Source organism: Sus scrofa, chromosome 2 (assembly GCF_054392235.1).
Source record: "Sus scrofa isolate SSC_HxYL_T2T_F1_AM1 chromosome 2, Sscrofa_HxYL_maternal_Yorkshire_Landrace_v2.0, whole genome shotgun sequence".
Lineage (NCBI taxonomy): Eukaryota > Metazoa > Chordata > Mammalia > Artiodactyla > Suidae > Sus > Sus scrofa.
In genome coordinates this window covers 161,743,424-161,804,371 of record NC_139384.1, presented here as the reverse complement: position 1 = coordinate 161,804,371, position 60,948 = coordinate 161,743,424, and the positions used below count along the sequence as shown (strand labels likewise).

The following is a 60,948-nucleotide window of genomic DNA, read 5'->3' as shown; positions in this document are numbered from 1 at the left end:
TCTACCCGGAAACAAGTGATGAAGGCCCTGGGCAGCCAATGGGAGCTGGCCGGCCTTTCTACCTGCCTGGGGAGTTCCCCCTACTCCCCCTGCTCCCCTAAAGGCAGCTTTGACTGCGTGGGGGTATTTCCAGCTTTGTGGCTTTCACTTCCACTTCTCCCAGGTGGGCGGAGTGGCCTCCTGTGGACGAATCAGATTGCTCCTCCGCCCCAACTTCAGGAGGCAAGCCCGGGGCTTGGGGTCCCAGACGTGCCGCCGCCGCCGCCACAGCAGCATCCGCAGCAGCAGCAGCAGCAGGACGACTAGGAAAGACCCCAGGCCAGAACCATGGAGGACCAGCGCGACCTCATCTCCAACCATGAGCAGCTGCCCATGCTGGGCCAGCGCCCCGGGGCCCCCGAGAGGTATGTGTGGGCAGCAGGAGGGCCACCTGGCCCTGGGCCCGTGGTTGTGTGCAGGGGCTTCGGATGGAGCGCTAGGCTGGGAGTTAGAGGTGGTGGGGGTTCGGGCTCTCGCTCCAGCAGCAGCTGGCTGATTCTGAGCAGGTCCCTGGCCCACCCTGGGCTTCGGTTCTCCCTCTTATAAAATAAGGGCCCCTCTAGGGCAGGGCTTTTAACTTTCTTTGCATCATGTGTTTCCCTCCTGAAAGGAGAGCACTGGAGATTCACACAGTCCCCCTGAAGCTGGGCCATGAACCCTAGACTAGAAATTTTGGACCAGATTTTGAAAATACTGTGACTCCAGGATGGAGAAGCAAGTTCTGGAAAGAGAATGGTAGCAACAGCCATTGTCCAGGAGGCCCCTCCGAGTTACCGCGAAGGGCAGGCGTGTTTATGTCAAGGGAGTTGTAGCTGCAGGTGTCCAGAGAGTAACGGAGACTTCTGCCTTCACAGGCGGATCACGGGCGGGCAGGGGAGATGTTGCGGGGGTCGGGAAAGGCCGAGGGGGGTCTGGCTAGATTTCTCCAAGGGGCTGTGGGTCAGGCCCAGCCCGCACCCCTCCCTTGCAGCAGGGGCAGCACGGCCACCGAGGGCCCTTTCCATGTCTCCCTGAAAAGAAAGGGGGTGGTGAGGATGCCGCTTCCCCAGTGCCCCTGCTCCCCAAATAATGTGCGAATCACAGGCACCTGGAAGCGTGATGCCAGCTGTTGCCAGGCAGTCAGGGGTTTGGGAGAGACGCTCGGGATGTCGTGAGGAACCGCATGTGGGCAGGTAGCTGGTGTGTCCTGTGAAAATCCTGGGGCATCGCGTGGCTACGAGGGCTGGATTCCAGCCCAGGTTCGGCTGCCGCCGGGGGCGACTCGCACAGATCTGTGCTGGAGTAGAGATCCCCATTCTCTCTGGGTCTCAGGAGCTAGAGCAGCAGGTCCCTCTCTGTGCACCTGTCTCTAGTCCTCCGTCACTGTGAGTGCTTCCTGTCACTAGTTGTGTGCTGCACATATCACGAAATGCTCAACTCAGTCTTAATTCTTACCGTAACCCTGTGAGTTGGGCACTTTTATTGTTCTCATTTTTATATAAGGGAAAATTGAGACCCTTATTAATAAGTGACTTACCTAAGTTATCACGGCTAGTGAATATGGGAGCCAGAATTTGAACCCAAGACGAATCTGATTCAGGAGTTTGAATTCATTCTACCATCTTCGAGAGGCATGTTCTAGGGAGGGAAGGGGGCTCCCCTCTGAGCTTGGGTCACCCCATGAGTTGCAGACACAGTGTGGGCTCAGTGAACAGAAAGGGTGCCCACTTATCAAATCCTAGTCTAGTTTCCTTTCAGTTCAGTCACTGCTTCAAAAAACTGACCTGGCCTGTTTCAGACCCCTGTGTGAACACTTCTGCCTGGCAACACTTGTGTCATGACTCCCGCCGGCTCTGGTTGGCTCCTGACTTTGGCCACTGTTATTCTTACTCAAGGAGGAAGTGAAGAGTGGGGTGACAAGAGTGGGTGCTCATCCAGAAACAGGGGACAGGCGATCAAGACGCATAAAGAGGAAGGAAACCAGATGCTCAAGTTAGCTATTTAACCCCTTGAGATGAGCGCTCGGTGTGGACGGGTGCTTAGGGCATGGGGGCTGTGGACCCAAGAGCACCACACTCCCTGACTGCATCTCATGGACCAACCTTCTCGATTAAGGGTTGTTCGGTGACTTGCCCCTGGTCCCCGTGCTATTGGAGTGGCAGAGCCAGGATTTTAATCCAGGCTACAGGATGTCCTCCAGGCCTTGGGGGAGACTGAGGTGCAGAGACGGGATGGTGGGGACAGAGCTGGGGCTCGACTGAACATGAGCTGCTGGAGGGGGACCATGAGCTGGAGCCCAGGCAAGACTCAAGCTTGGGTGGACTCATCACCACTTTAGAAGCCGGGCCACCCCTGTTCTTTCAGAAGGTTGAGAAGTAGGACGTGCCTTCCTCACCTGTGTGGTTTCTTCCTTTTCTCCACGCAGCGTTTTGATGCTCTCCTTTCAGACTAACCATCCCTTGGGCTTCGCCGAGGTCCAGAAATCAGAGGACCAGCAGAGGGCCAATGAGAATGAGTCATGTCTGTGATGTCATTAGTAACTAGGCAGAAGGGTCTTCTGGCGTTTCCCACACAGGGTGCGGTCTCACTGCAGTTTCCAGTCGGGTCCAAGTATTCTTTCCTTGGGGTGGGTGGGAGGAAAGCAGACAGGACCTGGGGCAGGACCCTACCATCCCTGTGTACATGTGCCTTCAAAACCGCAATCCCAGGCCAAGAGCTCCATGGGCTTTTGAGATCCACCCACCCCTTGCAGCCAGCCAGAGAGCCCCCAAAACTCTCCCAGGCTCAGGCATATACGCCTGCGGAAGCCCCCCTCCCGGTGCTCACAGTCCAGTCTTAGCTCAGAGACCGACCTCCGAGAGACCGGGGGGAGCTGATGGGGGCCGGCGCAAAGGCCAGAGGGGCGCAGACGTGCTCGGAGCACAGGCAGCGTCTGGGGGAGCGTGTGTTCCCGGGGGTGGGGCTGGTGGGGCGGCGCTGCTCCAGTCGGACCTTGTCCAGTACCCCCAACCCATTCCTAACATGGCAAAGCCTCGCTTCTCTTTTTCAGGTGGGCTGCCCGCTCTGCTGTCTGGGTCCCCCTTCCTTCAGTCTCTGATTTCACTGCAGGGTTGGGGGGGTTGGGGCTGAAAATCTGCTTCCCCAGAGGCGGCCTGATCCTCAGGGCACCCTCTCCTCAACCCCTCATTGCACGGGTGGGACTGAGGCCCTGTACCGTCCCTGGCTCTTCTCCACTAAGCCGAGGCCCCGGGAACCCACCAGGGCGGCTGGAGGGAGGCTCCGGGAGTGTCTTCCAGCTGCAGGTTCACAGGCACTCACTGTGTTGTTAGGGTAGCCAAGGGCGGGGGGCTGGGTGTGGGGGGCTCACCCCCTCTCAGCTCACCCCCAGGGCAGCCACTTCTGCAGTTTCTCCTCTCATCTCTCCCCTCTCGCCCCCAACAGCAAGTGCAGCCGTGGAGCTCTGTACACAGGCTTTTCTGTCCTGGTGGCTCTGCTCCTGGCTGGCCAGGCCACCACCGCCTACTTCCTGTACCAGCAGCAGGGCCGGCTGGACAAGCTGACGGTCACCTCTCAGAACTTGCAGCTGGAGAGCCTGCGGATGAAGCTTCCCAAGCGTGCGTGCCCCACCCCCACTCCTCCCCCTCTGCTCTGGAACCCTGGCCCCTGCCCTGTTGGGGGGGGCGGCTTGGTCCCTCTTCCCTGGGCACAGGCCACACTCACGCTGCCCCTCCCGCTCCCACAGCCTCCAAGCCTTTGAGCAAGATGCGGGTTTCCGCCCCCATGCTGATGCAGGCCCTGCCCATGGAAGGCCCGGAGGTACGGCCGGACAGGCCGGGGCGGGGGGCGGGGGCACCGCGGGCCCTGGCAGAGCACAGCTGGGGAGGGGCTCCTGACCGCGGGGGAGGAAGGGGCGCTCCGGGAGTCGGGAAGGCGAGAGCCCCCTGGGCCCCTGGGACGGGGGCTCAGAGTAGCACAGCTTCCCAGAGCGCCTCCGTCCCTTCTCGGCCCTGGTGTCTATCAAACGTGGGCAACGTCTGTTCTCAAGACTGCCTCCTGTCCACGAAGCCTTGGGCGGGAAAGCGGGTGCCTATGTGACAGAAGCACCAAGGCGGGCGAGTCGTGCCGCGCCAGAGCTCTCCCCTCTGGAGGCAGCAGGGCGGGCCCGGGGAACATCTGGGAAGCCTGCTGCTGGCTCTGCCCCGGGCCTGGCCTGCAGGGCCGTGCTGGTAACCACCTGCCCCCAATCCCTCCTTCTCCGCAGCCTATGCGCAACGCCACCAAGTACGGCAACATGACCCAGGACCACGTGATGCACCTGCTCCTGGTGAGTGAGCGGGGCCAGGCAGGCCTGGCCTCCCAGCCCACCCCCACGGGCCCCAGGCTGCGCGCCAGGACTGGTACCCGCCTGACTGGTGCAGACACGCGGAAGGAGCTCGCTGGCTTTGGGAGGAAAGGCGAGCGTGGCCCTCAGCGTTCTGCAGAGTCCAGCCTCCACTGCCCGCATCCCTGTGTCTGAGCCAAGAAACTATGGCCTGAAGCCTGGAAGTGACTCGCTCAGGATGCCCGCTTTTCCCTCCCGAGGGTTTAGTGCGCGTCTGCCCAGTGCCAGGTGTCGTGCGAGGCTCCAGGCCCCCCCAGTGAGGCAGTCAGACCCCAGCTCCCCGTCCCAGGGGGACCCCAGGCCAGCCCGGGAGGGGTAGGCGACCGGGTGAGGGGGCTGTGCAGAGGGCCCAGCCTCCCGGAGGGACTGGATGAGGTGGGGGAGGAGCTCCTGGAGGAAGCAGACCCGAGGGACGCAGAGGAGCCTGCCAGCAGGAGGAGAGCTGGGGTCGTTGACAGCACCGGGTCCGCAGACTCCCAGCCCTGCGGTCCCGTAGCTGAGCGGCTGGACCCCTCCGCCCTCCTCCCAGCAGCTCCGGCACCCGAGGCCCTGGGCCCATCCCTCAGCAGACGGGGGGCCTGGGGGCCCGGGCGGCGCGTGAACCCTGCCTGCCTGGCAGCCCTTTAACCCTCCTTCCCGCCTTGCGACCCTGCAGAAGTCTGACCCCCTGGGAGTGTACCCGAAGCTGAAGGGGAGCCTCCCAGAAAATCTGAAGCACCTCAAGAACACCATGGACGGTGTGAACTGGAAGGTCAGCAGCGGCCCCGCACCGGGGGCCCTCCCTCCCGATGCCCAGAGCAGCCCCGGAGAGCTGGGCTAAGAGGGGAAGCCACCTGCAGGGAGCTGGAGGCGGCCTTGCCAGCATCTCCCAGGGCCGGAGTGGCAGGGTGCCTGGAGGCGAGGAGCCGTGCGGCCAAGCCCGTGGGCCTGAGTGGGCGCCAGGGCCCGCTGGTGCCCCGTGTCCGTCCCCAGGGGCGAGAGTGGGCGGGGAGGGGCTGCTGGGCCTGACCCTCTGCCTTTATCCCTCTCAGCTCTTTGAGAACTGGCTGCGTCAGTGGCTCTTGTTTGAAATGAGCAAGAACTCGCTGGAGGAGACACCCTTTGAGGTTCCGCCAAAAGGTAGAGAATTGGTGCCGGGGTGGGGTGGGGTGGGGATGCGGCGTTTCTGGGCGCCCGGTCCACGCACAGCGCTCTCGGCCTCTCGGCTCTCACTCTGGCTCCCCTGCCTGGTCTCCTGGGCCGACTGCCCCCCGCCCCGCGGGGGATGCTCCTGCAGAGGACCCAGGACTTCCCAGGGGTCACGGCAGGGACCGTCCCCGTCCAGCACTGCCTCCCGCAGGGTCCCATGAGGGGGCTGGGCTCATGACCCGGCCCCTCGGCGGGGGGCACCTCACACAGCCAGCAGGCTCCAGCGCGGAGGGCCCGGAGTTTCCCGGCTCACGGGCAGCGTGTACCAGCCTCTCCAGCCCCGACGCCTTTGCGAGTTGGGTTTTTATCCCGGAGCTGATGGGCTGTGCACGTGGACCTGTCTCTTCCCTCTGGGCTGCGGTTTTAGAGGTGGGGGACCCACGGCCCACCCTCCCTGGGCCTCTGATCCCCGCATCAGATTCCGAGAGGGCACCCTGGGCGCTGTCTCCCCCACTGCCAGCCAGCGTCTGCCTCCCTCCCAGGAGCCCTCACATGGCACCCGCTTCTCCCTGGATACTCTGGTGAGGGAAGCCCAAACTCGCCATGATGCCCACAGCTTTTGTCTAGAAATCGGAATTTCGGGCGATGCTAGACTCCAGCGGGCCCTGGGCGTCAGAAGGAATCTCGTTCTCGAACGAGCCGCACGGCCGTTCGCTTCCTCTTGGGTCCGGGACCTGGGCCCAGGCCTGTTTCCCCGTCTGCGCCGGGGGTAGTAGGACAGGGCCACCTGAGCAGAGGGCGGAGGCCCCAGCAGTGGTGCGTGGGCTCTGGTTCTGAGACCCTGGCCCAGAGCTGCTCGCTCACTGCAGTCGCCGTGCCTGTCGCTCCAGTACTGACCAAGTGCCAGGAAGAGGTCAGCCGTGTCCCCGCCGTCCACCCGGGCATGTTCAGGCCCAAGTGCGACGAGGACGGCAACTACATGCCGCTCCAGTGCTACGGGAGCATCGGCTTCTGCTGGTGCGTCTTCCCCAACGGCACCGAGGTCCCGCACACCAGGAGCCGCGGGCGCCACAGCTGCAGCGGTAAGCGGTGGCCTCGGCGCCAGGAGCAGGAGGGCCCAGGGCCAGGACGGCAAGGCGGCCACTCCTGGGGGCAGCCTCTGGCTGTACGCCCACCTGTCTGCCCCTCACATCCGCGCTCCTGTCTGATCCGATCTGTACCCGTCAAAGCGCCGCCCGGCCACGCAGCCAGGCCTCCAGACCCGCGTCCTTCCTCACTCACTTCCCGGCCACACTGCACGGCCCCTGCCTGCCATCCGGCAAGCATCCCTGCTTGGCCAGGCGCCGGGCCTGCGGCGAGATGGGCTAGAACGAGCCCACCCAGGCCCCTGCCAGCGGTGCCCCAGGCTGGCCTGCGCTGACAGGGGACCCTCTGCTCCTTTGCAGACCCACTGGAGACGGAGGACCTGTCGTCCGGGCTGGGCGTGACCAAGCAGGATCTCGGCCAAGGTAAGGGCCCTGCCTCCCAGCAGCCCAACCCCAGAGGGGCTGACGTCCCCCAGCACCCATCTGGCAGAGGAGGCCGGGGGCTGGGGGTCTCAGGGGCTCCGACAGGCAGGCCTTGTCCTCACGTAGGAGGGTGAGGCCACAGGGTGCTGGGGCGGGGGGAGCAGGGACAGTAGGGGACCCCAACCCTAAGCCACTGCCCCTCTCTCCAGTCATCCTGTAAGACCAGCAGACGCCAGCCCCCAGCCCTGCGTGGCCACAGCTTGCCTGCCCCCCACCCTCCCTGCCGCCCCCACCTGCACTTCATCCCATGGGCCTCTGGCACCTGGCTCGCCGTCCTCCCTGGACACCTCACGTCTCTTCAGAAGGCCAAGGATGAACGACACAGGGAGGCCCTGCTGCCCACAGCTCCATCCGCTAGCAGGGACACAGGGCCCCGGGGACAGCCCGTGAGCGGGGCTGGTGCCACTCCTGACACCTTGAGCTCCAACATGGCGGCTGTCCATGGATGAGGCGGGCAGGTGCCTGGGGACGGGTCCGCTCGATCCCAAACCCCCACAAGGACAGCTTTGCTGTCTCCTCCCCTGGTGGCCTCAGCTTCGCTGCCCGTTACCTGGGGAGACGGGCCAAGCCTTTGTGTGTCCCCAGCATCAGCCACCCACGGCCCCTCCTCACCCCCTGCCCGCCCCACATCCCTGTGCACAGTCAGGCTCGGCTCAGCCCCCGGCCACGGCTTCTGTGAGAATAAAAGGTAGTGAGTAGGACACCTGAGGCTCTGTCTGGTGGCTCTGGGCGTCTGGCTCGTTCACTGGGGGCTGCTTGGAGGCCTCTGGTCTCCCCCGGGGCGGGGGGGGCGCACAGCCCGAAGCCCCAGCGCAGGTGCCTGCAGGGCTGGCCGGGCCTTGCGGGTGCGTCTATGGCCCCGGACACATGGCTTCCACGGCTCAGGCACAGCAACTCCCTCTACCCCAACGGACGGACTCGCTCCCAACTCTTCCAGCTCGCGTTGCTCTGGGTCCAGCCTCCATTCCCTCACGTCCCGGGGGCCACTTTTAAGGACATCGTGAGTGCCGGGACAGGCTGGCAGCTGCACGGTCCGACGTCGGGACGGCCAGGAAATGGGGGCTGCGGCCTGTGTCCCACTTTAAAGGGCAGCGGCTTGTTGCCAGGTGGGCGGAGGCCCCGGTGGTCACCAGTTCAGTGACAGCCCCGTCTGAGCTTAGAGCCCAAGGCGACGCGGCTCTGCGGCCTGTTCTAGACCAGCGCCCTCGGGGAGGGCCGCTCCCGGGGACCCCAAGCTGAGGCACAGTCAGACGCCGCCAGGCTCTCCCAGGCGTCCACGGCTCGGCGCTGTGGCCACACGGCAGCTCGCTGTCCCCTGTAGGCCTCTCAGGGCCCGGAGGGAGCTCCGTGACCCGGGGCCACGTGCTGCTCTGGGCCCAGGGACGCGGGCCGCCAAGTCCTGTGGAGCCGCCCTGACCCTGTTCGTGTCCCTCCGCCTCTCGCCTGCGTGGGCACAGAACCCCTGTCACCGAGACGCGAGGGCCAGTCAGCCCTACCTGGTCCTCCTGCCCCTGGTGAGCCTGCCAGCCACGCTCCACCGGGCGCCGCCCGCCTCCCTCCCGAAGCGGACTCGGAGGCCGTCCCTGCCCCCTTCCTAGTTCTTGCTTCTGGGTAGCGGCCCGAGGTTCCCCAGCATCTGCAACAACTCGGGCCCTCCTTAGGCTAGACGCCGCCTCCTCCAGGAAGGCTTCCCCCGTCCAGTTCAGTACCGGGCCTTCCCTGAGTCCCCCTCTGGCCAACTGGGTCTCACCGAACACGGCACCTCACGATCCGGGCGCGCAGAGTCCCGAACGAGCCCTGAGCTACGGGCGGCTCACCTCACGCCTGCTCGGCGGCCCCTCCCGAGGACAGCGGTGGCCCAGCGGCCCTGGGGACGCGGCACCTAAACTTCAAGTCCTTTATTTGCTGAGTTCTTACAAAAGGCCCGCAAATGGACGGGCAGAGACAAGGACAGGCACCAGCTCGCGGGAGACCAGGGGCCGAGCTGCGTGGGGTCCGCGGGGCGGAGGCGGACAGTCCGGGGGCCTCAGAAGGAGGGCAGGTCACTTAAAAAAATAGCTCTATACTGTACACGTCCGTGTGAAGCGTCCTGTGCCCGAAGAGAAGCCGGGGCAGTGACGGGAGCCGGGGTGCTTCCTCCTCCTCCCCGGGCCGGCTCTGCAGGGCCCGCGCCGGCCGCCGCCGTCTGCGGAGGGAAGTTAAAGGCTCGATTCACCGCGCGGGAGCCGCGAGGAGAGGTGCGGGGCCGGCCACACTCGGCCGAGACCCCGGCAGGAGGCAAGAGCCCAACGCGAGCTTTCTTGACATCTCTCTCCATCAAGGAGAACAGAAGAAAAGCCACACCGGGCACCTCAGCATCGGGGGGACCTGGGCCCAGATCCAGTCCCGGGCCGGTCCCCAGTTTGGGCCGCATCACCCCATTTACAGGTGGGGCCAGCTCGGCTGGGCCGAGCACGTACCCCCTTCACCACCGCCGAGGAAGCAGCAGCCTGGCTGATTCGGAGAAAACCCATGAGAAAGGCCCTCAAGTTACAAAACCCTAGAGGGACGGCAGGAGACAGGCCGAGCGGCCCCGGAGCCCGAGCCTTATCCGCACATACGGGGGCCCCACCCAGGCGCCCGCCTGCCCGGCCCTGCCCTGCGCTGCTGTCTGGCAGGACCCCCTGGAGGCTGCGGCTCCCCGCTGACCTGCGGGAGCGGACCCTTCCTCGCACACCCTTCTCCTGGGGCTGCCCCACGGTCACCCTGGGGGCTGGGGCCCGGGCTGCAGGGTCCCCCCCACCAGAGGGACGGGCAGCAGGGCTCCGGGCTGGAGGCGTACCTGCCACCTGGCGTCCTCAGACGGTTTGCTCTGCCGTCTTCTTCTGCAAGGAGAGAGGGGTGAGCGGCTTCCCTACGGAGCGCGGCCCGTGCAGGCTGCCCGCCCCGGAGGGGACGTGACAGCGCAGACGCTCGGCTCTTCCCGCCGCAGCGAGAACAGCAGCTGCGTGCGCGGAAGGTGCCGCAGCCCCACTCGGCCCGCCAGCCCCCTGCCCGCCGGGGCCGACACAGCGGAGGGATAGTGTCCTCTCCCTGCAGACCTGCCACAGCCTCCCGGCCCTGCGCACGCGACGGTGCGCGTGTGTGACTGCGTGCGTGCACGTGACTGCGTGCGCATGTGTGACTGCATGTGTGCATGTGTGACTGTGCATGTGTGACCGCATGTGTGCACGTGTGACTGCGTGCGCGCGTGTGACTGCGTGTGCGCGTGTGACTGCGTGTGTGCGCCCCTCTGTCTCTGCCTCCTGAGGATGTCCTTCTGCTTCACAGGACAGACCACTGCCCCGGCTCCTGCGCACAGACCTCCCTCAGCTGCACGGGCCGGGGCCGGGGCCCTTGTCTGGCCCGAGACTTCTCTGGAATTCATCATACCTTTTTCTTCTTTTTCTTCTGACAGGGCGAGTCGGGGGCTTTGGTTGATGCCTTTTTTGCTTTCTTCTTCTTTTCCCTTTTTTCCTTGTCTTTTTTTTCTAAGGGAAGAAAATAAACTTGCTAAACAACAGCCTTGTGGGTCAGCGTTGGGGACACACACAAGCCAGGGTTTCGGGGGCCCTAGAGCCACCGCCCGCCCCCCCCTCCCCGCCAACCTTGGGAACCATCACGACTCAGGCCAGGCCTCTGTGACACCGGCCCTGGCCCTTGGCCCCTCTCCTTGGGCCACCCAGACTATTAACCCGCTTGGCAAAACTTCAACACATTTATCTTTTTTTGTCTCTTCCACCTGCACTTGCGGCAGGTGGACGTTCCTGGGCAAGGAACCTCCCAGTCGCAAACTGCAGCTGTGACCTAGGCCTTAGCTGTGGCAATGCCTGGTCCTTAATCCGCTGTGCTACAGTGAGAACTCTGCTATACATATATTTTTAAAAAATGCTTTTTTTTGGCCTTTTAGGGTGACGCCTATGGCATATGGAGGTTCCCAGGCCACAGCCACGCGGGATCTGAGCCACGTCTGAGACCTACACCACGGCTCACAGCAACGTGGGATCCTTGACCCACTAAGGGAGGCCAGGGATCAAACCCACGTCCTCACGGATACTAGGCGGATTCGTTTCCCAAGCCACGATGGGACTCCTGTGTGGACCTATTTTAACAGAACGCTTTCTATCTGCACACTGGGAATGAAACACCCGCCATTGCACAGGCTGGCGTGAGGGTCGGAGGCGGCCCTGCACATCGGCCAGAGTGCAGAGTGCTGCTGTCCAAGAGCTGAGACGCAGGTGCGTGGCTGTGGTACCCGTGAGGCCGCACACAGCTCCACGAAAGGACATGCCCGGGGCTGCAGGCACCTCAGCCCCTGGGCAGTGGCGGCCCTGTGGTCCCGAACCTGGCTCTGGCTCTGCCGATCCTGCCCCGTGACCCTGGACAAGCCAGCCTCGGCCCCGTGCTGGCCAAGGGCTGCCCGCCCGCGTGGGGACAGCTCCCAGCAGGGCGGCGGGAACACTTACTCTTGTCGGGCTTCTTCTTCTCCTTCTTGCTCCTTGGGGCGCCCTGGTCTCCTCCCTCACCCTTCACCATCCCCGGCTCCCCTTCCAGCTTCTCTTTGGCCCCCTGGGAGCCGGGAGCCTCCTTCTCCTGCTTCTCCTTGCTGGCACCGCCAGCCCTGTCCCTCTTGGGCTTCCCCTGGCAAGTCCTGGGGGCCTTGTCCGGGGAGACGGCACGCTCCCCGCCTTCCCCAGCCGCCAGCTGCTTCTTCTTCTTGCTCTTGGGGGCCTTGGCGGCCGTCTGGTCCTCTGACAGCTTCCGCTTGCGGCCCTTGCGGCGGCCTTCCCTGGCAGCATCGGCAGCCTTCCTCCTCTCCTGCTCCAGCAGCTCCGTCAGCACCTTGGCCACGGAGGCCTGCACGTGCGCCTCGCTCAGGGGCCAGGGTTCGCCCAGCAGCCGCCGGGCAATGTCATGCTGCAGAGCCAGCCTGGAGGCCTGGGGGCTCTCGGGCCCCTCCCGGGGTCTCTGCGGTGTGGCGCCAGCCTCTCCTCTGCCTGCGGAGAGAGGACCTGGGGTCACGGGTCCGGGAGAACTGGGAAGGACCTCGGGGGCTGCAAGCCGGGGCTCGGCGCAGAGCTGACCGTGGGGCCCTGGGCCTCCTCCTCACACTGGACACCAAGTTCAGGCTGGGGATGCACAGAAACCCCATGATGTTCGCAAAGGCATGGATCTACCAACAAGGTCAAGGCTGAACAAGAGACACGGTGTCTTCTGTTCGGAGTCGGCGCGGGGAGGCCGACCAGGCTCCGGGACCGCCGGCCCAGGGGTAGCTTCCCTGTCTGTCAAACGACCGCCGAGCCCGCGCTCTAAGTCCGTCCGTCCCCAACACGGGGCCGCGCAGCTGGCGCACAGGTGCACACAGCGGGCCCACGGCCCTGCGTGGTGGGGCTCGGGTGCTGGTGGCAGACACAGCGGCCGAGCCAGCAGGTCTCCTGCCTCCACCCCCTGCTGCAGCCACGTCTAGAGCCCTCATGCCTCTGCTGGCCTTCGACAGCTGCCGACTACCCGGGAGGAAGACCCTCTGCAGCCCCCACGTCTCCCTGCTGTAGCTGCCGCTCTGAGGAGCAAGTGAGCAGCACCGGCCGAGCGGCAGCGCATGTGCCCGGGATGCCGGCGTGGGGCTCAGCAGACGCCCCACCCGCCTCAGGCCCCCAGGGGGCCTCAGGGCACATTCGGGAGGTGCTGGGGACGGCTTCCTGCGGAGCAGTTGGCACCGTAGCAGCTCGGGTGCCAGAGCCCTGGTGGCAGGGGAAGCGGGCAGACTGGGTCTGGGGCAGATGCAGGCCCAGCTCTCTGCACCTGGCTCCTTAGCGAGGACAGGGGGCGGCGAGGAAAGGCTGAGGGGCAGGGCGGGGCTTGGCATCTTCCTCCCCGGCAACCCGGAGCGTCCCCTCCTGACGTGTGCTTTCGTGCCCGCAGAGGCAGCGGCGGCTCCTGCCCTAAGCCAGGAGACCCGAGCACTCGGTTGCCTCCAAATGCCACGTGACTGCTTCCCACTGCGCCATTTTCTATGTGACGCCAGCTGGATGCATCAAGCCCTGCCCTGAATGGTTAAGGCACTGAGGCCCCAGGTGGCCACGAGCTTGTCTGGGACGTGAGAGAGCATCGTCTATCACTGGGGGTCACTGCCACGTACTGGAGACCTCCCCACACGGGGCCCCACCTTCTGTCTGAGCCACCCTGCGTCCCTCCACCTGCACCCACCTGCCAAGGTGCACCTCCTCCAGGGCGCGGCCTCCTAGCGGGCGCCCACTTCCCACAGTGCGTGGGCCCCTTCCACTGCTGAGCACCCACCCTGATGTGGGGCGCCAGGCCCCACCTGGGGGCCCTGCTGGCAGACAGGACCACGCTGGGGGGACTGCACGCGAGGGGGGAGGGGTCCACTGCCCTGTCCCTCCCGCCCTCGGCTCACCTGACTTTGGGGACGTGGTGCCTGCTGCTCTTGGGGCCTCAGCACCCCGCTTGCCGCCTAGCGCATCTTTGGTGGCCGGAGGAGACGAAACTGAGGGGCTGGGGGCTGGTTTGGGAGTGGTCTTTGAAGCCTGGGAGGTGCCTGGAGTCAGTCCAGGGGTCACATAACCTGAGAGGAGAGACTGAAGAAGCCCCGTGTGAAAGCTGCCAGGCTGCCCCCCTCAGCCTAGGGCGGCCCGTTAGGAGGACGGGGACCCCTGGGCAGGTGGCACATCGGCCGATCTTCACTGAGACACGTTTTAAACAGGAAGGTTTGCTATCCTATCACTGCTGCAAATGGAAAAGCACTAGCGCGCCACGTACAGACAATGACCGGAAAGGAAACTCCACCTGTTAACGACTGTATCTGGGGATCACCTAAAATCAAGGTAAGCCTTGCTACAGACTCCGAGAGTCTGTTTCCCAAACCTCACGCTGAAAGGGGGCCTTGGGGAGGGCCAGCCTGGCTCCACGCAGACAGGACCCCGCCAGGGCCCCCAGGAAGAGGAGGGCCAGGGCCCCGACCGGCGGTTACCTGGGAAGGTGCCACCACCTCGTCGTCACTCGACTCTGCTGTGGTTTCTTCCACCAGGGTCTCCTTCCTGGCTGGGGCTGCACCTACCGGAGGAGCACAGGTGGCCTGCTGGAGTCCCAGGTACCCCTGCCAGCTGGGCATGGAGAGCCCTTCGGGGGGTCCCGGGACAGCCTGGGCCCTGTGCGCAGCTTCATCTGCTCCCACTGCTCCTTCCCAGGTTAACTGCGACTCACAGCATTTCAGGTGAGGCAGCTGAATGCCAAAGCTTCGAATTCCCAGGGGAGGCGTGGCCCTGGGACCTGAGGGGTCAGTGACAGGAGCCTGAAGCCCAAAGGTGTCTGGCATCTCGTGGAGGCCCAGGCTGGCCACCGGACGAGTGGAGATGCAGAGCGAGGCCTGAGCCTCAGGCTGCACCAGGACCCTTACCCGGCCCGGGGGCCCCCGGGGCCACCCGGGGCCCCGCAGCGTCGTCCTCGCTCCCCGAAGAGCTGCTGCTGCTGCCGTCCTCGCTGTCCTCTGAGGTCCCAGAGGCCTTGGCCTTGGGGCGTTTTGAGGGAGGGGCTGCAGGAACCCCAGGCTTTCTGAGCTCGTTGGCCCCTCTGGTCTGTGCAGGGGCGCTCTGGGGACGTGTCGTGGGGAGTGTCCCCAGACCGTCGGTCTAGTTTGGAGAGAGAGCGGAAGGAACAATCAGGGGGCAGGATCGGGGCCTGCTGAGCAGCTCAGTCAAGGGCAGGCACCGTGTGACCTGCTCTGCACATGGGCCTCATTGAACCCCCGTGGCTGAGACGGGCGGCAGAAGCCGAGCAGGCGGGTGCGGGCACTAGGGCCCCCGGGCAGCTAGGTGCTGGTGCCAGGTCCCCCTGTGGTCTCGGACCACTGTGCCCTCCGCGCTGGGCCTGCCCACCCCCGCTGCCCAGCTCACCGCACTCGAGGACGGGGTCCTGGCGGCAGCAGGGCGGCCCTCACTGGCTTTCTGGGCGAGGACCTTCAGGGCGGCCTGGGTCAGCGGGAGGTCAGCTGGGCTCCTCTTGGTCACCTGTCGGGGCCGAAGGCAGCCTGAGACTCCCAGGTCCTCCAGATGCCACCCAGGCCACCCGGGGCCAGTTCCTGCCCAGCAGGGGGAGGGCCCCAGAGCTGCAGGAGGAAATGTGGGCCTGAGGGCACGGAGCACTGCCGCCACCTGGGCAGAAAGCGGGGCCGCGAGCTCCTCTCGCTCTCGGGCCCCAGGTCCCAAGGCCTGATCGGAGCCTTCACCGGGGAGGCCCTGGGCCTCCAGCCTGGCGGCTGCGACAGCCAGTCTCCTGCTTCCCACAGCCGCCAGTAGCCAAGGAGAGAAGTGGCCGCGGGGCCTCGCTGAGACCTGGGGGCTCAGCCCCGGCCGCTCCACCCTCCCCCGACTCCTGCACCCCAAGCACCTCCTCCGAGGTCCCCGCACCGGGTCCACCTGCCTGCCGTGCCCCCCGCGTGCCCAGGGAGGCCGGCCCAGGCTTTCTAAAGCAGGTCATCTCACTGTCCCCGCTGGTGAGGGCTTCCACTCTGGGTGTCCTCTTGTAATGGCTGCTGCCTCGACCTGAGAGGTCCCCGAGCACAGGGACCCACCTGCGGCCGCCGCACCCCGTGCCCGTGGGGACAGACGCTCAGCACCCCGGCCGGCTGAACGGCCAAGCGGAGGCAGGCCGTGGGGTGCAGGGAGCACAGCCTAGCCCCGCTCAGCACCCGCGCCCCCAGGAAGCGCCTGTGGGCCGAGGCCTCCGTGCAGAGGTGCCCTCTCTGAGGCGCCTTCTCGGAACGGGGCAGGGCGATGGGCCAGGACAACAGCAAGCCGCTGCCGCCCCGGAGCAGGGCTGGGAGCCAGGGCCCCGCTGCCGCCGCTGCCTGACCCTGGCCCTGGGTCCAGCCTCTCGCTGAGGGAGAGGCCCAGGCTCCGCGTTTGAGCGACGAGCCGTCAGCTCCTCGCTGCCAGGCTTCTGGGTGCCAGCAGGACCACGGCAGGAAGGACGACCCGAAGCAGGGAAGCCTGGGGCGCACGACCGGAGCAACCTTAGCGCGCCCGGAGAACAGCCCGGCTCAACGCCGGGGGGAGACCCAACCAAGAGCTTGCTGTTGGCAACGCTGCCAGGGCCCCTCGCCCGCCAGGTACCTGGGTGGCTGGCGCCTCCGGTTTCCTGCCTTCTGCCGCCTGCCCGGGCTCCTTGCCACTGCTGGCCCTGGGGGCCGTCCTCGGGGGCACCGGGGGCGCGGTCGCCGAGCTGGTTCTGAGGGCTGAGAAGGAGCGGGATGGGGCACGTCAGGCACAGAAGCCTGGCACGGCGCCCGCCCCCACGCCAGGGGGAAGACACGGCACCAGCCGCAGCCACGGGCAGAGGCCCCGTCCCAAGGGCCCGGCACAGCCCCGGCCTCCTGCCCCACGGCTCCGGCTCGACACAGCGCGGGAGCCGCACCCAAGCAGCCGCTCTGGAGCCCGGAGGGACCCGGCTGTCAGCGTGAGGCGGCACCTCGTGGGGTGAAGGTGACTGCGCACCTGTACGGTATGGTCTCACTGCAGGGGCAGGGAGGGCTCACGGGTGTGACTCAGCAGTAGCGACTCTGGACACTGGGAGGACAGTCGCGCTGTTTCTTTCAGGCTCATCCGCATTTTTTTTGTTTTTTAGGGCCACACCCTCAGCATATGGGGGTTCCTGGGCTAGGGGTCCAATTGGAGCGACAGCCGCCAGCCTACCCCACAGCCACAGCCACAGCCATGTCCGATCCGAGCCATGTCTGCGACCTACCCCACAGCTCACAGCAACACCGGATCCTTAACCCACAGAGCGAGGCCAGGGATCGAACCCGCATCCTCACGGATACTGGTTAAATTCGCTTCCCGCTGCGCCACAACGGGTGCACCTAATATGTATTTCCTAATGAGCCTACCCAGACCAGGTATGAACAGCCTCATTAAAAGGTGTGCTACTACCAGTAACAGCAATTAACTGTTTTCCTGCTGTCACGGTGAGACCACGGGTTGTCAGAAGTCAGATATCCCAGATCTGGCCCCGTGTCCAGGCTCTTCCCTGCATGTCTCTCTTTAGGGGCCACCTCACCCCCGTACATGCCGCCAGGAGCAGGAGGCTCACTCCCTCACAGGCCTTGCCCCGCTCAGGCGTCGGAGGTCACAAGGCTCGTCCCTCCGACCATGGAGACGCCTGGTCCCTCGGCCTCCAGCCTCAGGCCCGGGTCCTGGCCTTTGGAGCCAGCCCCCCATCAAGAGGAACCAAGCCTGGGCCCAGACCTGGCCCCCAGCGCCCCAGACCAGCAACTGGCTGGGACCCGGCCAGCGTCCCACGTGGCATCTTCTGGCTCCTGGGCCCCAGGGGTGGGTGTGGGGGGCGTGCATCTGGCAGTGGCAGCAGGGGGTCGGCCCTGCGGGGCCCGAGCTCACCGGGGGCTGAGCACTGCGTGGCGGGGACCACGTCCTCGTCCTCACTCTCAGAGGAGCTCCCAGCCGTGCTCTCTGAGGCCTGGACCTTCCTTCCGGCGCTTGTAGCCTGGGCTTGGGCGAGGGTAGCAGCTGGGCCAGCTGGACTACGGTTAGGGTCGACAAAAATCAGAGGGGTTTTAATCACCTTGAAAAACAAAAACAGAACACAGCCCGCGGTGATTAACGGCTTGGCCGGGGGAAGGCAAGGGTGGGCAGGGGAGGGTTTTACGGGGGAGGGGGGCAAAGAGCTCGGGGCAGCAGGCGGCCGGGCCACTGCCAGCCGCCCCCTGGGAAGGAGCCAGCACAGCGCCTTGCAGCTCACAGGAGCCCATCTGATGCCACTGAACCCCGGGGTCAGCAGGCTTGGCACCCTTGTACAGACAGGAAGGCCACCAGCTCAGAGAGGGGAGGAGAGCCGCCCAAGGTCCCACAGCTTAGCCGAAGCTGAGCCAGAGCCAGACCTGCTGAGTGGGGCACTCGGAGCCCCAGGCAGTCGCTCATAATCGAGCGGCCCCTGCCCCCGAGATTCTGACGCTGCCACCCAAGGACGGCAGCCCAGGTCTCCCTCCAACAGGTCAACTGCGTGGGTGACCAGCGAGTAAGACCCAGGGGACCCCACAGGCCTCATGCGGACTCTATGACCGCACCAGAGGCAGAAAAGCTCATCCATGAGACAAGGGCGGAGACGGGCAACTTGTCAGGGATTTAAAAAAAGAGGAAAAGAAAAAGGGAAGCCCAGCGGGGCTGGGAGTGCAGGACTGCAGTCGGGAGCTGCCGCGGCTGCGGGCACCACGGGGGCCCTGGGGTCTCTCTCCGGGGATGCTTTACACTGGCCAGCATGAGGCGCAGACAGCAGCGCTGCCCACATGCTGCCTGCCTCCTGCCTGCGGCGGGAGGCCCCTGGCGAGCCTCTGCCCAAGGTCAGGCGCGCCCTCCACGGGGACCCAGGGCCAGCTGGCCGAGGGGGAAGCTCCGCGGGGCTGGGCCCTTCCTCCCCTGCTGAGCTGCGGCTTCCAGAGCCTCCTCCCCGCGTGATGAGAGCAGGACGGAGAGTGGGCGCGGGCCCCCAGCGGAGGGGATCTATATATACGTGAGAAGACAGAGGAACAGATTGTCGGGCGAGAGCGGCAGGAACCCACTGAGGCAAACGATGGCGTCTGGGCTGCTAAAAGCAGCAGAAGCCGCCCCCCCGCCGCCGCCCCCGCCTCTGGGGGGACAGGGCGGGGTGCAAGGGGACCGCGGCTGCGCCCAGAGCAGAGAGGTGACTTCAAGAGGTGGGCTGTGCTGCCCAGGGCGTGCAGCACACGCTTCTGGCCCCAGCTCGGTCCGGAGCTCCCTGTGCAGCCCAGCCCCCGTCTCCCACCTGCCCAAAGGGCCGTTAGCAGCCCCAGACTGGGCTCCATCCGCACAGGACCCCTGGTGGGCTCTGGAGACCACGAGACACAGCACACGCAAGGTGACAAGGTCAGAAGGGGTGAGGTGACAAGGTCAGAAGGGACTCGCTGGAAGTGAGGCCGCCTGAGCATAACGGACGGTCCTCCCTGGAGGGACAGGCAGGGAGGGCCCTCCTCCTACCGCAGGGTCTGACGCCTGCAGGACTAAGCCCCGGCGTCTGCCACCAGCCCCTGCCACCAGCCCACCGAGCATCACCTCAGGCCTGTGTGGGGCGCTGGGGGCAGGCTGGCCCAGCCGCGGACCCTGGGGTCAAAGGACACAGCCCTGACTGCACCGAGCCCTCGAGGGTGGCGCTTCTGCAAAGCCTCTCCCAGAACGGCCCAGGGACACCCTGCTCTTGGGGTTGTGGCCTGGAGCCTTAACGGCTCACCTGACCCTGGAGGGTGTCTTACCCCTGGGGCCGAGAAGGCTCTGAGAGGGCAAGGAGCCCCGCCCAGGGTGACCAGCAAGCCGGCCTCAGAGCCGAGGCCGGAAGCTCGTCCTCAGCAACCAGAAGCCCCTCCAGGACCAGCCAGGCCAGGCCTCTGATGCAGCCCTGGTTTACCTTCTTAGCTGCCGCCTCGTTCTGCCTCAGTGTGAACCTCTGAAGGCCGGGCCTGGTCTTTTAACTTGGTACCTGCCCGGCACGGACCTCCCCGTGGTGTCCCAGAGCCCGGGGCCCCGCCCCCGCAGGTGGGGCCTAAGGCACAGGGAGGGGGCCTGGAGCGCTCCCACCCTTCCCTCAGGATGCGCCAACAGTCAGCACTCGGAGCTCGGGGCTGAGCCTCCGGGGGCCCCACCAAGAGTGCTGACGGTCTCAAGAGGGACTCCAGAACCTTAGGGACTAAGTACCCATTAAATGGCTCAGCTTAAGCCGACGTTCACCTGAGTTGGGTTAGTCCAGCCCTGCAGGGAAGGGCGAGCAGCCCCTGCCAGCTGCCGAGATCCTGCCCGGGGGGCGGCGGCCTCCAAGAACCCCACAGAGCGCGTGGCGGGGGGGGGCACCCGTCTGTCCCCTGTGACAGCCACGTGACACTGGGGCAGCTCACCCACGTCTCTGGGCCTCACTCCCTTCTCCCCAAATGAGAATAAACGCAGCCCTGCTCTCTCGGGGCTGTTGGGGGAGTAAGCGCAGGACCCCAAGGACGGGGCACCGCAGAGTCCCCGGCAAGCCCGCCCCTCCTTCTAATAAGCTGCGCTCAAGCGGCGGGAGAGGCGGTGAACACCCCACACTGGGCTGGGCAACCGCAGCGGCTCCGAAGGGCCCGAAGCTTGGGGCTGGAGCTGGACCCGGGGGGGCTCCCCCCCGCCCTCCGGGAGAGTCGGGGCGCGGGGGGAAGGTGTGGGGCAGGTGTGAGCCAGGCCCGAGGGATCCCGGCCCCGAACAGGACGCAGGGGCCAGCGCCTGCGCCTTCCCGGGCTGCGTGCGGGTTCTCAGAATGTGGGCAAACGGTTCCTGGCGCTTCGCCCCCGCCCCTCGTCAGGCAGCACGCCGTGTCCCCGCGCCAGCAAACAGGATGGCCACCCCGCCGGTTCCACTGGCCCTGCCGCCCGCCTCCGCTCCACCGCACAGGGGACCGCATCCACGCAGAGCGGAGCGGGCGGCAGGACCGCATCCACTGCCCCCCCGGCCGGCTCCCCCAGCTCGGAGCCCGAGCGTCCTCAGGGCCAAGGCCCGGCCTACCTGGCTGGCCGGCAGCTCGTCGTCGCTGCTGGCGGAGGGCCCCTCGGCCTTCTCCTCCTTGGCCTTCTTCTGCTCGGCCTTCCCTGCTGAGGCCGTGGCGGCCGGTGGCCTGCCGCTGGCGGGGCTGCAGCCTCCTCCCTGCGGAGCACGAGCACAGGGAGGCTGCCGATCAGCCGAGGGGAGCACGACCGCGGGCCAGGGGGCGACCGCGGCCAGCGAGCAAGGGCCCCTTGACGCACACACAGCAGCCGGCCCGCTGCCCACTGGCGCGAAAGCTCCGCTCGGCCCAGCCAGCAAAGTGGGAGCCGGGCTGCTAGTCGCCAAGTCCCAAGATCGGCAAGAAGCCGCTGATTTGCGGGTGTACTTCCCCACTTTTTCAACAGGTCAACTACGATAAACACTGCAAGAGCCGTGCCCGTGTCCCCCCTTGCTAACAGAGCCCTGGCTGTTCCGGGGGCCCCTCTCCCGGCCAAGCAAAGGAGCCTGCGGCCTCATGGGGAAGTGGCTTTTGGGGATGGGGGCGAGGGCGGGGCGGACAGACCCCAGGCCTCCGGCTGGTCGGGGGCACAAGGTGAGGGGACTTCCTAGCTCCTCAGGAGACGCTGCAGCCCCGCTGTGGCAGCGAGGCAGGTGAAGCAGAGAAGGCGGAGTCCCGAGGCCGCTAAGCTCAAGAAACCCGCTTCCCGGTAGCCCTACCCTCAACTCTGGGCACCGAGAGCCCACAGCCTCCCGCTCAGCCCTTGCCGAGCCGGCTTGCTCCTGCACGTGAGGACATCCTGACGGAGCCACCACCCTGCTGACGACCTGTTTACAGCCTAAGCACAGCGGGGCCCCTGGTCCTGGCTGGGCATTTAGGGCTCCGAAAATGTAACTGGTAACAAGCAAGCAGACTCCTGACAGCCGCCTATGGGGAGCTTCCGCTGTGGCTCAGTGGGTTAAGAACCTGACTAGTATCCATGAGGTTCGCTCTGTGGGTTAAAGGATCTGGTGTTGCTGTGGCTGTGGTGTAGGCGGGCAGCTTCAGGTCCATTTTGACCCCTAGACCAGGAACTTCCACATGCTGCAGGTGCGGCCCCAAAAAGACACACACACACAACTGACAGCTGGCCTTCGCTGAGGCCACCTGACCTCCCCGCCCCTCCCCACGATACACACTCGGCTCCCCAAGCTGGGTGCCCGGCGCCACTGCCGTGGGGTCTGAGGCTTCCTCTAGCTCAGCTCCGTTTTCCCCTCCGCCCTCTCAGACACAGCGGCCCCAGAACAGGCTCCAAGAATCCCGTGACCCTGTCCTGCCCAACACCCTAGACCTCCTCGGGGGGAGCTGCCGCCTTTTGTCCTTCGCCTCGATCGAAGGACAGGTGCTCGGATGCACAGAGGGCAGCGAGGTGAGGCCAGGGTGTCCGCGCTTCTTGGCGCCTGCTCTGTTTTGCTCAGAAGAAAACAAAACTAGTCCGGCTGGAGCTCAGCCCGCGGAGGCCCCTCCAGCTTCTCCCAAGAAGTGGAAGATCTGGCCACGTGAAGGGGACGTGTCCCCCTGGTCACAACCAGCTGGAGCCACAGGGACCACCTTAGGGACCACCTCTCCAGTCGAGACAAGGGCTCTGCAGTCTGCCCTGGTGCCCACCGCCCCCACGTCTCCCGGGACACCCAGGTTCTGTGTCAGCTGCCACCCAACACCTCCGCCAGGCCTGAGCCCCGAGTCCTGGAGTTCGCCACCCTCAGCGCACAGGGTGGGGCCGCTCCTGCTGCCGTGAGCAAGCGGACAGGACAGCGTCCGCCCCGGCTTCACTGAGCTGGGAGAGCTCTCCCGGGAGACACACGTGCCTGCAGGAGGCCAGGCCCAGGCAAGGGATGTGGCTTCTTTCAGCTCCCCAGGGCCTCCCAGGGCACCTGCGACACAGTCCAAGCCCCGGCACGGCTCTCAGACTGTGACATCTCTTGGGCTTGGCGGGCCGTGCTGGTCCAGCCTTCCAGGCGGCAGGTGTGCCCCCTTGCACTGTGGAGGCCTCAGTGAGGGGTTTTGTCTAAGGAAACACAGGGGACAGACGCAGAGAAAAAGGACCGTGGGGTCGGCGCCCTAACCTGCTCCCCCTTCCTCACCTGGCCCTGAACGCAAGGTGTGACACAGGCGCAGGTGGCGGTGGCCGGGAGGCCTGGCCCTGCGGCCGCCTCCCCCTGAAGCCTCACCTGGGCTGGGGGCGCCTCCCCGTCGCTGCCTGACGACTCCTCGCTGCTGCTCTCCGAGTCCTCCGTCGGCTTCCCCGCCTGGGTGGCTGGTGGGCCTGTCTTCCCAGCGGGAGCCGGGGCTGCCCCCTTCCTGGGGGAGGCCTTGCTGGGGGCTGAGGCAGCTCTGACCTGGGGCGTCTTCCTGGTGGGCTTCGCCTGGAGCAGGAGCATCGGGGTGGGGTGGGGTGGGGTGGGGACAGGTGGGGGTGGGGTGGGGTGGGGTGGGGACAGGTGGGGGTGGGACCCCCCCGACTCCCCACTGGGCCTCACCTGTGCGGGCGCCGCCTCCTCACTGTCCGAGTCCCCGTCACTGCTCTCAGAGTCGTCCTCGGCGCCCCCGACGGGCCCTGGCTGGGGGGCTGCCGTCGTCGCCGCCTTCCCCACGGCCGGCACGGCCCCCGGGCCCTTCCCTGCACCAGGCCTGCCCTGGGGGGTCCTCGCTGGCGGCCTGACCTGCCCCGTGAGGAGGCACAGGATTGGGGGATGAAGAGAGATGCGTGTGCCCTGCAGCGAAGCCGCACGTGCGCTCGGGTGTGGGGGGGTCCCGCCTGCCTCGGCAGGACCCTCAGCCAGCGGGGCCCATGGCTTGGTCCCCTCTCCGTCCCACCCCGGCACCTCTTGGGGCGCTGGCCCTACTTGCCTTGGCCGGGGACCCCAGGGTGGCTTGAGCACCTGCAGGGGCCCCTTTTCCGGGAGCTGATGCTGCCACTTTGGCAGAAGCCACTCTGGGGACAGCGGGGGTGGCTTTGGTCTGAGGGGCTGTCACTGAGTTCTTCATCTGGAAGGAGAAAGGGGAGTCGCAGAAGAGGAGTCAGGAGAGCGAGCAGAGGGCCAGCAAGGTGGTTCTGGAGGTGGACGCCTGCGCCCAGGGCCCGGCCCCCCATTAAGGGCTGTGGGAAGCAGGGCACGCCTCGATTTCTTCCCCTGGAAAACGGGAGCCGTAAGCAAGGCCCGGCCACGCAGGTGAGGAGAGCGCCGACCGGCACGCGGGGAGCCCCGACTCCGGCCTGCGGTCAGTGAAGCCGAGGCGGCTCGGGGCGCAGCTGGGCGCCAGGCTCCCTCTCGGCAAGGTGGCCGTGTCCCGAACCTGGGGCCGATGGAGTAAGTCACCCACACACGCGCGTCTCTATACACACAGGAAACGTGTCCTCGTCCCCTCTGCCCGCTGCGAGGCTGATGCGAGAGCTGGCGCTCAAGCCTGGTCTCGGACTGAAAGCCCAGCACCGAGAGTGTTGGCGGAACCGAACGGAAACCACCGCTGCGGGGCTTGCTCGCTTTGGCTCTTTGTTCTCACGGCCCCGCTGAGGCCTAGGGCAGCTCCCGGCCTAGGGGTCCCATCCGAGCTGCAGCTGCCACAACCACAGCCACGCTGGGTCCTTCACCCACGGAGCAAGGCCAGGGATCAAACCTGCGTCCTCACGGAGACGACGTCGGGGCCTTAACCCACCGAGCCACAACGGGAGCTCCAGCTTAACCTCATCTAAATGGACCTCCAAGGAATCCCCAAGAAGCTTGTCAGGGTCTCCGGCAAATGCAGACCCACAGACGCAAGGGCAAAATCCCAGCCCAGAGCGCGAAAGGAAGCTGCGCTGACGCGAACCGCGACGGGGCGGCGGCGCTGACCACGTCAAGGCCCCGCCGCCCCACCAGAGGCCGCGTGATCAGTGCCCCCCCCTCCCCCGGGCGCCAGCTTCGCACCCACGAGAGCAAGTGAAACCCCGAGTCAGAGTTCAAGAAAGAACGTCCTTGAAAGCGCAGGCTGCAGAACGAGGGCCACAGTGGTTGTCGGCGCAGGACGCAAAGGCGACCCGAGGGAGCGGGGCTTCCCCAGGGGCCTGCGAGACCAAGACAAGACACGGGCTCCGAGCTGCCCTGACAGGTCTCGGGAAGTTCAAAAGGACCAGAATCATACACACTGTATTTTTCAGCCACAACGGAATTAAGTTAGAAATTAAAAATTCCGAATAATCCCATACCTTCGGACATTAACCCACTTCTCCCCAACACAGGGTTCAAGGAGTAAAAACTGCACTTCAGAGCTCATGCGATGGCTGCATGCAGGCCTCAGAGGTAAACCGAGAGCTTGACATACTTACATTCAAGCTCAAAGAGACAACTTAAGATTCTACTTTAAGACGCTAGAAAAAGAAGAGCAGATCCAACTCAAAGGAGATTTCAACCTTCAAGTCTCCGGTGGAAATTAATTCAACAGAAAACAGGAACATGAGAAAATTCAAAGAAACAACTTTTGGTTTCTTTGAAAAGAATGAAATTGCTAAGTCGTTAGCTACACCGACTGAGAAACGGGACAGATACACCCAGGACCAAAAATGAGGAAAGAACGCAGGACGTCACTTCAGACACCCTGGACGTTCAAAGGGTCGTAACGGACTAGCTGCTGCCAGGTTTCTGCCAGTAAGTTAGGCAACTGAGAGGGAACGGACAAGTCTTCCACACCGAGTATTAACTGTGCACAAAACATAAAAGGACTCAGGAAAAAATCTGAATATAATAACATCAATTTGGGGAGTTTCCTCGTGGCTCAGCAGAAACAAATCCGGCCAGAATCCATGAGGATCCGGGTGCAACCCCTGGCCTCACTCAGTGGGTTAAGGATCCCGCGTTGCCGTGGCTGTGGTGGAGGCCGGCAGCGGCAGCTCTGGTTCGACCCCTAGACTGGGAACCTCCATATGCCGGAGTGTGGCTCTAAAAAATTAAAAATAAAAAAGTAAAAGGGGCTTCTGTGAAAACCGACAGCTAAGATCATGCTTCACGGTGAGAGACCGAGGGCTTCGCCCCCTAGAATTAGCAAGAAGGCAAGGTTGTCTGCTCCTGGCATCTATTCCAGTGTACTGGGGGTTCCGGCCACTGCAGAAAAGCAAGAAAAAGAACTAAAAGCCACCTAAATCAAAGAAAGTCAAATGTCCTTAACGTGCAGCTACGACCGGCACGCTGAAATCCTACAGGCGACCTACACGAGCCGCTGGAACCCTGAGCAAGTGTCACGCCCACGTTACAGGACCAAGACCCACGTCCAGCAGGGCCGGGGGCAGAAGCTTCCCACCACCTGCCCACGTCCAGCAGGGCCGGGGGCAGAAGCTTCCCACCACCCGGGGGCAGAAGCTTCCCACCACCCGCCCAGTCACCGAACCACCGCTGAGAATCACTCCCGCCCCCTCCAACGGGGCTGTCCTCCTGCGGTATTTAAGTCCGGAACCCCCTCCTTCCCTGGCACATCTGGTTTTCGAGAACTAATCCCGTCTTTGCTACTTCTTTTGTTTGGAGCCTCAACTCCCACTTGGATGGTTTACTCTGAGCTGCTGCTGGGTATCTCTGAGCAGATCGGAGCTGCTGACTCATTTCTGATCCGGGCAGTGCCGGGCAGTATGGAACCCAGGCAGCGTGCACAGCATTTGAAGGCGGAGGCCCACACGGTCTCGCTTAATCCCCACGACAGCCCCAAACAGAGGCGGGTACCAGCCCACCCCGCAGGTGAAGGTGGAGAAAGAGGAGGCTTATGAGACCCTCCTCCAGCCCCGCGGGGACGCCTCAGACGGCCCTCGGCGGGAGACGCCGCGTCTTCCCACGGGGCGGCCCCCAGACACGGCCTGGCTACTCCGCCTTCACCCCGACAGAAGCCACGGCTCCCAAGCGTGACCATTCCTGTGGCTGCACAGGCACCGGCCAGGACGCAGCAGACAGAAGCGGCCAGGCCTGGCAGACCCCAGCGGAGGGAGCGCGTCCCCAAACGACTCCTCGAAGCGCCTGTTTCCTCCCCCGCCCCCGAGCCCCAGACAACGAAGAGGCAGCTCACGGCACGGGGTGGGGGGGGGGGCAGGAGGACAGGCGTCTACGGGGTCGGATCAGCGCACGGACACCTGCAGGGCTCCGCTCTGGCAGAGAAAGGCCCTGCTGAGCTGAGACCCCACGAAGATCCCTCCGGAGGAGACGGGGGAGGAGGGCCGCGAGCGGGCTTGGCCCAGGCCACAAGGACGGGCTGATTCGCGCCGTTCGTGAGAGAGCGACAGACAACGCAGACCAAGAAACGGCGGCTGAGAGCAGGAGCGCGCCGCCTCCGCTGCTCCCGGCCCACCAGGCTGGACGCCAGGCTGGACAACCAACGCTGTTCCTGCGGGGAGGGGCGCTCGCCGCGTGTGTGCGGACCCCTGCTGGGCTCGCAGGGGACAGCTCAGAGGCCCTGACCCTGTGCCAGCCGACAGACAAGGTAACAGAGGGCCCGACTGCTTGCTAGGCCACGGGGCTGGACTTGAACCCAGGGAGCCTGGCTCCAACCCCCCCCATCTGTCCTCACCACCCAGTCTCTCCCAGGACCCCACCCTCTGCTGGCCAGGCACTGTCCCCCGCGCCCCCGCCGTGGAGTAAGCTGGTACCCTTGCTTGGAGCTGCACGTCACCTGGCTGCTAGCTTACAGCCCACAGTTTACATATCACCTCCTCCCAGAGGCCCTCTCTCCTGAAAAGGCCCCAGACACCACCACCTGCCATGCTCCGCTAGCCTGGGCACACTGCCACCTCAGCCCCAGTGTCCCTGCTGCGACAAGCCACCTGGGGCAAGAGCAGCAGGTAGTGGGCCAGGCCCCCTGCTGCTCCGAGTCTTCCCATGGCGTGGCTTGGACACGGGCCTCGCGGGCCCTGGCTTCCCCGGAGGCCCCCCCGCGGGGCCAGACGCAACTCTCACGGGCAGGCTCTTCCCTCCAGACCCGGCCCAGAATGGCATGGAGAGGAGTGTGCCCTAGGGGCCGAGGGACCACGAGGGCCACAACCATCTGACCCAGACAAACGCCCTTGGCCTCACCCGTCCAGCTGCTGCGGCAGGAGGCGCCTCCTCCTCGCTCTCCGAGGTCTCGCTGCTCGAAGAGTCCGCCTCCGGTCTCTGGGCGGCCTTGGCCGTGGCTGGGGATGCCGTGGTTGCTCCTGCTTTCCAGGGGGCCGGGGTGCCTACCCGCACTGGGGCGGCCTTGGCAGAGGCAGGTGTAACAGGGCCGCCCTTCCTGGGCGAGGCCTTGGTCTGAGGAGTTTTCACAGCTGGTTTTGCCTGAGGGGACACGGGAGCCAGAAGCTGGAGGGGGTGCCCGTGCCTCCGGCCCACTCTGCTCGGGCTGGAGCCCCAGGGCTGCCCGCCCCACAGCTCCCCAGGGGCCAAGACCCTACCTGGGCTGCAGCTGCAGCTGCGGGCGCCTCCTCCTCGCTGTCCGTGGAGGACTCCTCGCTGCTCTCCGACCTTTCGGCCTTGACCTGGGTGGCTGCAGGCCGGGCCTTCTGAGGGGGCCCGGTGCTGGGGCCCGAGGCCGTTCTGGCTGGGAGGACTTTCTCGGAGGGCTTCGCCTGCAGTGAGACACCAGGATGGTGAGCCCTGCAGATGCCAGAGCAGAGAGGGCGGGGGCTCTGGGCGGGGCGCGGCGGGGGGCGAGCAGAGAGGGAGAGGAGTCAGGGAGCCTCACAGTGGTGGCTGCCTCCTCCTCGCTGTCCCCCGAGTCCGAGTCCTCGCTGCTGCTCCCCGAGTCCTGCTGCCCCGCCTGCCCAGGGAGCGCAGGGACTGCACCCTTCCCTGCCAGGGCTCGGGGGGCCCTGCCGTGGGAGTTCTGGCCCATGGGCTTTACCTGCGAGCGACAAGGGACAGGGTCAGGACAGAGGGCTGACGGGGGTGGGAGGGGGGTGCGCGAGGTGAGGCAGGGATCAGAGGGCAAAGGGAGGCACAGGCTCCGGTCCAGAGCGGGCATCCCCCAGCCTCACCAGAGCCGGGCTCGAGGTCTGGGGCGCGGCTGCGGCGGCCTGGCCCCCGGCGTCTGACTCCTCGCTGCTGCTCTCCGAGTCCTCCTCCCGCTGTCCCGCCTGGGCTGCCCTGCTCGCGGGAGCCGGGGGGGCCCCTTTCCTCGGGGACTCCTTGGCGGGGGCTGCCGAAGTGGCTCTGACCCCAGGGACCTTCCCCGGGGGCTTCGCCTGGAGCGACAGACACAGTTAGGGGACGGGGTCGGATGCGGGGGACGGGGGCGGGTGGGGGGCAGGGCACGCCCCCAGGCCTCACCTGAGGCGGAGTCTTGGCAGCGGGCGCCTCCTCCTCGCTGTCTGATGATGACGACGCCTCCTCGCTGCTGCTCTCCGACCCCTCCTCGGGCTTCACCACCTTGTCCCGGGCGGCCGCGGGCCCTGCCCTCCCCGGTGGTGCTGGGGTCGCCCCTTTCCCAGGGGCCCCCCTGGCAGGACCTGAGGCGGCTCGGACCTGCGTTTTCTCAGAGGCCTTCGTCTGTAGAAAAGAGGAAGCAGCCCAGCTTCTGCTGACGCTCTCGAGCCGGGGCCGCAGGGACGTTCCTGCCAGGGAGGCTGAGCCACCTCCGACCGCCTCCCCCTGGGGCCGTCCCCACCCGGGGCCCAGATGCCACCAGGGCCTCCTGCCGTGGGCCTCCTGCCGTTGTCCTTGCTGCTCCTGCCCCAGGCCTGGCTGCACAGAGGGACCTCTCCTCCCGGGCTCCCGGGGCCTCCCCGCCTGTCCGCCCCCTCGTCCTCCGGGCTCTCTGACGGCAGCAGCCCCCAGGCCCCTCCGGCTTTCCCTGAGCACGGGCTGGGCTGGGCTCTGGGGACCCGCAGAGGCGGGGGCGGGGGGGGGGAAACGCAGCGAGAGGAGAGGAGCCGACGCCCCATCTGCTAACAAGCCTCGGGCTGGCCTGAGACGCCCGAGGAGCAAGTCGTGACACCCGCGGGTCCCTCCAGAGCAGGGCTCATGGGGCGGGGTGAGGACTGCGGGCCGCTCCCGAGACGGTGACCGAGGCGAACGGAGTGGCTGCCCGCCGGGTGGGGGGGCAGGACCAGGCCCCTGGGGGGCAGGCCTTCCAGGCCACTGCTTGGGCAGGAGGGACGGGTTCCAGAGCTGCCCTCACCCCACCTCCATCTTCCCAAACCACAGGGCCAGTCTCGTCGGGCGGGCAGGTGCCCGGGCACGGCTGCTCCACCGTCTCGGGGGCCAGGCCAGGTCCAGCTGCCGGGGGACGCAGGGCGGGCCTCACCTGGCTGGGTGTGCTGGCAGGGGCCTGGTCGTCACTCTCAGACTCCTCCTCGCTGCTCTCCGAGACCTCCTCCGGCTTCTTGGCCCTGCTGGCTGGGGTCAGGGTGCCTCCTCTGCCCTGGGGTGTCCCAGCCCCTGCCTTCCCAGGAGTCGGAGGTGCCCTCTTCCTCGGAGGCTCCTGAGCTGTGGCTGCTGAGGCCTTGACCTGTGCTGGTGCGACCAGAGGTTTCCCCTGGGAGGAAAGGAGACTCAGAGGGTGACCGTCCCGACCCGTCACAGCTTGCGAGGCCCCGTCCTAAGGCCCCCGAGACGAGCGTGTCTCTACAAGCCACTGCCAGAAAAGGACGGAGGCCCAGGGGGGTTACGCCGCTCGACACCAACACCAAGGGACAGACGTTCCCGTCGTGGCTCCGCGGGTTAAGGACCCGACGCTGTCTCTGTGCGGACGCGGGTTCCACCCCTGGCCTCACTCAGTGGGTTAAGGATCCAGCGTTTTCTCGAGCTCCGGCATAGGCCTCAGCTGTGGCTCCACTTGGACCCCAGCCGGGGAACTTCATGTGCCGCAGGTGAGGCAGTAAAAAGGAAAACAGGCACGTGCCCCCAACGCCGTGAATGAGAAAGTGAAATGGGCGACGCTGTAGACATCAAAATGTAATAAAACAACAAAAAAAACACGAAGGGCAGAGCTGCACCTGGAACCCCTGTCTGGGTGGCTCTGGAGCAGGACTCTCAAGCATGATGCCCCTCTGCCCCCTGGCACACAGGGCAGAGGGGCAGCCTCTGTCAACTGGGACAGCTCATACCTGGCTGCCCCTCCAGGAGGCGGGACCTCAACTCGGGTCCCGGCACGGACTGACTGAGATTCCTGAGCTCGGGCCCAGTGAGGCTGCGTGGCTGCTACTGGCAGGGCGTCCCTGCGGCCGTAACTAGGGCCTGACGGCAGGGACGGGGTAGGGGGAGCAGCCCGCAGCTGGGCCTGGGGTAGACGGGAGCAGGACCCCACCGGTGCGGGGTCCTGGCGAGGCGGGGAGGCAGGCGGGAGCCCACGGGTCCAGGACAGCCAGCCCTGAATCCGGGGGGGCTCTCCCTCCACACCTCTCCCGGGGCCCTGGGACCAGTCAGCAGCATCTCCTGCCAGCAGCCCCTCAAACATCTCGCTGCTTTTATTCGGCACCATCCCATCCAGGACACAACCAGCAATCTTTTTGAAATAGAAATCAGGCCAACCTTTTTTTTTTTCTGCTATACTCGTGACATGTGCAAGTACCTGGGCCAGGGATCAAACCTGCATCACAGCAGTGACGATGCCAGATCCTTAACCACTGGACCAGCGGGGAACACCCATAAATCAAGCCATCTGACCTCTGTGCCTGCAGCCCCGCAATGGCTTCTCACGGTCCCCAGGAGAGAACCCAAGCTCCTCTCGGAGGTCGTCACGGTCGGGCTCGGCCCGGGCCCCTGCCTGCCCCGACCTCACCTTGTACCACGGTCCCTCATTCCGGAGGCTGCAGATCCCTGCTCCTTTGATGCACCAAACCTGCTCTGCCTCCACCCTGCCCGCCCTGCGCCTCTGCTGCGTCACGCCTGTCACTGTCCCCACGGCTCTCCTCACAGGAGCCATCGCACCGGCGTGGCGTTTCTGGGGAGCCCCGCCCACCCTGCTCACCACGGCGTCCCATGGCCCTTGGCAGGTGCACAATAGGAGTGACACGGGGGGACGCTTCCCAGGTCACAGAGAGACTACCAGACCCGCCTATCTCTGGCCAAGGGCCAAGGACCGGCACTCAACAGGCCCAGAAGCTCCTCAGCAGCTCACCCAGTCACCCCGACGCGGCCCCCCAACAGCCCCGCCCCGTCCTGGGCCTTTGCTCGTGCATCTCCTCCTGCTCAAAGGCCCGCCCCCACAAACACCCGACCCGGTCGAAGGCCCGTGTGTCCAGGCCCCAGTGCAGCGCCAGCTCTCCGAGGAAGCCTTTCCTCACCGTCAAGGCAGGATGGGGTCTCTCCCCCCGGATTCCAGAACCTTCTTCTGCCCAGAGCAGCCCCTGGCACCCTCCCTCCACAGGCCTCAGCCTTTCCAGGTCCTGATCACCCTGAGACACTTGCTGAACGGATGCCACTGCTGTGTGAGGCCCCGGCCAGGCCCCCCCAGAGGGCAGCGGTTGGCAGAGGGCAGCTCCTGAGGGTGGGGGCCAGTTACCTCCACGTCTGTCTCATCACTTGAGCTGGAGGTGTCCTCGCTGGAGCTGTGGGCCTGGCTGGCGGCTGTCATTCCTGAGGGATGAGCAGGGAGGGGACTGAGGGCCTGCCCCGCACAGAGCCGCGGCCACCCGCCCTCTGGAAGGCCCGCGGCGGGGGCGAGTAGCACGCTCTCTCTGCTCCAGCACACCTGAGCCCAGGTAAGCCCGCTAATGACGTCCTGACGCACCTGAGCCAGCACGTGACGGCTCAGAGGACCCCCAGGCAGCATCTCATGGAAGCAGGCAGGGCAAAGGCCAATTTACGTGGGAAATGGAGGCAACCTCAGACCTCTGGTGTAGCCTCAGGCCCTGGGGGGCCCTGTACCCACCTGAGAGCAAGAAACCAGAAGCGCTGAGCCCCCGGCAGCCTGTGGTGTTCCCGCAGCTCGCCCTCCCTCACCAAGGGGGGGGGAGCAGCCTGAGACGGGGCCTGGCTGTGGTGGAGACCGCCCCGAATGCCAGAACCCCCAGGCCTGCCTCCCAGCCCGCCCTCGGGGCCGGGGCTCCTCACCAGGCTTGGCCGCGGTCCTCAGGGCCGAGACACTGCCCTCCTCCTCAGTTTCCGAGGCCAGGACGGCATTGGCCGAGGGCCCCGCAGCCTTCCTGGGTGACTTCTGGCCGAGGAGCTGGGCCACGGGCTTCCCGGAGGCAGCACGAGCCGTGGGGTTCCCCGTCTGGCTGGCTTTCTTGGTCTTTGCCTACGGGGAACGGGGGAACAGACACAGGGGTATGGCCCAGCGACCAAAAGCAAGGACCACACCTGCTCCCGGCTCCACCACGTCCCAGCCCCAGGAGGTCGGGCGCACTGCCTCCTGCCCTGCACGGTGGAGCTGCACCGGGCAGCTGCCCTCGCAGCGGGGTGGCTGTGTGTGTGTGTGTATGGTGGGGGGTCAGCGCAGCCTGAGATGCGGGTCTCAGGACCCGGCAGGTTTGCTGAGCAGCGAGCAGCTGTCTGCTGTGACGCTGCCACGGCTTCGTATTTCTGCCTATTTTTGCTAGCTGGCCAGGCAATCTCAGGACGTGATCCTTACACGTCCGTGACACTGCTTTGGGACGGACCAGAAGCAACACCGACTCTGAGGCGCTTTCTAGTCTCGAGGCTGGAGAGCTTTCAGAGCCAGGAGCGTCTTGCGTCCCCCGTGTCTCCACCACCACCCCCTGCCCCTGGGGCGGAACTGCGTTGGTCACGACTGGAGAGGACTGTCGTCCGGTCTGGGCACGGAACCACCTCCCAGGAGATACACTGCGGCCCACGGAGGTGAGCAGACTCAGCAGGGCCCCGGGGCTGGCGTCCGGCTGGACCGGGCCACTCACCGCGCCTTCATCCTTTATGCTTGAGGGCAGAACCGGACCCGGGACTGAGGAGTTGGTAGACGCGGGTCTGGGGGCTGCAAGACACAAATGCCACTGGGCTGAGCCTCACGAGCCCTTTCTCCCCTTTCTCACGGAAGCCCGGCGAACAGGCAGCCTTCCGCTCCCCCGAGGATGCCATCGGCCCCCCGGTGCAGGCGCAGGGTGGGAGGCTGAGCAGGAGCTCAGTGCCGCATTGGCCGCATCCCCAAGAGGAGAGCGAGCAGCGACGCGGAGGTCACGCGTCTGCATCCCCAGTGGAGCCCCAAGTCCCTGTGGCAGAGATGCCGAGGCCTCCAGAGGAAAGGCTCCGTCCTGCCGCACACTAGCCGGGGCCCCAGGCGCCTCCCAGGCCACCTGCACCCGCACGCCCTCAGCAAGACGGGAGCTCAGGCAGGCAGCCCCAGGTCTGCAGAGAAAGCGCCTCGCAACTTAAAGGGCTTCTCAGTGGAGACGAGGCTGCCCCCGAGACTGGGACCCAGCCGGATTTTGAGATTTCCGGATTCCCGGGCTTCTGTTCCAGAGCGCGCTCTCCTGGGAGCTCAGATCAGGGAGAGACGGCGAGGGACGCGGAGACACCAAGAGACGCTGTCGAGATGAGCGACGCCATCGGATTCTTCTCCTGACTTTTGCTTTCACCTCTTTTTAGGGCCCCACCCAGGGGTACGGAAGTTTCCAGGCCAGGGGGCGAATCGGAGCTGCAGCTGCCGGCCTACACCACAGCCACAGCCACAGCCACGCGGGACCCGAGCCCCGCGTGTGACCTACACCCCAGCGCACGGCAACGCCGGATCCTTCACCCGCTGAGCCAGGCCAGGGATGGAAGCTGCGTCCTCGTGGGGGCCCGCCGGGTTCATTAACTGCTGAGCCAGGACAGGAACGCCTCCTTTGCTTCTGATTCCAGAAAATTTTAAGCCCATTCAAAAGTAGGAAGTATATTAAACCAGCGGCCCCAACCATTGGCACCTCGTGGCCAATCTCCTCTCAGCGGTGCCCCCGCCACCCCGCTGCGCGTTTCACTCTGGAGACAACTTATCACGAGACAGCGCAGCGTGTCGCCCACAGACAGCTCGGGAAGTTTCCCTCAATGAAGGCTCTACGAGCATCTCTGCTGATTCCATTAGTGCAGCTTTAAAAACTCATCACCATTGAACAGACTGTCAGTAGAAAGATTTACAATTTTTGCTTTAAATGGTCTGCAGGTATGGACATGTACGGATGTCTCCCTGCACCAGGGCGGCTGCAAAGGAGAGTGTCCTCGGGCTCCCGCCACCCCCACCGCCGGAGACAGGCTCGGGGAGTGGAGGGGGTGCAGGCAGGTTCGGGGCGTGGAGGGGGGTACAGGGAGGTTCGGGGAGTAGGGGTGCGGGCAAGTTCAGGGAGTGGAAGGGGGCAGGCAGGTTAGGAGAATGGGGGTGGGGCAGACAGGTTCGGGAATGGGGGTGCAGGCAGGTTCGGGGCGTGGAGGGGGCAGGCGGGTTCGGGGAGTGGGGGTGCAGGCGGGTTCGGTGGGGGGGCAGGCGGGTTCGGGGAGTGGGAGAGGAGCAGACAAGGGGGAGGAAGAAACCTCTCACTTCTCTCCTCTTTGATTTTGTACAGTTCTTATTTTGCATTATCATTTAAACGATTAAGCAAGGTATAAAATGCATGTTCGGTATGATTCACATATTTGAAGAAATATGCTCAGAAAAATAAATGGAAGAATAATTTGCCAAATTATGTGTGGTAAGAATATGGGTAATTTCCCCCACCTTTTTAAAAAATGATTTTCACATATTCTATAATGAATACTCCATGATGAAGCCTGTATTTCTTTTACAATCGGAAATGTATTTAAAAATTAAGAAATTACCTTCTGTCTAAGTAAAAACCAGTAACGCAGAGAACGCTAACTCCCCGGCAGAGCTACGACTGCTGTTGGTTAAGCACAAACTGCTCTGAGAACAGAGCTGTCAGGCCTCAGGCGGTCACCCCAGCCGGTGCTCTGGAACCAGAGTGCCGGCCCGGCCACGCTGCACACCTCCAGACACACCAAGATCGACACGGCCCAGACACACACAGGAGGGGCCTGCCCGCCGCCCTCTGTGAAATCTCCTTGCAGCAGCTCTCCTCAAAATATGGGCTTCTTTCTTTCGCTATCAGAATCACCTGGGGGGCTTGTGAAAACGGAGCTCCTGGAGTTCCCGTTGCGGCTCAGCGGTAAAGAACTTAACTAGTAACCATGAGGACGAGGGTTTGATCCCTGGCCTCGCTCAGTGGGAAGGATCCGGCGTTGCTGTGGCTGTGGCTGTGGTGCAGGCCGGCAGCTGCAGCTCCGATTGGACCCCTAGCCTGGGAACCTCCGTGAGCTGTGGGAGGAAGAAGCCCTACAAAAAAAGGAGGGAAAAATAAAAGTGCAGTTCCTGGGCCGCACTGACCAAAGCAGATGCAAGGGCCCAGCTATGCTTTTGTTCACCACTGGACACCCAGCACCGGGGACATGACAGCCCAGAGGAAGCGCTCAAGTCAAGACTAAGACAGGGGAGCTCCCATCGTGGCTCACTGGTTAACGAATCCGACTAGGAACCAGGAGGTTGCAGGTTCAGTCCCCAGCCTCACTCCCCAGTGGGTTAGGGATCCAGTGTGGCTGTGAGCTGTGGTGTGGGTCGCAGACGTGGCTTGAATCTGGTGTTGCTATGGCCCTGGAGGCTAAAGCTCCGATTAGATCCCTAGCCTGGGAACCTCCATATGCCGGAGGTGCGGCCCTAAAAAGACAAAAAAAAAAAACCAAAAAAAAACTAAAACAGGTATGAGGGGCCCTTCTGACGAACCTCTCCAGGGGCCTGGTCCTCCAGGGCACACGCAGTGAAGGAGAAGCGGGCGGCGGGCCCGCCCCTGGAACAATCTGGCATCAGTGGCTTGTTCCCCAAGGAGCAGGCACCGGGCTGGGCTCACCCCGCACAGTGGACTTACTGGCTTTGGCATTTCTGGCTTCGGCCGCTTCCTCCTCCTCCTCCTCCTCCTCCTCCGAGCTCTCCGAGCTGCTGATGGGGTCTGACACGCGGGTCTTCTTGGCCTGCAGGGCTGCGTCTTCCTCCGCCTTCCGCTTCCGGCCAAGCTCCGAGGTTCTGCAGGACAAGGGTGACTGACCTGCTCCACCGAGGGACAAGGGCGACCCCAGGAGAGTCAAAAAGGAAGATCCTCCCGCCCCTCCCGCCCCCGAGGAAACGTGTGTGAAGCTACAGAAACACTGTGGATGCAAGTTTGGGGTCTGCAATCTCACGCCATCGCGTCCTTACAGCCACCTCTGCGTCTTCAAAGCGGCAGCAGCGCGCCGTCCCTGAGCGCCCCGGGCCGGCACTGCGGACACAGCACGGCAGTCGGGCTGGGCTCCGGGGGCTCCAAAGCGGGGGCGCCTGCACTGCCCTCTTCCTGGCCTGGCCTCGGCTCCAGCACAGCCTCCTCAGAGGCCTCCCTCCCACGGGACCGGTTCTGCCCTGCCGTCCTGGGTCACATGCTTCTCTCCTGTTATTTCACCCACTTCCTGCTCGACGCCCCCCCCCCCCCCCCCCCCGTACAGGCAGGCCTGGGAGGGGGGTGCTGGCAGGAACCCTCGCGCCTCACTACAGCCCCTCGAGCGCCCAGCGCAGGCTAAGTGACGCGCCCAGGGGCAGGAAGAAGGCTGGGGCTCCAGGGAGGGGGTGAGCACCCAGACGGCCGAGTCGCGGGAACTTGGAACTCGGAAGCCGTGTCGCCTCTGACCCCAGCCCCCTGCCCGGAGGGAGTCCCTGTCTGTGCCCCGTGGTCTCCAGCTGGGACAGACGCGGCTCTGCCACAGTCTGGGGTGTGCTGCTCGGGCCCCATGTTCCCAGCAAGGCCACCTGCCGGGATCTTCTGCAAAACCAGGTTCGTTTACTCTGAGGCCCAGTTCGCTCCGCCTCTCTCCTCCCAGCAGAACGCAAGCGGCACAGAAGCAGGCGTTTTGTCTGGTTCGCTCCCAGCTACGGTAAGAAGAGCGCTGGCGCACGGCAGGCGCTCAGTGAACCCTGGGGGTGGGGGTGGGGTGGCCATGCCTCCGGCGGCAGGTGTAGCGCGTCATCTGCTCTTCTCTATTTCACGGGTGGAGATGGACTTGGGGAGGCCAAGTTTGTCCACGGTGATCCACTTGTCGCTGGGTTCGCACCACTAGCTAGGAGGGCTCTGGTCCTCAGCGCCCCCCACCCGAGGAGGGGCCTGTGCAGGGAGGGGTGGCGGCGGGCCCGCTGAAGCAGTTCTCTGGGAAAGGAAGTGCCAAGCCCACGCCCAGACACCGGGCAGGAGGAAGGGGGGCCCCGCGCACCTAGCAGCAGAGCAGAGACAAGACAGCTCTCCCCCGGCCGAGCTCTCCACCCGAGGGGGCCCCGACACCAGCCTGCCCTGTTGGCACACCCGAGGCCAGGGAGCCCACCCTCCACAGCAGCTGCCCTCATCGTGGCGACTGAGACCCACTGCTTCCACTCGGAAGCTGAGCCCGTCTTCCTCGAGCAGGTACATTCATTCCGACTTCAGTCTCTGAGGCCCCCGAGGACCCCCCACGCTCTCCGTCCTCAGAGATGGCAGACCTGGTCCCGCACCTGCCTCTCTGCCGCCTTTTCCATCTCGGACCTCCTGTACCCCTGCCATTCCTCAGGGGACACGATCAGGTCCTTCACAGCCCGAGCTGCTGCAGTTAGGCCGCTTCACGGGCAGAACGACTGTCCCCGCGTCATTCTCAAACCACTCCTCTGCTGTCCCCCCATCACCCCTCCCCCTTGTACACGTGGCACAGGCTCATCACATTCCACGTGCCCTTGAACGCTCTCCCCCCATCAGGCTCCTTCCACGCAGGTGTACAAGCCAGACACCCGGGGGCGCCCGGCGCCCCCGCCGCCCCCGCCCCGTGGCTCTTGTTGGGACGCCGACGCCCACACACCGGCCTGCCGACCTCACCCCTGGCGGCTTCCCCGCCCCGTGGCTCCCACGGCGCTGGGGACAAAGACACGCCTTCACGCCGTGGGTCGGGCCCCGCTGACCTCGCCTGCTCCGTGCCTGCTGCTACTGGCCTCAGCGCCAGCAGGTGCCCCGCCAGGGCTTGGCCTCTCCATACCTACCGCCTAGTTCACTGCCCACGCCCCGATGCGGTCACATCAAAGCCCAGAGGCCACGCTAAGCTGTTAGGTGGCCGGGCCCTGGACACCGCTTCTCCCCACCCTCACCGCCCCGCAACTTCCCCGCCCTCGTCTCAGTGTCTGAGGCCTGTCTCACTCCAGACAGCATCTCTGTACCTAGAACAGACCCGACTGACTGAAGGAGGACCAGCTGCTGAGAAGCTTCGTCCTTAAGAGGCGCTGATCCCAGGTCTCAGCATCCTCTCCACGACCAGACACCCACACCTGGGATCTGGCTTCTTGGAGGTGACAACAGAATCTGCAGGGGGGATGGGGGCAGCCCTAGACCAGCTGAGAGCTGGGGGGCTTGTCTCCCTACTTGGTCCCCGGCGCCCGCGGACTTACTGTTGCCAGTGCGTGTAAATGTCCAGAAGGGTCACAGGCTGAGTCAGGAAGCTCTTCTGCAGAGAAACAAAGGGGACGCAGCAATTAACCCCAGAGCACAGCAAGGGTCCTGCCCGGGCCCTGCTCTCACGACGTCGTGATCCCCAGCAGGGGGTGGTTGAGAAGGGATCCTTTTTGTTTGCTTTGGACGCCGCACCCGCGGCGTATGGAGGGTCCCAGTCTAGGGGTCCAATTGGAGCGACAGCTGCCGGCCTACAGCAGCCACAGAAATGCAGGATTCCAGCCGCGTCTGCGCCCTACACCACAGCTCATGGCAGCGCCAGATCCTTAACCCACGGAGCGAGGCCAGGGATCGAACCCGCATCCCCATGGATCCTAGTTGAGTTCTTAAGGTGCTGAGCCATGACAGGAACTCTGAGAAGGGGATCCTTCTGCTCTGGGAAATATGCCTGCTTGGTCCTGCCGGCAGCAGCCAAACCTTCCAGAGACAAGCAGGGCAGGCCCTCCCGCTAAAACCTTCAAAGACAATATGGCGGTGAGAGGGACCCTTGAGAGAGTAGAGGGGAATGTTCCAGGCCAGCATTTATCCCCCACCGCCCCAGCCGCCCCAGCACGTTCCAGGCTTGGGGCCACCAGCCAGGACTTCCCCATCTCCGACCTTTGAAAAGGCCGGGCTGGTCCATCTCCCAGGACGGTTCGAACCACAGCCCAGACACTCGCACAGTCCACGCACCTGCCGGCAAGAGACCGGAACCAAAGGGCACCAGTCCTCTGGGAGCAGCAGAGGCCCTGGATCAGAGGCCTGCTCTCCCTGCAAATGTCAAGAGCCCGGGGTGTCAGGTGCCCCAAGGAGGCTGAGTGAGCAGTGCCAGGGGTCTGGGCAGTGAGGCCAGGAGGGGCACCTGCAGTCAGGGAAGCGCCTGCTACCTGGAGCGGCTACTCTTCACCTCTGCCAACGCCAGGGTCTTTCTAACACAGGGTGACCGCAGTGCCCACAGCAGTCGCTGCTGTCAGGCCCGAATGAGACAACCTAGGCAGTGCCCCACACGTCAGCAGCAGCAGGGAGACCTCGAGTGTCACTTTCACGCTCCTGGGCCCCAGGCACACGGCCTCCTCGCTGCTCCTCACAGGGTCTGGAACCCCTCCCTCAGGGCTTGCTCATCTAGAAGGCTCTCTCCTGCCAACTGCAGGGCTCACTTCCTCGCGTCCTTCAAGTAGCCTTCTCAGTGAGTGGCCCTGGGCCCCTGCCGGCCTTACTTGGACCGCAGCTACAAACACCCCACACACTGTTCCATTAACCTAAAAAAAACAGTCACCCGCCTGCTCCTGCTGGAAGTGTGCTCCGGGAGTGCAGGGTACCTTTGCCCAGGCAAACGCCGGGAGAAGATGGGGTCGCTCCTGCCCGCTTGTCCATATCAAGTGGTGTTAAGGAAAAGGCTACTGAGGTCGAGAGAGGATTAGGAGAGGCACAGACGTTGTCCTGGGGCCGTCCCCCCGTCAGTCTCGAGCATCAGGACCAGAGAGCCTGCGCCACAGCTGAAGGGACACTGACTCGTGGGGTCAGAAGCCACCATACCAGCTGCAAACCTTCCAGTGGCTTTGGCACCCCTTCCAATGAGACCCAAGGGAAGCTGCCATCAGCTCCCCAACCTCTGCCTCCCCAGGGAACCCTCTCCCCCTGCACGCCACACTTCAGCCCCCAGAAAACTTTCCAGAGGCCTCTGCTCGGTGGACCCACCTCCCTTCTCTCAGATCTCACAGCAGCATCCACCTCCGCAGGAAAGCTGCCCTGGGTGTCCCCACAAGGGCGTCTGCGGTCCTGCCTTAGCACCTGTGCCTCATTCCCGGCACGTAAGGCAGTGTTAAGGTGCAGAACTTTAGGGGTTCTTTGATTCATCCGCTACCGGATTTAGACTCCAGGACGGCGGCTGGGGGCCGTGCCCACCCTGAACGCCAGATTAACAGCTGCACGAAGAAGGGATGAAGTAAGAAAGGACCACACCACGAGTTCGAGTCCCAAAGCTATCCCACTCGGGACGGCAGGGCTAAGGGCCTGGGCTCCAGCTCAACCAGGGCGCCTCCGGCCCCTTCTCTCCGTGCTCTGCCCCCTCCAGGGCGGGTCCTAATCCACTCCTCGGACTCGCAGCAGCCTTCTCGCTCTAGGGGGCCGCGCCGAGCCACGTGGCCCGAGACTCGGGAAACTTTAAACGGCCGCTCCCAGGAAGGGGGTGGAGGTAACGGGCGCGGGAATTCTAAAGCGCTACGCGTCCGATCTCGCGTCCGGGCCCGCCCACTGCGCAGAGGGGAAACTGAGGCCCAGGGGAACCAGAGCCGCGCGGGTGGGAGGCAGAGGCTGCGGCTCCTTCGGCGGCCCTGGCCGCGTCCTGGCGCACCTCGGGATCCGGCGCCGGGCGCCCGCCAGGCGGCCAGAGCAGGGGGCGCGGGCCCCTCGCCCTCGATCTTGCACGCGGCCCTCGCACACGGCCCGCGCACGCTTACCTGGCCGCTCTGCTCCTTCACTTCCCGCGCCGCGCGCACATAGCCCGCCTGCAGCAGATGCTGGTAGATCAGGGGAAGCAGCTCCCGCCGCTTCCTGGCCTCTGCCATGCCGGCGACCCCAGGCCGGTCGGCTTACCTGCACGCCCCCTCGGTCCCCGCCCGCCACTTCCCTCGTGCCCTTAGACCTCGCGCTCTCTACTTCCGGCTCCTCTTCGGGGCGGGGGGGGGGGCGCCGCGCGGCCTGCCGGGATTTGTAGTCTCGTCTCCGGAAGGGGCCGGTCCCGCCCCGATGGGTGAAAGGGGCGGGGCAAGGAGGGCAGGGAGACCTCCCATTGGTAGGGGCGTGGTCAGACCCGGACCCGCCCCTGGGCCTCTGAGATTTGAATGACTCCGGGTGAAATCCTTCAGACTCGCTCCTCAAAGGGATCGGCCGTCAGTTTAGCTGTCTCTGAACTTCCCAGTCCGTATCTCTCTCTAGACCCGAACTTTCAGCTCCCCACTCATTTATTCACTTCGCATTTTTTAGAAACCCTGAACCGAGTAGTAATTGAAATTGTTCTTTCATTCAGTGAACCACTAGTCACTGAGCATCATTCCTTGAGCTAGTGCTTGGCCAGAATCCGGGGGATAGAAAGATGGATAGGATACGGAAGCTGCCCTCAAAGCTCACGGGGAAAGAGGGACAGTCGGTAACCCAGCAGCTATGGTTCAATGTCTCCTATGCCTTGTCCTGGACAGGCACGCCTGTGGGAGAAAGAAGGACGGGTCCCTAACCCCAAGGAGAGGTCTAAGCTGAGGCTTAACGATGCTGTGGGGATTTCTAGGTGCAGAAGAGAAGGCTGGCATTGCAGGCACAGGGCATGCAGGAGTGTAGAAGGAGAAACCACCCCGGTCCAGGCTGGGAAACCCACACATGAGCCCCCGGGAGTGCTGACGTACTGTAAGGTGGGGAGGGTGAGGGAACAAGGGGGACGCGAAAGGATGGAGACGTTAACAGGGCCCAGAGCACCCTTCCCCCAGCCGGAGCTTGCACTTTGCTCCAAGGGCAGTAAATACCCTCGGGTGGTTGTGTTCAGAAGGGTGATCTGGGTTTGTAAAAGATTGCTATGACCAAAGCACGGGGGATGGATCTGTGGAGCACAGAACTAGATGTAGTTGTGGGGGGAGGTTTTCAGGGAGAGGGTGAGCTGGACTGGGGATATCTGAATCGGCTGTTCCTCGCGTCATGGATCTTGTGGAGTTCCCTGGCAGCGTGGCGGGTGAAGAATCTGGTGTCACTGCCGTGGTGGGGGTTTAATCCCTGGCCCGGCAACTTCCACATGAGAACTAACTTCCGCAAAGGCGTTTCTGCGTGGTGCAAAAGCACAGCCAAGGGGAAAAAAGCTCCTAACTTGACACTTAGTGGATCCATTGAGAAACTGAGGATAGCATAAACCACCTAATTTTTTTTTCTTTTTGGTCTTTTGTCTTTTTAGGGGGTACAACCACGGCATATGGAAGGGGTGCCCATGCTAGGGGTCAAATCAGAGCGAAAGCCACAGCCACAGCAACATGGGATCCGAGCCGCATCTGCAACCTACACCACTGATCTCACAGGAACGCCGGATCCTTAACCCAGTCAGCGAGGCCTGGGATCCAACCTGCATCCTCACGGATGCTAGCCGGGTTGGTTAACCACTGAGCCACAGCGGGAAGGCCAAACCACCTCATCTTTTCGGCAGAAGAAACAGGGACAAGACCAGGTGGCCGATGGAAGGTGGTGAGTGAGGAAGGGGAGGAGACTCGCGCACATCCGGCTGTTTAGCAAATACGTGTTGAGCGCCTACAGCTGGGGGTAGAACTGTCTGTAACCCAGCAGGGTTTAGAGTCTAATGGGGAGACACAAGCTAAACAAGCAGTCGTACAAACACAGCTTCAGGTGAGTAAGGGCGGGAAGGAAAAGGAGTGTTTTCTTGAAGAAGAGTAGATTGTTGAAAAGCCACACTGAGGCGTTCCCGAAGTGGCACCGAGGAAACGAATCTGACGAGGAACCATGAGGCTGCAAGTTCCATCCCTGGCCTCGCTCAGTGGGTTAAGGATCCGGCCTTGCTGTGAACTGTGGTGTAGGTTGCAGACGCGGCTCAGATCCTGCGTTGCTGTGGCTGTGGTGTAGGCCCGCAGTGGTAGCTCCGATTCCACCGTGGCCTGGGAACCTCCATATTCTGCGGGTGCAGCACCGAGAAGCAATAAGTAAATAAATAAGAGCTCTGTGTGCGGGGGAGGACAGGTAGGAGGAGAATCCCAGGCGGAAGAAAGAGCCTGTGCAAAGGGCCGGAGGCGGAAGGCGCGGCTGAGAGAAGGGGTGGGGGGGAAAAGCGGCTGTGGGGGCTCACCCAGGGCAGAGCAGGGGAGGGGCCGAGGCCGGTGCCAGGCCAGGATCTCTCTCTTCATCCTCAGAGTGATGGGAAGCCCCTGACAGTGGAGGTTCAAGAAGGACAGGATGACAGGTGCATTTTAAAGTGAGCCAAGTGGAGGGGGAGCTGTGTGCAGCCGCAGAAGGACACTTAGTGCCAGCAGCACAGGCGGGCCTCCAGGCGAACGTCACGGGGCGGTGCTGCTGGCATCGAGCTGGAAAGGTTCCAATTATCAGGAAGTAAATCGTCCTCGAGATGCGTGGGAATACGGAGTCCCGGGAGCGGACGGGCTCTGAGGTTTCCGTGCCAACAGACAGGCTGTGCTTCGCACTGAGATGCAGAAAACTTGGGGGGCCGAGCAAGGAGGGTAGGGTGTGGGGGCAGGTCCCACTTTGGATGTGTTGAGCTGGAGGGGCCTTTGGGATGCGGATAACAGCTGTGGAGGCCCCTGGGGGCCTGGGTCTGCACTCACGTGAGGACGGGCAGCTGCCCGCAGAGAGGCGGTGCTGAGGCTGAGGACCAGGGCTGGGTTGCCCAGGGGCAAGAGCAGGAGCGGGATGGAGCTGTGAGGCACACCCTCCCCAAACGAGGAAGCACCTGCCGAGGCTGAGGAGGGGGCCCCAGAGGCGGGAGAAGACCCGGGGGAGTGGGCGCGGCCAAGGAAACCCAAGGGACGGAGCGAGTGTCAGGAGAGCGGGAGGCGTCCAGGGGAATGTGCCAGGCAGTCGAAGGACCGAGGGACCGAGGGACCGAGGGACCGAAGGACGAGGACGGGACAGGCGGACATGGGCCCACGTGCGTCTTTGGGAAGCGCTGTTTCTGCAGTGACGGGGAGGGTCCGGGGGCCGTGGGCCTGAGCAGCGAGGCGGGCGAGGGAGGCAGGGGTGCGCCGAGAAGGCTGCGTGGACTGGGGAGAAAGGGAGGCCGTGGCGGGCCGGAGTGTGTTTCGGTGGCGGCGGAGGCCGGTTGGAGAGGGAAGGAGACCCGAGCTCGCTCCCAGGCCGACCAAGGGCGGGATTCGTTCAGGGCGGGGGCCGGGGTTGGGGGGGGGAGCGTCGTGCACGAGCACGTGCGAGGGGACGGGAGGAGGCGTGTGGGCGGCGGGGCTGCTCTCAGAGCGGAGGAGGGCAGGCGTCTCTGGAACCAGAAGAAGGACCGAGGAGGAGCGCGGTGCAGATGCAGAGGTGGGCCCGCAGTGGGATCTGCGGAGGGAGACTGCATCTTGCGCTTCTATTTTTTTCCGCCAAGTGGGAGGCGAGGTCTTGTGCTGAGAGGAGGGAGAGGTGGCGGGGAGCCTGGCGGGAGGAGCAGAGGGTGCCTTCCAAGAGCGGGGAGCAGCCTTGTCCCCACATCCCCAAGGGCCTGACGGTGCTGACGACCCAGCTGGTTGGAGTCATTACCTCATGTGTGTCCTGCCCCACGGGCTCGGTGACCTCTTGCCCATGTGCAAGCGGGGGCAATACTTAGTGGGGCTTATCCAGGCCCAGGGCTTTGCCAGGTTGGGGGGGGGGCACAGGGGTCTGAAGTGTGGGCAAAAGAGATGCCCAGCCTCTGAGCCCGGGGATCTGGCTGGGAGGGAGGGAAATGAAGACAGACCCTGTCCATTTGCAGGGAGAGGCAAGACGGCTTGACGGACGGGGCGGCCCGGAGGTCAGGGACCAGGAGCCTGAGCTCAAGGAGGGTCAGCCACTCGAGGGGATGGCAGCGGGGCCCTGGTTGCGGACTGGGTGTGGCTGGTGGGCCACTCGCTGAACAGGGGCAGGGGAGGCTCCCGCAGATCACAGGGAATATCAGTTTTTCCTCCTCCAGGAACCGGTTTCATCCCCTGGGGCATGAGGCCCGGGCTGAGAGCCTGCCTGGACAGCAGGGAAATTTCCCAAGGCAGGATGCTGCTCGCCAGTGTCCGGACCAGAGGAGGGTGGAGGGGCCAGGCCTAAGGGCGGAAATGCGGAGGCTTCTGGGGGCAGTGGGAAGACACTGGGTCTTCGTCCTTGGCTGACCTTGGGAAAAATGGACAACTGGTATTAAATTAAAAACAGCAAATCAGGATGGTCGTATACGCCCTTGGTCTGGCGGCAGACTGTTTGCTTCTGTTTTCTTCCTAACGAAGTTCGTCTGGGGCATTCGGGCTTTGTCCTCGGCTCCCGGGAGGCTGCCTCCTCTCTGGACAATTTCTCGACCTCCTTGATTTTGCAAGTCCTGCCCTTCATTGAACTGCCTTGGGGCCCAAGCAGAGAATCAAGCACTAAACTGATGAAATATAAGACAGCAACAATTAAGACAGCAGCACACAAAACAGAGCATGAAGAAAACCTTGGCCTCAGAGCATTTTTCCCCAACAGTCAGAAAAGGGTGTCTTTGTCAGCGGCAGAAGCCGGAGGCTTCCAGACCCCTCAACGGTGAGCGCCTCCCGGGTAAGCGGCCCAAGTCGCCTTGGATTCTCAGCGGACACCCGAGCCCTGAGCAGAGAGAGGGCTGCTGGGTCCCACAGCTTCCCTCCCTCTCCTGAAATGACACTTGCTCTCCTTTTTTTTCCATCTCACTGGAGATTTTAAAGGTTATAAAAGATCGAAAGTCAGTCCCGAAGTAGCAGGTCTCACAGTTCATAGATACGCAACGACGGAGTTCATCTTCCCGCCCCTTCCCCACCCTCAGCCCCTCCATCCCAGGACCAGTGCGAGGGGCTTGCCTGGGGTCAGGTCCTTCCTGCCTCCCTCTGCGCAGACGGACACCCCTCGCTGGGTTGCAACCCCGTGTCCTCTGTCTGCTTTTACTGAAGGCGGTCCTTCTAGGCACGCGGCTCTGCATCATTGTTCCATTTACCAGCGCGTCCCAGCCGTTTCTCCAGACGTCCAATCGGCCCTGGACTCTTGAGGGATGGGAACGGCTCCCGTTGGCAAAGTGGGCACCACGGGCTGGTACTGTGCACCCGAGCGAGCCCGTGCCTGGTTATCAGCCCTGTTTATAGATGAGAAAACCGAGGCTCGGAGAGGTCAGGGCCCAGGCCACGCAGCCCGCGTGGCGGGACTCGGACACGCTCCAGCCGTGGGTGTCCTTTGCCACCCCTGGTGGGACCGGGGAACAGGCAGGGGCGGGAGACAGCATGACGCGGCTCAGTCCCTTCTAGCTGCTGCTTCATGAGTAGCACTGCTCTAAGCAGCTGAATAAATACAGTCGTGCAGACCGGAGCCTTCGTTTTGGTGGGATGCTCTCAAAAGTAGACCAGAGGAGATGCCAGGTTTACTTCGATAGCTGAAGTCTGGTCAACCACCAAAAGGCCCGTGGCAAATGCACCGTCCGAGTGACACGATTCTTCGCTCTGCGGTGTTAGTTCTCCGAGCGTCGAGGGGCCCAGGAGAGCAGGAGCCCAGCTCTCTCCTCGCCCCCAGGGCAGCGGGCCAGAGGCGGGAATGGACTTGGCGAGGGCCCGCCCCGCCGGGTAGGGCGGCCTTGGCCTGGAGCATCGCTGCCCTGCTCTCCCCTCGGCGCGGCCTCTGCCCTCGGGCTCCCCTCCCCGGCTGTTCTCCGCACGGCCCTGGCCTCACGTCCGTCACTCCTCGGCTTTGCACACCTCTGCTCGGTGAGCCCCTGACCGTGGAACAAGGCCTGGCTCCCGACGGGCATTCAGATCCATTCCAGTCTGTTCACCTTTCAACAAGCGCAAAGGTCACCTCCTCAAGGACGCCTTCCTGGATCACCCTGGCTTCTCATCTCGCTCTGTCCTCTGAAGGAGGCCCCTCTTCTGGCGGCTCCTGCCGGGAGGAGCCACGTGGCTGGAGGCCTGGCCAGGAGGGGGCAGCGCGCAACTGAAGAAAGGTCTCCCGAAGGGTCACGGTCATCGGTGGGCTTGGAGCCCCGGGGGGCCTGTGGTGGGTACCCCCTAATGTGGACGCCTGTGGGAAGACGCGTTCCACCCCGTGGGGTGACCTTGGGGAGCCCGCCCCTCCCTGCGCCCAGTCTGTGTCTGTAAAAGAGAGGACGGGCCAGTTCGGCGTGTCTGCAATGTGTGGGGACGCGCCAGGGACTTCAGGAGATAAATAGATGGACATTAAAAATGGAAATCACTCGGTATTTATTTTAAAGTGTAATAGACAAGAAATAACTAGTGCCTCAAACCTGTTATTTCACAGATATTGTTGCTTAGAGTGGGGCTAAAGGAAGCATTCAAGTAAAAAAAACCAGTGAGTCAGTGTAAGCGTGTCAATTAGATAATAGTGCAGTGGTTAAGATGCTGGTGAATGGAGGCAATCGGGAAGCACCGGTCGGCCTCCGGTGGTCCGGGATTCTGTGGTTCCCGGTGGCTCCTGCCCTCGCCGGGGGTTGGGGGGGGAGGAAGGAGCGGGGCTGCTGGGTCTTGGGGCGCCTGGGCCGTGTCCTCGCCGCCGGCCCCGCCTTTCCCCGCGGAGGGTGCGTGTGCCGCCCCCTCCCCGCCTTCCTTCTCAGCTTCCCTGCGGTTACTAGGGAGTGGGAGGCTGAGAGGCCGCGTTCGGGAAGCTCATCTGCTCCCTCATTCTCACCAGCGCCCCACTCGGCATAAACTATTCAGGGGGATGACTAACGGGGATGCAGGAAGGCCCTGGGGGCGGGAGGGAACATGAGCAGAAAGCCCTGTGGCCAGAGTTTCCTCAGACGTGAACGTCCAACCTGGACTGGCCGACTTCGGATCCCAGGCTCGCGTGGACACTCCGTTCCAGGGCCGCACCTCAGGCAATTCCCATCCTGGGGCCCCTGTGCCCGTGTGTTTCAAAGCTCCCCAGTTAGTTTCCAGTTTTGGAACAACCACGTTAGACCACACTCGGCCCTCCGTGTACCTGGGGAGACACTGAGGCTCAGAGAGGTTGTGTCGCTTCCCCAGAGGCACCCAGCAGACCCACAGCAGATGTCTGGACTCTCGGCTTGGCTCTTCGCCCCGGGCATCCTTGTGGAGCCCGGGCCATGGTGAGCCGAGAGAGCTCCGCTGGCGAGGGTGGTGTGATTTCTTGGAGCCTCCTTTGCCTCTGGGCTTCTCAGGGACATTCACAAAAGAACATGCCGTGTGAGCGGCCGACTGCTGGGAGGGCTTGGGGTGCAGAGGAGGAGGGCTGGAGACGCACTCGGCCTCTCCCTGCAGCGGCTGTCTGCACGACGAGCCTGCCGGGGGCAGCAGCCGCTGGGGACATGTGCCACCAGTCTCTGGGTCTTCGCTCGGGGTCCTGAAGGAAGGGAAGTCGGAGCAAGGCCTGGGAGTCAGTTTCAGATGGAATTTTCGGGCAGTGACCGTGACCTGGGAGCCACCTGACCTTGGAGAACCGTCCACCTCCCGCTTTCCTTGACCGTAAAACCCTGAACATGAAAAAACACAGGGACAAATACATACAGCTCCCGTGCTCTCGGGACCTGGATTGTGAAGCAAGACACGGCACGTCCATGCGGGTTTCTCACTCCGTCCCCTCCCAGAGTCCCCGCCGGCCCCGAGGCTGCTGGGAACCGGCCTGCACACGTCTGCACGTTTTTGCGCGTGTGTGTATTTTCATAACATGCAAAGCATGGTCTGCAGATCTTTCGGTGTTTGTGGATGACGTAAATTGTGCAGCTCCTTCTGCACCGAGTCATCGCACATCTTGGCTGAAGTTCGTCCACACCCGCGTGGAGAGCTCTGCAGAGTATGCTGTCACACTTCTAACCCATTTCAGGGTCCCCACCGTCACGTGTTAATCCGCGCTCTTGCGGAGGGCAGCGGAGTTATTCCCGGTTTCCCACCGTGCAAACCACACTGCGGTGGACACCGGTGTGTCTGAAGGCCTGGCCGCTTTCTGCGGCTCCACATCCCGCCTCGGGCTGGCAATTGCCAGGCTTTGGAATTTCTGCCACTCTGAGAGGCGCCCAATGCGTGTCCTTCGCCTGTTTAATGTGCGCGTCTCCGGGCAGTGACGCCGAAGCGTCTCATCCCTGGACCGAGGCTCGGCTTTCCTTCGCGGTGAGTCGCCTTCGCAGCCCGGCCCGCGCTCCCTGGCGCGCCCTGGCACCGCTCTCGATGCGCGACTGCTCCACTCCTGGGTCTTCTGCCGCAATCCTCTGCAGTCGGTGGCTTGTCTTTTCGGTTTGTCGATGGAGTCTTGGTGCAGAAGGGTTTACGTTTTAGGCGAACCCCCAGCGGTGGTCTCTCCCCTCGGTCTGGGCTTCCCGGGGCTGCAGAAGCCGAGGCCAGCGTGCAGGCCCACCGAGGCCTTGCAGTGGAGGGAGCGGCGGGTGGCTTCTCCAGCTGGGCCCGCCTGGGGAGAAGGCAGCCAGGGAGATGTGCAGGTTGGGGACCTGGGGAGGAGGTGACTTTTCCTCTGGCCCCAGCCTCCTCACCTGCACGTCGGGCCGAGGGCCGACTCCAGTTCTCTGGGAGGAGGGGCCGGTGGCAGGAGCGCCGAGGCCCAAGGGAAGACTCAGCAAGAAAAGTCTCCCGAGGAGCTGTCGCCTGAGACCCATCCAGGGTGGCTGCCCCAACCCCGTGTGGCCCAAAAGGACCAGGACAGTCCCTCCAACATCTCAGAGTGGGGCGGGGGTCTCTGGAGGAGCTGGGCGCGGGGAGCCCGCATCTGCCAGCCCTGGGTCCTGAGCCGTGTTCAGTGACTCCGGAGTGGCTGTCCTGGTCTCAGAGGAGGGAGGAGGCACATGACAGCCGTGACACCTCGGCTGGGGAGCACACCCCGTGGCTCCAGGGGATCGTGAGTCTGGGGAAGAAAGGGGCACACGTGCTTGGCCACAGGAAAGCCCACATAAACAGGTCTCGGGAGGCCGCAGTTGGGGGGTGACCCCTTTACTTCATTCATCCCAGGCCCGGCACCCTGCTGGGTTCGGGGATCTAGCTGAGGGGAGCCGAGCGCTCCCCACTCAGAGCCACGGTCAGCAGGGCTCTTCATTCAGCCCGCTTCCTGAGCCCAAATCACCACCACGGGCAGGTCACCACATGGAGGGCTCAGCCTGCGCAAGGGACCGCAGCAAGGGGCGGGGGGCAGCCAGGAGCGTTGCTCACGTGCAAACCGATTTGTGGAGCAGGCGACACACACACAGGGCGCATGTTTGCAAAGGTACGAAGGGATGAGAAAAGGGGCGTCGCCCAGCTGCCCAGCCTCCCCGAGTCCCAGGAGGAGGCATGGCAGCTGCTGAGCAGAGACGCGTGTGTCCGGACGTGCCGTGGCTGGTGGCCTGTGGCACACACGGTGCCAGACCTCACTGTTTCCCTACCCTACCTCGTCTCCCCATCGAGCACCTGAGACACGTCACAGGCAGGCGTGGTGGATTCGTGGGGGGTGGGCGAGTGGGGGTCCCGGCCCAGGTTCGGGACCTTCGTTCGCCCTCAGGATTTCGAGGCGGTCCCGGCGCGTGGGACGCCCTCTCTCCCTTTGGCACCTCGCTGCAGGGGGCTAAATGCGGCCGTCTGGACGCTGGCACGGAGCCGAAACGGGGGAGCTCCGTGCACCGGGCATCTGAGCAGCTTAATTGTCGTCTCCACCAGCACGTGGTTGCCAGGGCGACTCCAAGAATGTTAGAGCCGGGAGGGGATTTTAGGCGCCGCGCAGGCAGCCTGATAGAATCTCAGATGTGGGGGGAGGCACCGCAAGATCTTTTTTTGCTTTTTAGGGCCACATCTGCGGCATATGGAAGTTCCCAGGCTAGGAGTCCAATCAGAGCTACAGCAGCCGGCCTGCGCCACAGCCACAGCAACGCAGGTTCCACACCACGGGTCACGGCAAAGCCGGATCCTTCACCCACAGAGCAAGACCAGGGACCAAACCCGCAACCTCCTGGTTCCCAGTCGGGTTTGTTTCCGTTGCGCCAGGATGGGAGCTCCACGAGTTCTTTAGTCCTTTCATGTTTTATGTTCATGTGAACGATAATCTCAAGTGATTAAAACTGTATCTTTGCATCGTCTGGTCTGTCTGAGAACACTGCCCACGGCGCGGGACCACCTGTGCGGGTGTTTGCACGGACGGTCCCGCGGCCCTGGGAGAGTCAGGGCTTCCACGGCCCCCGAGGACACCAAGGGTTTCACGTAATGCAGCTGAGCAGGCTCTTGCATTGTGTCCTGCAGGCAAGGTCCCGGGACATCTTCTCAGGATCCGTGAGCGTTTCGGAGGCGTCTGCACGTCCCTCGGGTCCCAGAAACCTTGGAGAAACAAGAGGATGCAGGAAAGGGCTGGGAGCCTGGATGCAGGTCTTGCCTCTGCCTCCGAGTGGCTGGGTCACCTGGACTTTTCCGTCTCGTCTGCTTTCATTTCCCCATCAATAAAACAGGGATCAAAATGCCTTCCTCGCAGCCTGTTTTGAAGGCACAATGAGACAGTGACTGTGAAAATTCAGCTTTCACAAGTGTGCTCAGCCTTCTCATTTTGCAAAGGAGGGAGAGAGGCCTGAGGAGTGAAACCTTTCCAGCATCAGCTCTCGGCAGAGCGGGGCCGGGAACCTGGGCTCCTGACCCCATCTGGCGCTTCCCCCACGGCCCTGGCACCCAGGCCACAAGCGGTAACGGTGGGATTCTAATTCAGGAAAGTGTAATAATAACGGCTCAGGTGGGGCCTGCCACTATTTGGGCAAACATGCTACCTTTATTTTTATTTGTTAAAGAGATTAAATTAAGGAAGTTAAATAAATGAGCACATTAACCCCCCCCCACAGCTGTACCCCTCTTCCCGGAGCAAAACCAAACTCTTCCTCGGGCCAAAGGTCGGACCAGAGGCGGATGGGCACAGAGCACGCAGGCAAGCCCCGCGGCATCGGACACTTTGAAGGCCCGCTGAGCCGCGCACGTGGGCTTCCTTTCAGCAGCTGCTGCTCTGGAGGATGCGGCTCCAGGCTCGGCTCCCCCGGGGCAGCCTGTGGGCCCCAGAAAGCAGGGACTGTGCACCTGCAGCGCGTGGATGCACCTGGAGATCATTACACTGAGTGAAGTCAGTCAGAAAAGACGAATCCCATGTGGTGTCACTCATACCGGAACCTAGACTATGACACAAATGACCCAGACCCCTGTCTGTGAAACAGACAGACTCACAGACGTAGAGAGCAGACGTGCGGTGGCCGCGGGGCACGGGGGAAGGCCTGAGTGGGGTTTGGGGTTACAGCTGCCAACGGCTACATGCAGGCTGGGGAAACCGCAAGATCCCATCACACAGCACAGGGACCTCTGTCCGCTCTCATGTGATCAGCCTCAATGGGAAAGAGTACCGGACAGGACGGAGCTGTAAGCGACCCACGCTGCTGTGCAGCGGAAATTAACCCAGCACTGCAACTGGTCCATTCTTCAATTCAAAACACTCATAAGGAAAATAAAGAAGCAAGGACCACGTCTGGCCAGCACCGTGCCCCAAGCTCAGCTCAGGGCCTGCCATACAGTAGGCGCTCAATCTGTGTTTAGGGACCGAGGAAGAGTGAGTGGCATCACCTTCTTCATGGCTAAAAACTCCAAGGGGCTCTCCGGGACGCCGTGCTTCACAAACGCACGTTCGAAGTCAGGGAGTTCCCGTCACGGCTCAGCAGAAACAAATCTGACGAGGAACCATGAGGTTGAGGGTTCAATTCAAGGTCTCTCTCAGTGGGTTAAGAATCTGGCGTTGCTGTGGCTGTGGTGTAGGTCGCAGACGCAGCTCAGATCTGGCGTTGCTGTGGCTGTGGTGTAGGCCTGTGACTACTGCTCAATTCCCAGATCTGTAGCCTGGGAATCTCCGTATGCTGCGGTTGTGGCCCTAAAGAGCGAAAATAAAATAAAATGAAATGAAATCAGGTCAGAGAGCAAGGCAGAGCAGGGCAGAAACCGCCTGTGGCCCGGATGTCAGGGAGCAGGGGGTGGGGAGCAGGGGGTGGGGCTGGAGCAGAGGCCGGGTCAAACGCAGCGGGTGACCCTTTGTGGTACTGCGTCTCCGTCTCCGTCTCCGCGCTGAGCGTCTTCCACGTGTCGGGCTCTGGGCTGGATGCTGGGGATCCTGCCGGGAGAAGTTCCTGCATCCCAGAAACCTCCAGGCTGCGGAGAGGAGCCCACGGTGGGAAGAAGGCTTCGGGCTTCGGAATCGGGCGGACGAGCCTGCCCTCCCTCCCCCGCTCCACACACAGCACGTGACCTTGCACGAGCCCCTCACCTGCCCTTCTCCTCCTTCAAATGAGATGAAGTCCAGTGACGGCACGCAGCTCCGGCCTGGAGCCATGGCTCAGTGTCCCCGCCCGGGGATCCAGCCGGCCATCGGACCGGGGCGGGGGCGGGCGGGGGCCTCGGGATGGGCCCGTCTCCTCCATTTGCCCTGAGCCCAAGCCGCTTCCCTGAGCCAGCAGGAGGCGGCGGCTCAGACCCTTCCCCGCGCAGGCACATCGAGTTATTTAGAGCTGATTTGCTATTGTGGTTGTTGTTTCTACCGAGAACATCGATGCTATGAATACACTGCGTTGCTCTTGGTAAGTGTGGAAAATGTGCATTTCCCTAGGGTGACGAGCAGGGGGCTGGAGCCTGGTCCCGGAGGCGTCCTGAGAGGCCGGGGGTTAACCTTACAGCTGCTGGATCACGGAGCAGCTAGGGGGTCCCCGGGGAGAGCTGGGGCACCAGGGCCACGGCGAAGGCTTGAGAAGAGACTCGGAGCAGAAGCTCATGACCAGCTGGTATTAGCTGGCTGCTCATACCAACGCGGAGTCGGTCCAAGACGTTAAGAACCAGAATGGTGACACTGGTGGGTGCTGGCGCGTCTACACCGGGGGTGTGTGCGTGTCTAGGAGGCGAATCGCTAGATGACAGGGAAGGGAATGACCAAGGTTTTAACATAGAGTAACAGGCCATTTGCCAAATCAGTATCCCACGGATGTCTCCTCCGGCCGGGAGCGGCGGGTTGTGTCACGTGCGTGTCCAGAATGTTCTCTGACACCAAAGAACATTCTGCCACCAGCCTTGACCTGCAGCCAGACCCAGTCGTCAGGGCCCTGGGTGGGGGGCGGGCGACGTGGGTTCCAGCCTCGGCCTGGTCACACCCGCACTCTGTGCCCTTAGACAAGCCCCAATTTCTGAGTCTTAATTTCTCCATCAGCCAAGTTGGGGAGAGCCCTCTGCTGCTCACAGGTTGGGCAGCTAAGAGATCAAGGGAGATCATGGAGCCAGACGTGCTTTGGGGCTGAAAATCCCTCGGCAGACACAGGCCGGAGCAGCCCCCTCTGAGGACCGCTTGAGAGGGTTTGGCACCTGCAGTCGTGGCGCAGCGGAAATGACGTGAGGTTGTGCGTTCAATCCCTGGCCTTGCCGGGGGTTAAGGACCCAGCATTGCTGTGAGCTGTGGTGTAGGTCACAGACGCGGCTCGGATCCAGCGTGGCTGTGGCTGTGGTGCAGGCCGGCAGCTGTGGCTCCAATTTGACCCCTAGCCTGGGAACTTCCATATGCCGTGGGAGGGGCCCTAAAAAGCAAAAAAAAAAAAAAACAAAACACCAAAAAAACCAAAAAAAACAAAAAAACCCAAAGCAAAAAAGGTTTGACGCCCAGGGGAGCAGAAACAGGCAGCCGACCTCCTGCGGGCTCCGTCCAGGGCGTGAGTGCCGTGTCCTCCCCTCTTTCTGCCTCCGCCCCGCGACCTCTCTACTGGCAGGGAAGGGACAAGTTCCTCTCACTTGGTGCACAAATATGTTTTAGGCACCTGTAGGGGCTTTGGAAGACCCCAAACTCACGCCCAGGATGCTCTAATGTGAAGATGACGGGGTCCCCGGGGCCGATCCTTCCGGGAAGACTGGCCAGGCAGGCTCCTCGGCCCGCAGGTGGTCACCAACTCTGCCGCCCCGGCCAAGCCGGAGATGTGCAGCCACCCTTCAGGGCCGGACTCCGGTTCAGGGCTCTTTCCTCGGCGCCTCCCGCCTCTCGACCCTCACCGCAAGCAGGAGGGTTACAGCCTAGATGGGCGTTTCTCAGAGCGTGAGCTCTGGCACCCCCGGCAGCACGGAGGGTGGGTCACGAGGGGAGGAGAGATTCTGCGAAACATTGAGGTGAGTTATTTTTTTGCGGCTAACAGTCGCTGAACGCGCTGGGCGCTGGCCTAAGCGTTTTACAAGCGTTTTCTGCTCGACCTCTGGCGCGGCCTTCGGAGCAGGTCCTGGGGCTGGCTCCCTCTCCCAGGTGAGGACGTGAAGCCCCGAAGGATTAAGTGACTTACTCAAGGGCTCTCACCTGCTGAGAGGCAGCGCTGGGATGCAGACCCAGGCGGCCAGTCTCCAGAGCGCCTCTGCTCAGCCAGGGTGAGTCACTGGGACTTGTTGATTGCCGGGAGGGGGGCCAGGGCTGAGGACGGGGGCGTGCACCTGTCCAAGTCCCCAGGCCGAGGGCTAACAGGGAACTCCCCGTCCTCTCTGTGACTCAGGTCAGCGTTACGCGGAGTCTTGGTGGCTGGTGGAGAAATACAACGAGGAACCCCCACCTCACTGCCCCTTCAGCACCGCAGGTAAGGAGGACGTTTCAGCAGCGCTCGAAAGCCGGCTGAGGCCGATACGGCGAGAAAAGGCTTCCTGAAGACAAGCCTTCGGGACCTTTAGGCGACCGAAGAGGGTGGGGAAGGGGAGCCCCGGGCAGGGGAGGGCGCAGGGCGGAGGCTGGGCCTGCAGAGGCCCATTCGCTGTGGGCGGAAGGGCGAGGGCGGCGAGGGCGCGGGAGATGGGAGCCTGGACAGCAGCAGGGGGACAGTGGCCTGAGACCTTGACCCCGAGGCTTCTAGAGTGGGACTGGGACAGGTGGGGAGGGAGTGTGAGGAAGAGCCGGGGAGCTGAGGGCTGCGTTCGAGGTGGGAACCCAGGAGGAGGAGGAGGGCGGGGGCGGGGGAAGGAGCTCGGCCTTGGCCTCCCCGGGGTTGAGGGCCTCCGGGGTGAGGTCTCTTGCGCGCTGACCTTCTCAACTTCCTGGAAGGAAGGGACATCTCCATGCGGCCCCTCCACCCCCAAACACTCTGGGCAGGAAGGAGCGGGATGTGTTTTGTCAACGCTGCTTGCAATAAAGAGTCTCATTCAGGGCGGCAAACAGCTGTTGGACTATTAATAGGCAGGGCCCGCGCCGCGCCCGCCGCCCGCCGGGAGGCTCGGCATGCAGCTCTGGAAAGGTGAATCGGTTCCTTCTGCCCATCTGGGCACCCCATGCTGGGGCAGCTGGCAAGACGCCTCGTGCTCAGGCCAGTCACCCAAGGCCTGGCTGGGGCAGCGTGCAGCTTGTGAGGCAGGGCTCTGTGGGGTCGCTGGTCATGCTGGACGCAGCCAGGGGGAGAGGAGCCCAGGGGACCCAGAGCCGGCCCGAGGAGCAGCCGCCCGTGCAGACGGGGTCTCCACAGCCGCTTGTAGGGCGGGTCAGGCAGCCACCCTGAAGGGGGCCACCGAGAGACGGGAGTTGGGCGGCTGGAAGGGAGGGAGGTGTCAGTCTAGAAACGGGAGAACTGATGAGGCGTTCCTCTTTTGGCTCAGAGGGTAAGAACCCGACGTATCCATGAGGACACAGGTTCAATCCCTGGCCTTGCTTGGTGGGTTAAAGATCCGGTGTTGTCCTGATTGGTGGTGTAGGTTGCAGGCGAGGCTCGGATCTGGCCTGGCTGTGGCTGTGGTGTAGGCTGGCTCCGATTCAGGCCCTAGCCTGGGAACGTCCATAGGCAGCAGGTGTGGCCTTTAAAAGAAAAAAAACGGGGGCAGAGAACTGATGAAAGGAGCTGGAGGGGGGGGGGGCAGAGCCTGGGGTCAGGCAGACCCCACCCACGGGGGCCCAGGGTCGCGAGCCAGACCAGGGCTCAGAGGAGTCCGCCAGACCGGACCTGAGAGAGGGTGGCCCGGGGCAGGCCCCTTGGGCTGCCATCCCGATGCATGCCCTCATCTGGGGCCAGCCAGCTCGCCCTTGCACGAGCCTGTGGAGAGGGCGGCTGGGAGCCAGCTTCTGGAAACCAAGGTGCCAGGGGCCTCGAGGCCCCGTCCTGCTGTCGGAGCCGTCCCCGGGGCGCCTGCCCAAGTGGGCACGGGGCTCACAGGCTGGCTTTGTTCCCCCCTCTCAGGTGGCTGCCTCAGGTGGGGGCCCCTTCAAAGAAGCCCCGTTTAACGCAGGGCCTCACCTCAAGTTTCCTAAGGGCCTGTCCAGGCTAATGAGATCATTAGGAGACGCTTGTTAAATGGGTTTAAATAAGCTTTGCCTGGGGACGGCCCTGGCGGAGCCCTGTGCCCTGCGAGCAGGCCCTTTTTTAAAAAAATCCCTTGAGCACGTGTGGATTTATATCTTGTGTGCACTTAAGAGCCTGCTTGAGGGGAGGCTCTGGCCTTCGTCTGCTGGGGCTGAATCCTGGCCCCTACTTTCTGGTTGCGCGACCCCGGGCCAGTCGTGGGAGGACGGCTGTGCGCGTTGTGGAACCGGCCCGTTGCCCTGAGGCGAGTGGGTGTGTTCCTTAGAAGGTCGCCCTTTGTGGCTCGTGGCTGGGTCTCCTCGCTGGGGGCGCGGAGCAGCCTCTGCCCCAGCCTCCCGGCGGAGGCCCTGGGCCTCCATCTCTCCGGCCTCTGCTTCCTTCTCCCTGAGGTCCCCCTAACGTACTGCTTCCTGGGCAGCCTCCGCTGGTCCCTCACGGGTCCATGTGTCCCCACGGCGTCTCCTGGCGTGTCCTGATGCCTCGCTGGCTTTCTTCCACAGCCTGGAAGCCCTGTGAGGGCAGCGGCTCGGCCCCACTCTTCGTGGTGCATGGATTCGTTTCTTAACAAGCGTGTGTCAGTTGTCTGCCGTCTGTTTAAAGGGGAAGGTGACCTCTGAGCCCACCGGCACGGCTCTTCCTGCAAGCTGGCCCCGTTCCTTCTCCCTGCCCTTCATTCCGGCCTCGTGTTTGATTCCGTAGCAGAGCCTGTGCCAGCAGGGAGGCCCCAGGGGGGCAGACCCAGGCACCGCAGCCAGGCCCACCAGGAGGCAGGCTGTCACCCCTCCCTCGAGGCCACCAACTCCGGCCTCTTGATGAGGCCTCTCGGGCGCCGTGGGGCCCCTCCCCTGAGGACAGGACGCAGATTCCAGAGCATTCTGAGTCTTCGTCCCTTTTTTGCCCAGAGCCCACGCCACTGGTGTGTAGATTGAAAGGAAGGCCCGGGGGTGGCACCCAGCTCAGAGTTGGGGGGGGTCCTCAGGCTGTCTGGCAGGGGGGGTTCAGGGGGAGCTCAGGATCCATCCTGAGCGGGGAGGCAGCATTGTTCGGGTCAAAGGGGTGAGGCAGGAGCAGATTAAATGCAGAAGAAGAAGAAGAAACTAAACTGGGGGTGTGGGGGCCATTGAGAGAGAACAGGAAGCAGTTTGGCGGAGGGGCGGAGGCTGGAGGGGGAGGGCCGAGTGTGCGAACAGAGTGAAGCCACCACTAACTTGTGTGGTCGGGGGGAGCCGGGCGGCTCGCAGGGGCTCTCAGGGTAAATGGCCCTCTTTCCGCTACCCCAGGGGGTCCTCGGGGCGGGGGACCGTGCTGCATCACCTGGGTTGCAGAAGGAGGCCCGAGCCCTCTCACGCCCTCAGCATTTAACTCGGGTGCGCTCTCTCTGGCCGCATGAATGGTTGATCGCCCCCTTGCTCGTAAAAATAGACGCACTGGCTGAGCTCTGAGCCTGCACCAGGCCGGGTGCTGATGCTGCACATCCGTCATGCCTGACACGGTCGGGTCCACGAGAGCAGGACTGGGCCTGAGTGGACTCCCACTGCGTCCCTAGGGCCCAGCACAAACATGACACAGAGCAGATGCTAAGCACATATTTGTTCAATGAACAGATACTCCTGCCTCTAATCCGTCCTTTGCAGATAAGGGGCCGAAGCCGCTGCGTAGCTGAGGTCACTCAGCCAGCAGGATGGGCAAGGAGGCTTTGCACCCAGGTCTGTCTTTCCCCAAAGTTCACGGGCTTAGCGAGCTCTGCTGTCTTGGCAACGTGTGGCCTGAGAACCAGCATGCTTGGCGTCCCCTGGGAGCTTGTTGAAACAGGAATTCAGCTGCTCTCCAGACCTATTGAGTCGGAATCTGCAGTGTCATGAGGTGCCCAGGTGTGTCACGTGGACATTCCAGTGGGACGAACCCGTTTTCAGTGGCGCACGCCTCCTCCCCGTCCCCAGCCCGTCTCCATCCCCAAAGCCACCCAGGGGGGTCGACCCCCCTTGGCCGCCAAACAGCCTCCATCAAACTGCACTTGGCCTTTGAGTCTTTTGTCCTTTGCCGTGAGACTGCTGGGAGTAATTGCCGTGCTGGCAGCTTTGGCCTCGACTTTTAAAACGATGAACCACGCAAGGATCAAAAGCATGTTTTCGCTTTTTAAATCCTTGTATGCCACCAGGTTTCCAGCACCCCGAGGTACACGTCCGTGGAAATGGGGAAGGTTTTCGAGCTGGTGGTCTTGCCTCCAAGCAGGACCGTTGGCTGGGGTCTCCTCCAGACGGGGGCCCTTCTTGATGCTCTGCTCTGCCACATGCAGTCGCAGAGCGTGGGGCCTCTCAGCCTGCTCTCTCTTTATTGTGAACAGACAATTTAATCCGATAATTATATTTGCCGACGATTCCCCAATGATTTAAGAGGCTCTCCTCGTCTGTGTTCTGAAGCTTATGAGTTTGGTCTCGTGGAAGGATTGCTTCGTCTACAAAAGGAGCAGAGAAGACGGCTCACGGTTTATTTCACCCGTTTCCCCCTCGCCTCCTCTCTCTGACTGGGGGCCCCCAGATTCCTAACCCACTGACCCCGGTGCATCTCTAGCCTCTCCTAGTAACTCGTGTGCTGCTCTTGTTAAGAATTCAAGATGGACAGAGCTTCTGTCATGGTGCAGTGGAAACGAATCTGACTAGGAACCTTGAGGTTGTGGGTTTGATCCCTGGCCTTGCTCCGTGGGTTAAGGATCCGGCAAAGCCGTGAGCTGTGGTGTAGTTGGCAGATGTGGCTCAGATCTGGCTGTGATGTAGGCCGGCCACTGCAGCTCTGATTCAACCCCTAGCTTGGGAACCTCCATATGCTGCGGGTGTGGCCCTAAGGAGGAAAAAAAAAAAAAAAAAAAAAAAGGAAAAAGATTTCAGGGATTTGTGCGCCCAGATGCCC

General features: G+C 63.6%; 2 protein-coding genes across 8 annotated transcripts; one reads left to right on the top strand and one right to left on the bottom strand.

Moving 5' to 3' along the window:
* The first annotated feature begins 240 nt into the window (after window positions 1–240).
* CD74 (CD74 molecule) lies at window positions 241–7,797 on the top strand. 2 transcript variants are annotated; one of them, NM_001435278.1, is given in 9 exon segments: window positions 241–404; window positions 3,460–3,632; window positions 3,761–3,834; window positions 4,280–4,342; window positions 5,055–5,150; window positions 5,431–5,518; window positions 6,418–6,609; window positions 6,973–7,035; window positions 7,245–7,797. In NM_001435278.1, coding segments are annotated over 9 exon segments (837 nt in total). In that variant the 5' UTR covers window positions 241–327; the 3' UTR covers window positions 7,256–7,797.
* A 1,181-nt stretch (window positions 7,798–8,978) lies between these two features.
* Window positions 8,979–41,718, bottom strand: TCOF1 (treacle ribosome biogenesis factor 1). Of its 6 annotated transcripts, XM_021085022.2 has the most exons (26): window positions 41,525–41,718; window positions 39,026–39,081; window positions 36,468–36,622; window positions 33,480–33,553; window positions 32,677–32,863; window positions 32,126–32,199; window positions 29,927–30,157; window positions 28,951–29,169; window positions 28,659–28,865; window positions 28,367–28,525; window positions 28,077–28,250; window positions 27,721–27,960; window positions 23,546–23,683; window positions 23,176–23,358; window positions 22,867–23,061; window positions 20,680–20,817; window positions 17,523–17,706; window positions 16,242–16,363; window positions 15,024–15,137; window positions 14,528–14,759; window positions 14,102–14,184; window positions 13,529–13,709; window positions 11,580–12,110; window positions 10,507–10,604; window positions 9,917–9,959; window positions 8,979–9,280 (listed from the first exon to the last, which is right to left on the bottom strand). In XM_021085022.2, the coding sequence occupies exons 1-25, from the start codon at window positions 41,630–41,632 to the stop codon at window positions 9,933–9,935; spliced, it is 4,110 nt and encodes a 1,369-aa protein (XP_020940681.2). In that variant the 5' UTR covers window positions 41,633–41,718; the 3' UTR covers window positions 8,979–9,280; window positions 9,917–9,932. The 6 variants fall into 6 exon arrangements, 4 of the variants coding, with proteins under 4 accessions (XP_020940681.2, XP_084871202.1, XP_084871203.1 ...); XR_014839145.1 differs by lacking the exons at window positions 8,979–9,280; window positions 9,917–9,959; window positions 10,507–10,604; window positions 41,525–41,718 and adding exons at window positions 40,764–40,990; window positions 41,419–41,492 and having other exon boundaries at window positions 17,523–17,665; XR_014839146.1 differs by lacking the exons at window positions 8,979–9,280; window positions 9,917–9,959; window positions 10,507–10,604 and having other exon boundaries at window positions 17,523–17,665.
* Window positions 41,719–60,948: the final 19,230 nt, after the last annotated feature.

Bases quoted from the DNA above. Each gene is read 5' to 3' on its own strand.
- TCOF1 (XM_021085022.2), bottom strand. From the start codon at position 41,632: ATGGCAGAGGCCAGGAAGCGGCGGGAGCTGCTTCCCCTGATCTACCAG. The intron at 28,251-28,366 runs GTGAGGCTCCCT...GTCTCACTGCAG, and splicing joins AGGAGGAGGCAGCCACCACT to GCGAAGCCCTCCGAGAAAGT. The intron at 17,707-20,679 runs GTAGGCCGGGCC...TTGTTTTTCAAG, and splicing joins ACGAGCTGCCGGCCAGCCAG to GTGATTAAAACCCCTCTGAT.